Below are 71,106 nucleotides of genomic sequence, written 5' to 3' on the forward strand. Positions count from 1 at the left end.
CAGCTACAGGTATGTTCCTGGGAGGTCTTTGGCTAAAGGGCACTGACAAGCAGCATCCCTGGCTTCACCTCACTGGATATCAGTAGCACCACCCCCACAACAGTTGTGACAACTAAAATGTCCCCAGATATTTCCAAATGTTCCTTGGAGGAGCAAAATCACGTCTGGTTGAGATCCACTGGTCTAGGGTATGAAATATTTGAATAGTTTGGGGTTCTTTGTTTGAGGTTTGTGTTCTCTGAGAGGTGTTTGGGTCTGTCTCAGAGTGTGAGGTCTCTAGTCTGTCTCAGGGTTTCTGTCCCAAGATTTGAAAGCTCTGATCTCTTTGGGGGTTTTTTATCAGGATTGAGTGACCTCATCATGTACGGAAATCCAGACATGAGGTACATGTGCCCTCCCCCCTCCCCCACCCAGGCCATACGCTCAGTAAGGTGGTGAGAAGTGGGAGTCACGTGATTGGTTGTGAACACCTCACATTAGGATTGGGATTCACAGTAATCCTGGCTTCCTTGTCTAGACCATGAAGTATAGGTGACCTGCTTCCTTCAGAACCTCTGTCTCACCCTCTCTTCTGGAAGTCATAGTTTCTCTTGACACCATTTGTGGAAATTGTGTTGTAGGGAGGTGTTTTGTTCTGGGTCTCATGACACCAGCCATGGAGTGGGGGGCCCCTGTCTCTGGGTATGGACATTGCTCAGATAAATTTTGGAGTCCATCTCCCCTCATTCACACGTATAATAACCCAGTTTGCTTTGGATTTTGGAGCCTGGTAGAGCCTGTTTCTAAGCCTGGAACTTCCAAGTCCTGGTTGGATGGTAGGAGAGTCTAGCTTTTTGGATCATCTCTCTAAACCTTAAGTTGACCTGCTGAGGTTTTACAAGACTGATCGGAATCAGTAGAACAGTTACAGTCCACACACCTATGCTCCCCTGATTTCAGCCTGTTCTCCCTAATCACACCCCCCTTCTGAAAACAGAATTCAGGGCTGGGGGAGATAGCAAATGAACCAGGGAAATGCCATCTCTGGCCGGGGGCCAGTACAGGCCCAAGGCTGCGTCAGTTGGAATGTAGGAGCGATGCACGCAGATTGTTAACAGTAATGGGTGTTGTGTTCAAGAAAGAGGAGGTACTCCCCAGAATTGTGTCCTCTTTCTCCAGCAAACCCAAGATTTTGCTTCAGCTTTTCTCTTGAGAACTTACATAGTAGACTGTATACCATGAGGCAATGATGCACAGGGAGAAAAAACATTGTTCCTCTTCTGAAAACTGTAAATCTGATTATAAGAGAGACAAGTTTGTACTTACGTGAGAGACTAGGTATGAGGTCCAGAGAAAGGTTTTGGGGGAGGGTGCAGGGCCTCAGTGACTTGAAGAAGAAGTCTCAAGAGAAATTAAAAAATAGTTTGGAATAAATGAAAATGAAACTTACCAAAGTTGTGGGATACAGCAAAGCAGTGCTTACTTAGAGGGAAATTTAAATGGCATTATGGCTTCTGCCTTGCTCTTTCTTGAATCACTCACTCTAGTGGAAGCCAGCCACCATGTTGTGAGGACACTCAAGCAGCCTCGTGGAGAGAGCCATGCACTGCAGAACTGAGGCATCCCAGCCAGAAGCCAGTACTGCCTTGCCGCCGTGGGAGTGTCCAGCTTGGAAGCAGAGCATCAGGCCTTGTTCAAGCCTTCAGATGAGTGTAGCTGGAGAGACCCAGAGCAAGAACCACCCAGTTAAGCTGCTCCTGAATTTGTGATTCCCAGAAACTCTGTGAGATGATTAATGTTTGCTGTTGTCTTAAGCTGGTACATTTTGGGGTAATTTGTTATGCAGCAATAGATAACTCATAAATAGTGTTTCTGAGCTCTTTGAGCGTCTGTCCAGGGTTTGAGATTTCTGAGCTTTTTAGTGGCCTGTATCCGTACTATGATGTCTAGGTTTTTTTGGGCATTCTGTATTTGACATTTTTAGGTCTTTGATCTCTTTGGGTTCTCTCTGTAGGTTTTTAGATCTCTAAACTATCTGGGGATCTATGTCCTAAAGTGTGGGGATTCTGGGCTGTTTTTCTGTTCATGTCAAGAATGTGATTATAACTGTTTGGGATCCTTAATTCCAGGGTATGATGTCTCTAAGAAATTTTGTACTTGGGTCCAGGATTTGAAGTTTCTGAGCTCTCTGGCAGTCTGTGTTCTGGGTGTGAGGTCATTGACATATTTGAGAGTCTGCATCTCAGGTTTCACATCCACGAACTTTTTGGAGGATTGTTTACTGGTTTTGTTTGTTCTTTGAGGTATGTAGATTTTTAAATCCTAGGAATAGACATCACCAAGGTGACTGGAGTCTGCACCCAGGACACTAGGTGTCAAGAGCAGTTTGGGCCATTGAATTCCCGGATATGAAGTCTCTGATGTGTTTGAGAATCTCTGTCCAGATATTGATATTTCTGATTTTGCAAAGGGCATCTGTGTCCCAAGGTATCAGCTCTCTGAACTGTTAATGAGTGTATGTTCCAGGATGTAAGGTTCCTGAGCTGTTTGTGGGTATCACTGACATGTTTACAGCTATATGTCGTAGGATATGAGGTCTCTGTTCATGGGTGTATAGACCAGGGTGTGAGGTATCTGAGCTCTTCAAGTGTGTGTTTCCAAGGTTGTGAGATCTTTTTGTGTCTCTTTATGGGTTCATGTGAAGGGTGTGAGGTCTCTGATATTTTTGTGGCTATATGTTCCAGGATATGAGGTCTCTGGTCTGTTTGGGGGTGGATTTCAGAGTGAGGTCTCAAGTCTGTTTGTGGCTATATGACCTAGGGTGTAGGTCCCTGATCTCTTTGGGTGTGTATGTTCCATGGTGTCTGAGCTCTTGGTGTATATCCAGAGGTGTGAGGTCTCCGATCCATTTGTTGTTATTTACTATTATGTGAGTCTATTTTCACTGGAGTACGTTAAGGTCAGTCTGTGGCTGTCTTCCAGGATATGAGATCTCTGATCTGTTTCTAGGTGTACATCCCAGAGTAAGAAGTTCCCGATCTATTTGTCCACACATGTCTCTGTATGTATGGACTCTGATCTCTGCATAGATATACCGAGAGTTTGAGGGTTTTTAAAATCTCTTTATGGTTTTATAATCCACAGGTGTGATGACTGTGTTGTGTTTGTGGCTGTATGTATTAGAATTTTAGTTATCTGGGCTGTTTCTGCAAGTGCGTCCCAGGACATTAGATCTCTGATCTGTTTGTGGATGTATTTACCAGAATAGGAGATATTTGACAGGTTTCTGGGTATGTGTCCCAGACTGTGAGGTCACTGATCTGTTTCTGCATGTATGTCACAGGATTTTAGGTCTGTGATGTGCTTGTCACTGTAATTACCAGTATGTGAGGTGTCTTTTATGGGTATATGCCAAGAGTAGAAGTTCTCTGATATGGTTGTGGCTGTATGAACCTGGGTGTGAGGCCTCTTATCTGTTTGTGGGTGTGTGTCTCAGTGTGTGAGGTCTGTGAGGTCTTTTGGGTATGTGTTCAACAGTATAAGGTCCCTGATCTGTTTTGGGGCTTATTTACCAGGATATGAGGTTTATGATCTTTTTTTCTTTGTATGTCCTGGGTTGTGAGGTCTGTGGTTGTCATTGTGTGTCCCAGTATGTGAGGTCTCTTTCATGGGTGCATGTAAAAAATGTAAGGTCTCTGATCTATTTGTGGTATATGTTCCTGGGTGTGAGGTCTTTGATCAGCTTGTGGATTCAATTCCTAGAATATGACATCTGTTTGCTAGTGTATGTTGCATGATGTGATGTCTCTGATATTTTGAGAGTATGTGTTCCCTGATGTGAAGTATCTCATCTATTCCTTGGTGTAGTTCCAAATGTGAGGTCTCTCACCTGTGTGAGGGTGTATGTCCCATGATGTGAGGCCCCTATTTTTTTTGTAGGTATATTCCCAAGGATATGAGTTCTCTTATCTCTTTTGGGTGGTATGTCACAATTTGAGAGGACTCTGCTTCATTTCTGAGTTTATTTCCCTGTGTGTGAGGTTTCTGATCTGTTTGTGGTGTATACTGCAGGATATGAGTTCGCTGATCTATCTATGTGTGTATGTCTCAGGCTGTGAAGTTTCTAATCTCTTTGTGAGTATATATCACAGAATGGGAGTCTCTGATCTGTTTGTGTATTTTCATCAAGGATGTAAGGTCTGATCTGATTGTGCATCTATGTCTCAGGATGTAAGGACCCTACTACTTGTGGGTATTTGTCCTAGGTTGTGTGAGCTGTTTGTGGGTCTGTGTCCCAGTGTGTGAGGTCTCTGATCTGTTTGGGTGTATTAATTCAGGGAGTGAGGTTTCTAATCTGTTTTGGGGGTATGTGTCCCAGGATGTAAGGTCCCTGATCTCCTTGTGCGTCTGATTCCCAGGATTTAAGATCTCTGATCATTTGTGGGTTTATGTCTCAGAATGTGTTTCTCTACGTTTTGTGGGTATATGTCCCAAGTTGTGAGTTCTCTGATCTGCTAGGGGAGTTATTTTTCAAGATTGAGATTTCTAATTTGTTTGTGGGTATATATCATAGAATATGAAGTCTTGGGTCTCTTAGGGTGTGTATATCCAGGGTGTAAGGTTTGTGACCACTTTGTGGTTGTATGTTTCATGGTGTGAGGTCTCTTCTTTGTTCATTGCTGTGTGTTTCAGTATGTGATGTCTCTGCTCATGAATTTTGTCAAGGATGTAAGTTCTCTTGTTTGTTGTATATTGCAGGTCATGAAATCTCTGATCTATTTGGTGGTGAATGTCCCAGTGTGTGAGGTTTCTGAGCTCTTTTTGTGTGTATGTCCCAGGCACTGAGGGTTGTGATGGACTTGTGGGTGTATATCCCAGGTTTTCAGGTCTCTGATCTGTTTGGTGTAAATTCCAGCAAGTGACATATCTGAACTCTTTATGGATATATGTATCAGGCTTTGAGGGCTCTCACATGTTACGTATATGTGCTGGGTATACATGTATGTAATCTAATCTCTTTAGTTACGAATGCCCAGAGTGTGGAGTTTCAAAGAGCTCATTGTGTGTGTATGCCCTTGGTCTGAGTCCTCTGATCTCCTTGTGGGTATGAGCTCTGTGATCTCTTTGTGGGTGTGTGTCACAAGATATTAAGTCTATGATCTATTTCTGGTGCTTTTTCATAGCATGCCTGGTTTCTGACATGCTTTTGGGTGTATGTTGCAGCATTTGAGATTTCTGGTCTATTTGTGGGTGTCTTTGGTTGTATATGGTCTCTGATGTGTTTTGGAGTATATCCCACAATGTGAGCTCCCTGATCTGTTGGTGTATGTCTCAGAGTGTGAGGTTTCTGATCTCTTTATGGGTATATGTTGCAGGGTTTGAAGTCTGTGGTCTCTTTGTGGCTACACGTCCAGGTTATAAGGTCTCTAATCTGTTGAGGTATATCCCAAGATGGGAACTCCTTGATCTTTCTTGTGGGTACGTGACTAGTGATATGAAGATTCTGATCTGTTTTCTGGTAAATGAGCCAGGTTAAGAGGACTCTGGCATGAGGATGTTTTCCCAGGATATAAGTTCTCTGATCTGTTTCCAGATACATGTCTTAGGATGTGAGGTCTCAGAGCTATTTGTGGATATATGTCCCAGGTTGTTAGAACTCTGATGCTTTTAGTGTTATTTGCAAGCATATGAGATTTCTGATTTGTATGCTCACATGAATAACAGGTTGTGAGGGTTATTATTTGTCGAAGTGTATATCCAGGTTAGGAGGTTTCTGAGCTCTTAGTCAGTGTGTATCTCAGGATCAAGGCCTCTGATCTATTTGTGGGTATGTGTCCCAGGATTGGAGTGCTGTCATCTCCTTGTGAGTACATACCCCAAGATGTCAAGTATCTTTAATTATTCTGGGTGTATTTCCTAGGAAATAAGTTCTCTAACATATTTTGAGTTCTCGTTGCAAGATTTGAGGTCTCAGATCCATTTTGGTTGTATTTCTTAGATGAGGTCTCTGATCTGTTTGTGAGTATGTATTACACTACATGAGTTTTCAAAAAATCTCTTTTTCTTGCTTGTCAAGGGTGTGAGGTCTGTTCTGTCTGTCCAAATTTGTGAAATCCCAGATCTGTTTGTGGACGTGTGTCCCAGAAGGTGTGTGTGTCTGCTCTCTTCAGTATGTGTCAAGGTGGGAGGCCTCTGAATCTTTCTAGATGTATAACTCAGGAAGAGGTATGTGAACTGTTTGTGGTGTATGTCCTGGGATTTTAGGTCTCTGAGCTTTCTGGAGGTGTGTGTTTGGAGATGGAGGTCTCTAATCGTTTGTGTGTTTATGTCTCTGCTCTGATGACTTAAGGCCTCCTAAAGATGCCCATGTCCTAATACTTGAAAACTGGGAATATGTGACCTTACATGTTAAAAGGATACTTTGCAGATGGGATTAAATTAAGCATCTTGAGAAGGGGAGATTTTCTTGGATTTTCTGGGTGGATCCAATGTAATCACAAGAGTCCTTAAATGAGGCGGACAGGATGGTTATTGTCACTGAACACAATGGAATGACACAAGCCAAGTCAGAGACAGCGATATGATGACGTAAGAGTTTGTGGGTGTGTGTCCCAGCTTGTGAAGTCCTTGCACTGTTCATGGGAGTATGTCCCAGGATGTGAAATCTCCAATTGCTTGTGCATATATGTCTGTGGTCGGCCGAATAAAGGTCCCCCAAAGTGTGTCCAGCAAAGAGATGTGACCAAGGAGCCCTGAGTAGGGGAAGGAGATGTGATTATGGAAGTAGATTGAGAAAAGGAGGTGTGACGACAGAGGCAGAGACCAGAGAGATTTGAAGATGAAACACTGAAAGTTTTAAGGATGGAGGAAGGGAGAAGGACAAAGGACTGCAGGCAGATCTTGGACCTGGAAAAGGCCAGGAAATGGTCCTTCTTTGGAGTCTCCAGAAGAAATGCAGGTATGCCAGCACCTTAACTGTATCCATAGAAGACCCATTTTTGGGTTTCTATCCTACACAAATGTAATATAATAAATAAATTTGTGTTTTTCACAACACTAACATTGTGGTGATTTGTTACAAGAGTGATAAGAAAGGAATATGATATCTCTATCTGGTTTGTGGGGAACATCCTAGAATGTGAACCCCCAGTCTATTTGTGTATGTCCTATGTGGACGTCTCTGATCTGATTCGGGGTATATGAAAGCAGGGTGAGAGGTCTGTGGCCTGTTTGACAGTGTGTATTCCTGAATTTGTGGTCTCTGAGGTTTTTGTCAATATATGTCTCAGGATATCAGGTCTCTGATCTGCTTGTGGGTGTCTGTCTCAGGTTTCTGATCTGCTTGTTCAGCAGGTGTTGCGGGAATTGCGGTCTTTCATCTGTTTGTGGGTATATTTCTCAGATGAAGTCTCCATTCTGCTTTTGCCTTTATATTACAGTATTTGAGTTTCTGATCTCTTCATGTGTATTTGTCAAGAGTGGGAGGTGTCTTCTGTTTGTGATTATGTGTCCCAGTTTGTGGGGTCCCTGCCCTATTTGTGGGTATATGACACAGAAAGTGTACCTCACTCTTTTTTTGGATGTGTGTCCAAGGGTGGGAGATCTCTGATCTCTTTGTAATTGTATGACTCAAGATGTGGGGTCTTTGAGCTGCTTATGTGAATACCTCAGAATGTGATGTGGTTGGTTTTTTTTTTTTTTTTTTTTTTGTGACCGGTAAGGGATCGGAACCCTTGGCTTGGTGTCGCCCGCACCGTGCTCAGCCAGTGAGTGCACCGGCCATCCCTATATAGGATCCGAACCCGCGGCCTTGCCGCTACCAGCACCGCTGCGCTCCCAGCGCCGCACTCTCCCGAGTGAGCCACGGGGTCGGCCCAGGATGTGATGTTTTTAATTGCTTGTGGATGTATGTTTGGGTTTGGTGGAATGAAAGTCCCCGAAGATGTCCATGTCCTAATCTCTGGAATTTGTGAATATGTGACCTTACATGTTAGAAGGTCCTTTACTGATGTGATTAAGTAATCATCTTGAGATGGGGCAGATGATCCTGGATTTCCCAGGTGAGCCCAGTGTAATCACAAGATCCTTACAGGAGAGAGGCAGGATAGTCAGAGTCAGAGGAGCGGATGTGATGCCAGGAGCAGACATCAGAGAGAGAGAGATTGGAAGATAAAATGCTGCTGCCTTTGAAGATGGAGGAAGAGGCCACAAGCCAAAGAATACACACAGCTCTAGAAACTGGAAGAGGCAAGGGAATGGATTCTTCTCTAGGAACTTCAGGAGCAATGCAGCTCTGCTGACATCTTGATTTTAGCCCTTTGAAACCCATTTTTGACTTCTGACCTGCAGAAAGGTAAGATAACAAGTTTATGTTGTCTTATGACACTAAGATTGTGATTCGTTACAGCAGCAATAGGAAATAAATACATTGTCCCAGGTTGTGATGCCTTTATCTGGTTATTAGTGGACATCCCAGGATGTGAACTTCATGATCTGTTTGTGAGTGTGTGTCTGATGGTGGAAGTCTCTGATCTGTGTGCAGGTATATGAACCACACTGAGAGGTCTTTGAATGTTTGAGTGTGTGTGTTCCAGAATTTGTGGTCTCTGAGCTGTTTATGTGTGTGTGTCTTAGAATGTGACATCTCTGAGCTGATTTTTGGGAGTACATTCCAGTACGTGAGATCTTTGAGAGGTTTGTGGATTATGTTCCAGGCTGTTGGATCTTTCATCTGTTTTGGGGGTATTTCTGATGATATGAGGTTTCTGATTTGTTTGGTTAAATATATACCAGGATGTTAGGTGTCTGATCTGTTTGGGTTTATATGACTAGGGTGGGAGGTTTCTGAGCTCTGTGGGTTTATGTCTCAGGTTTGAGGCCTCTGATCTGTTGTGCTGGTAAATGTCCCAGCACATGAGCTGGTGGGTCTGTGTTACAAGATGTTACGTCTGTGATCTGTTTCTGGTGTTTTCTTCGCCTGTGAGGTCTCTGACTTGATTGTGGTTGTACGTTGCAGGATTTGAGATCTCTGATTTGTTTGTGGGTGTATGTCTCGGGTGCATATAGTCTCTGCATTGTTTCTGGAGTATATCCCAGGATGTGAACTTTTGATCGATTTGTTATGTATGACTCAGGGATTGAGATTACTGATCTGTTCGTGGATATGTGTTGCAGAGTTCAAAGTTTGTGTTCTCTTTGTGGGTTCATGTGTGAGTTGTGAGGCTTCTAATCTGTTTGTGGGTACATATCCCAGGATTTCAGCCCCCTGATCTGTTTGATGCTGTATGTCACAAAGTGTGAGGGCTCTGAACTATTTGTGGTATTTGAGGTCTCTGATCTGTTTGTAGGTACATGTCCAGGTTATGAGGTCTGTAATCTCTTTGTTGGTATATGTATGTCCCAGGATGTGAACTCTCATATATTTGTAGGGGTGTGTCTGATGTTGTGAATTCTTGGATCTATTTTCAGGAATGAACCAGGGTGTGAGTTCTGTAGCCTCTTTGAGGGTGTGTGTCCCAGGATATAAATTCTCTAATCTGTTTCTGAGTCCAAGCCCTAGGATGTGATTGATATATATATATATGTATCAATTGACGTATATATATCAGTATGTATATATATGTACACACACACACACACACACACACCTCTGATCTGTTGAGTGTATATGTGTCCAGGCTGTGAAATTATTGAGTTTTTTGTGGGTTATTTCCCTCTGGCCCATTTGGGTCTGTGTCTCGGAATAAAAGCTCTCTAAGAAATCCTCAGGGCCGTGCACACCAGGTGAGAGCTGCACACCTGGGCCTTGACACACAGCCTGGGCGGCCTCTGGTAGCCACCTTGCAGCCTGGCTTTCCTGCAGAGCTGCTCCTTCAGCAAAGTTTCCATTTCCAACCTTTCTTCCTGTCTCAACCCTTCTGCTGGCTTGAGCCTGGGGAGGCTTGCATAGGTGTCTAGGAGCCCAGGGGTCAGGAGTGAGACTTCTTGCCTGCCTCTCTGGTCCCACCTGTCTTATCTGGGCACCCAAGGCTCAGGAGGTGGCTCTGCCTGTCCCCCTGACCCTGGGTGGTCACATTCTATAAACAAGGCAGGTGCAGGAGCTGCCTGTTAAGTGTGGGTCTCCTGCCAGCATTTGTTGGGCTGGGAAAACCTCTCGTAAGAGGGCTCAAAAGATGTCTTCTTTCTAGAATGGCACACAATGGTGCGCCTGTGTGTGCCATGGGGCAGAGACTCAGTACACTGAGCTCTGCTCAAGGAGAGGCTGTCTTGCCCAGGTGTCCAGCCCTGTGGGTAGCCCCAGCAATGGGTCTCCATGACCCCCGGGGCCTGCAGCAGTGCAGATGGCAGGCAGGTCCTGGGATCTCAGCCCCAGTTCTGCCAGAAGCTTGCGGTCATCTCACCTCTCTGGGCTCAGTTCAGTGTCTATGAGGTGAGGGGGAGACCCCAGGGTTTGTGGCTGCAGTGGACCCTGGCCGAGTGGTGGAAACCCCTTCGGAGGACCCATGTTCTCACAGGTGCATCCCTGCCAGGCCTGCCCTATGCCTGTTGCCTGTGGCCCGTGGGCATTTGAGTTGCCCCTGTGGTTTGTGATAACAGCGAGTGAGGTGGTGGAAGCTGCGGTTCCTTCCTTCGTGTGGGGGCCCCCTGCAACATTCCTGTGCATAGCCCCATAGCAAGGCTCCAGGCAGGTCACTGTTCTTCCTGTTAGTGGCCCCTGCCTCAAGGTCATTGTCAGAACTCCTGGGTTTGGGGGAGGGCTGGGAAAGGGAAAGCATTAAGGACTGAGAGATGGGTGAGTGCAGGATTCTGTTGAAACCCCACCTACCCGAGTGCTTTCAGGAGGATGAAAAGACCTTGTTCCCAGGGATCTGAAGGCTTGGGAAGTGATTGCCTGGATGTCAGCTGGACTGTGGATGAAACATCAGAATGTGATGGGAGAGGAAGAGGAACATCCTCAACCTGGGGGAGTTGGTCCTCCATGGACCCCAGCCCCTTACACTACCTAATTGGGATTGCCCGTGGGGAGCCCAGCTGGAGCTCCTGGCTGAATGTGCCCAAGGATGAGGCTCGACCCCAAGGGCATATCCTCAAGAGAGGACCATGCACTTGTGGGGTTCATGCTTTGTTGAGGGGCTCTTCTTCCTCTAACACCCCAACCTTGCTTGTAGCTAAGTTCACCTGGTCAGATGGGCTCAATGGCAGTTTATATAATAAAGGTTGAACATAACTTCATAAGCAAAAAAAAAAAAAAAAAACAAGCTCTCTGACCTTTTTGGGTGTGTGTTGCAAGATCTCAGGTCTATCATCTATTTCTGGCTCTTTTTTCCTAGCATGCGAGGTCTCCAGCTTGATTGTAGGTATAAGAGGATACTTCAAAAAGTTTGTGGGAAAATAGAATTAAAAGATGAAATGACTCTTCCCATGAACTTTTTTTTTTTTTTTTTTCATAAAAGATGACCGGTAAGGGGATCTTAACCCTTGACTTGGTGTTGTCAGCACCACGCTCACCCAGTGAGCTAACCGGCCATCCCTATATGGGATCTGAACCCATGGCCTTGGTGTTATCAGCCCCACACTCTCCCGAGTGAGCCATGGGCCGGCCCTTCCCATGAACTTTTTGAAGTACCCTTGTATATTGCAGGACTTGAAATATCTGATTTGCTTGTGAGTATCTATTTCAGGTTGTGAGATCTCTGATCTGTTTGTGGGTGTATGTCTCAAGAAGTCAGGTCTGTACATATTCTGGGTATATATCCCACTGTAAGGTCTCTAACCTGCTTGTAGTTTCATGTTGCAGCATTCGAGGTCTCTGATCTCTTTCTGGTTGTATTTTTTGCATGAGGCCTGTGATCAATTTGCAAGTGTATATCACACTATGTGAGTGTGTGTGTGTGTGTGTGTGTGTGTGTGTGTGTCAAGGGTATGAGTGAGGTCTATTCAGTTTGTTGTTACATGTCCCAGTTTGTGATGTACCTAACCTCTTTGTGGGTTTATGTCTAAGAATGTTCTTCTCTCTCTTTAATTTGTGTGTGAACGTCCCAGGTTTGGAGGATTGATCTGTTTGGGGGCATATTTCTCAGGATGTGGGGTCCCTGATGTCTTTGTGGGTGTATATCCTATCATGTCATGTCCCTGTTCTCTTTGAGTGTGTATGTCCCAGATGCTGAGTTCTCTTGTGTTTGTAAATTTAATTCTAAATGGTTGAGGACTCTGAATACCTTTTGGTATATGTCCCAGAATGTGTGTCTCTGCTCTTTTTGGATGGCTATTAGCCAGGGGGTAGGGGGGGAGTCAGGATATGTGATCTATTGGAAGTATATAACTCAGGATGTGAGGTCTGTGAGCTGTTTGTGTGTGTGTGTGTCTCTGATGGCCAGATAACGGCACCCTGAAGATGTCCACTTCCTAATCTCTGGAACCCATGATTGTGCTAATTTACATGGAAAAGGGTACTTCGCATGTATTATTAAGCTAAGCATCCTGACACTTCCTGACACTTCTGGTCAAGATGGTGGAATAGACGGTCCCCAGCATCACCCTTTCCTACAGTCAACCAATTTACAACTATTAAAAGGCAACGACTTCCAAGCTGGGGCCGCTAGAGCCCAGGGGAAAAGGAGGAGAGACGTACGGAGTGCATGAAGGTGGCAGAAGCTACAATGAGAGAAAGGACCACTCCAACCATTTCAAGCCCTGGCCACTTCAAGACTGGCCCTGGTGAGCACATGGAGCAGGAGCTGGCCAAAGCTGCAGCTGTGCCCTTTGTATGAAGTTGCTTGGAGGCTGCAGAGGAGAGGAGGGCTTTGACGGCCCCCAGGCCAGCAAGACCACTAACAGAGTTCCCATGGACACACATAGGAGCGAGGAGCCACAACAGCTGAAAAAAGGAGCTGCTCAGAGGCCAGTGAGTCATAACAAGGGACTAGAGCACGGCCCGTCCATGGGAAGTGTTTGGAATGCGGTTGGTGGGTGAGATGGGACACCAGGGGAACACTGGGGCACAGCATGGACAGCTGATCTGCCCTCCAATCAGCACAGGCCCACTCAGTGGAGACTGGCCAGGAATATAGAACTGCAGGGGGTGCAGTTTTCTGGGAAAACTCAGGCCCAGACTGCAGTTTCCACACAATCCAGGTATAGCAGACCTCACAAGACCCAGAAGTGCTTACAAGGTCAACAGTTAAAACCTGAGCTGCACAAAAAGCCTTCCCCAGATAATCAGCAGCAAAGCAGCAATTTAGCTCAACCACAGGGCTCAAGTAAAGGTTCCCATAGGAACTTCCCCCATTTTAAAAGTAACCAAAGGATAACAAATTAGTTCCAATGCAGAGTTTAAGTGGTGGGGATAGGGAATAATCCAACACAGAACCGAAAGAAAAACCAAAAAACCCACAGATCAGAGACAAAATTCTGATACCCCAACATCCACATCCAGCCCAGCGACGACCACTGAGCCGCCACCAGAAGTGCCCACGGCTCCCAAGCTGGGGTGGTGGGGGGCCAAGGGCCTCAGCCACACCCCCCGACATCGGCATCCAGCACAGCCACAACCAAGCTGCTGCAGGAAGCCACCTGGGCTCCTCTGCCAGGATGAGGGGGCTTCCATGGGCCTTGACATGCCCCCCTACTCTATTCCTCATCCTTCCACCCTATCCCCCTTCCCCTCTCTCCTTCTACCCCAACTGCTCTACAACAACATCTTAGAATGTAAAAAAAATAATAAATACATAAATAAAAGTTAAGCATCCTGAGATGGGGCAATTATCCTAGATTATCTGGGTGGGCCCAATGTAATCACAAGTGTTTTGATATGAAGGAGGCATGAGGCAGGAGTCAGAGAAGGCAATGTAGTGATGGAAGCAGAGTGAGAAAAGATGTGGCAACTAAGCAGAGATCAAAGAGAGACAGAGATAGGTGTCTAGAAGAGAGAAACAGATGGGGGAAGGGAGAGAGGGAGAGAGATCTGGAGGTGAAACGCTGCTGGCTTTGAAGATGGAGGCAGGGCTTGTGAACTTGGGATGCAGGCACCCCACAGGAACGGAATTCTCCCAGGTGCTCCAGAAGTAAGTCAGCTCCGCCAGCACCGTGACTGTTCTCCTGGAAGACTCCTTGTTAGTCTTCTGATCTGTGGAAATGTAAGATGATAAATTTGTGTGGTAGTACGGCAAACAGATTATAGTGGTTTGTTTCAATAGCAATAGAAAACTAATACACAGTCTGGGGTTGTGGTGTCTCTTATCTCGTTATTGGTGGACATCCCAGGATGTGAACTCTGTGATGTTTGTTGAGTGTGCGTCTGAGGGGGGAGGTCTCTGATATCTGTGCAGGTGTATGGACCAGGGAATTATATCTCTGATCAGTTGATCTGTTTGGTAGTGTGTGTCCCAGAATTTGTGCTCTCAGCTTTTTGGGGGTGTAGGTCCTAGGACAGGAGGTCTCCAATCTGATTTTGTGTACATGTCTCAGCATGTGAGTTCTCTGATCTGTTATGTAAGTCCAAGGTGTTAAGGATTCTGAGCTCTTTGTGGGTGTATTTCATCTTGTTTGAAATCCCTGATTTGTTTCTGGGTGTATGTCTCAGGATGTGAGACTCCGTGATCTGTTTGTTTCTGTCTCATGGCATGAAGCCTCTATGTTTGCTTGTGAATGAAGAGGAGAGTGAGGTCTCTCACCTCTTTGAGAGGGTTCTCTCAGGAAGTGAGTTCTCTGATCTGATTCTGAATGCATGTCCTAGGATGCGAGGTCTCTGATATGTTTGAGGATGTATATCTCAGGCGGGAGTTCTCTGAGCTGTTTGTGGGTATAAGTTCCAGGTTATCAGATCTCTGATATTTTGAGGGCACTTACAAGCTTATGAGATTTCTGATTTGTGTGCTGTTATATGTAGCAGATGTCAGGTTTCTTATCTCGTGGTATATGTACCAACAATGTGAGGTTTCTGAGCACTTTGTGGGTTTCTGTCTCATGGAGTGAGACCTCTGATGTCTTTGTTGGTGTATGCCCAAAGATAGCAGGTCTCCATACTTCAGGGAGTGTTTTTTGCGTGTGAGGGCTGTGACCTGTTTGCTGGTTCATGTTGTGGGATTGGAGGTCTCTGGTGTGGTTTTGGTTGTGTCTGTCAGATCAGGTCTCTGATCTGTTTGTGCGTGTGTGTCACAGTATGTGTGTGTTATTTCCTTAGGGTGTTTGTAAAGGATGTGAGGCCCATTCGCTTTGTGGTTATATGTCCAGTTTGTGAGGTCCCTGACCTGTTTGTGGGTGTATGTCAGTGAATGTGGGGTTTTTTTGCTATTTGTGTGTGTGTGTCCCAGAGCCAGAGGTCTGGTCTGTTTGGGGGTGTTTGTCCCAGAATGTGGGGTTCCTTATCTCTTTGTGGGTATGTATCCCAGCATGTCAAATAGCGGATCCCCAAATATGCCTTTATGCCATTTCTGGAACTTGGTAATATGTTGTCTTATCTGGAAAAGGGACTTTGCTGTTACGTATTAGGTAAGCATCCCAAGATCAAGGCGGTTATCCTGGACAATCCAGGTGGACCCACTCTAATCACAAGAGTCTTTATATGAGGAAGGCAGGATCTTCAGAGTCAGAGAAGACTAAATGACTATGTATGACAAGTCAAAAAGGGTCATGTGATGATGGAAGTATAGTTGCAAAAGGCGATATGATGACAGAAGCAGAGGTCAGAAAGGTAGAGATCTGAAGCTAAAATGCTTGAATCATCTGATCTCTTTCCAGGTTATGCTGCAAGATGTCATGTCTACCATCTGTTTCTGGGTGTATTTTTCTTCACATGAAATGTCTGACTTGATCACCATTGTATATTGCAGGATTTGACGTCTCTGATCTGTTCATTTGTTTGTGTGTTTGCTTATTCTGCATGCTCTGGATGTGAGGTCTCTGAGCTGGTTGCCCATGTGTGTTGCTGGACTAGAGGTCTCTGATCTGTGTGTGGGACATGTCCAAGTGGTGAGGTCCCTAATCTTTTGGTCAGTGTATATCCCAGAATGTGAGCTCTCTGATCTGTTTGCAGCTGTATTTCCAGGATTTCAGGTCGCTAATATGTTTCTGGGAGTGTGTCTCAGGATCTGTTATCTGTATTCTCTTTGTGGGTGTCGTCCCTGATGTGAAATCTCTGATTTGTTTGTCATTGTGTTCCAGGATGCAAGGTTTGTGAATGGTTTGTGTGTGTGTTTTGCAGGGTTTTATGTCTGTGATCTCTTTGAGTGTGTCGTGTGTCCTTGGATGTGAGGTTTCTGATCTGTTTTTGGGCATATTTCCCAGCATGTGAAGTCTGTGAACATTTTGTCACAGTATGTCCCAGGCTATGATATTGCTGATCTCTTCATGTGTGTTGTCAAGCATTTGAGGTCTTTGATCTGTTTCTTGCCATTTGTTCCAGGATGTGAAATCCCAAACTGTGGATATATGCTCCATGGTGTGATTTTTGATCTGTTTGTGGGTTTATATATCCCAATGTTTGATTGTCCTTACTCTCTTTGTGGATTTATTTCTCAGGATTTTTTAGTGTATTTCCTAGACTGTGCATTTCCCTGGTCTTTTCCCGTGTATGTCCCAGGGTGGGCAATATCTGATTCCTTTGTGGGTGTACATCCCTTGGTGTATGAACTCTGATCCTTTGCAGGTGTATGTCTTAGGATGTGAGGTCTCCATTGTGATTGTTGGCGTATGTCCTAAGACATGAGTTCTCTAACATCTTTTTGGGTTTATGTCCCAGGATGAAAGATCTTTCATCTAGTTCTGTATATATTTCCGGCTTGCAAAGTCTGCTACCTATTTGTGGGTGTGTGTCCAAGTGTGTGAAGTCCGTGATCTCTTTGAGGGTCTGTGTCCCAGGATGTCAGGTCACTAGTTTGGTTGTGGGTATTCATTGAGATGTGAGATCTCTGATCTCTTTGTGGTTGTATGTCTCAGGATGTGAGGGCTCTGATATGTTCTTGTATGTTTGTCAACAGTGTGTGGTCTCTGACCTGTTTGTGGCTCTCTGTCCCAGGTTGTGAGGTTTTGACCTGTCTTTATTTGTTTGTCCCAGCATCTGAGGTATTTTGGGTTTAGGTCCCAGGATTTGAGTCTGTTCTTTTTGTGGGTGTGTGTCCCAATATGTGAGGTTCCTGATTTATTCTTTGTTTTATTTCCCAGGGTGTGAGTACTCTGATCTGTTCGTGGGTGAAGTGTCTGATTTTTTGTGTGCATATGTCCTGAGGATTGAGATCTATGATCTGTTTGTGAGTATGTGGCCTTGGATCTTATTTCTCAGAAATATATCTCGGTTTGTGTGGTTTTTGATCTTTCTATGAGTATGTCACAGGATGTGAGGTCTTTCTTTTTGGGCATGTGTTTCCTAGAATTTGAATTATTTGAGCTGTTTTGTGTGAGTAACACAGGGTGTGAGGTCCCTGGTCTGATTGTTTGTGTTGTGTCCAGGATGTGAGGTCTCTGATCTGTTTGGGTGTGTATGTCACATGATTTGAGATCTCTGAATTATTTGATGTTCTGCATCAAGCATATTCTCTGCATTATATTTTGGGGTCTGTACCCTAAGTCTGAAATCTGAATTCAAGGGTTTTGAGCTTTTTCTGGTCTGCATTCCAGAGGGTGAGTTACTGAGCTGTTACAGTGACTGTTTATACATTGTGAGGTCTCTGAGCTGTTTGGCCTCCTGTGTCCTAGGATACGTGGTCCTGAGTTCTTTTGGTTTCAGAGTTCCTTGACCTGTTTGGGATATATTTTCAGGTGTGAAGTCTCTGTTCCTTTTGAGAGGTCCTAGGGTATGATATATCTGACTCATGAGTGGTTTGTTCCAGTGTCAAGGGCTCTGAGCTTTTAATGGGTATATGTGCACCACTGAATGAATTTTCTGAGCTTTTCAGAGGTCTGTATTCAGTGTGTGAAATCGCTTAACTCTGTGGTGGTCTCTGTGCAGGGTACGGTATCTTTGTGAACTACTGCTCAGTCTCTTCTTATAGGTTTGAGGTGTCTGTGACTCTTGTATGGGCACTCTGATGTGTTTGGGCATCTGTGCCATCATCCCTCTAAAGTGTTTTAGCCAATGTCCCAACGAATGAGTTCTCTGTGATGTTGTGGGTTTTGTCCTAGAGTTGATTTTTCTGAGCAGTTTCAGGATCTGTTTCCAGGGTCTAATGTCTTTCTACTGATGTCTTTTTACTGTTTCAAGCCTCTGAGGGGCTTCTCCCTCTGTGTCCCAAAGTGTCAGATCTCTATTCTATATCCCTTGGTGTTGAGGTCCCTCAACTGTTGGGTTATGTTTCCAAGGGTGAGGTAGTTCCTGTTGGGGGAGTCTCAGTCCCAGGATATGAGGTCTCTGACTTACCAGGGTCTGTTTCCAGAGACTTAGGACTCTGAGCAGTTTGGGGTTCTGTTAATCAGTTTCTGATGTGTCTCAGGTGTTTAGGAATCTATGCCCAGGTTGTTATATCACTGAGGTGTGTGGGGAGTCTGTGTCCTAGGGGGTAAAATTTGTTAGTTCTGAGCATTTTGGCATTGTATGTCTGCTGTGTGAGGTCTCTGGCCTGTTTGTGGATCTACTTTTCAGATGGTGAGGTTAACTCTTTGGTGGTTTGTGTCCCATAATGTGACGTGTTTGAGCCGTGTGGGCATATGTAGCCAGGATGTGACATCTCTGAACTGCTTTTGCATCTGTCTCCCAGGTTAGAAGTTGTTAGAGCCATTTGGGAGCCTCTGTCAACAATGTGAAGTCCCTCAGCTGTTTTGGATCTGTGTCACAGTTATGAGGTCTCTCTGCTGTTTTGGGCCAACTTTGCAAAGAATGTGAGGTTTCAAAGCTGTTTGGTGATCTGAGTCCATGACTGTCAGGTATCTGAAATCTTTCTGGATATGAGTACAAAGTGTGAGTTCCGTGAATGGTTTTGAGGTCTGAGGCCAGGGTGTGATATTTCCGAATCATTTGGAGGTCTGTGTTTAGAGTGAAGATTCTGAACTGTTTGGGGATCTGACCCTAGGATATGAGGTTTCTAAGCTGTTTGAGGTCTATGTCCAGGAAGTGTGATCTCAGTTACTTAGGGTCTATATCATAGGGTGTGCAGTCTCTAAGCTATGAAGAGCGTGTGTGCCCAGGTTTTCAGGTCTCTGATCTCTTCTGTGAACCAGAGTGTGGGACCTCTGAGCTCTTTAGGGATCTCAGTGTATAAAGGCTGTGAGTTATATTGGGGAAGCCTGTGTCCACTGTATGACATCTATGAACAGGAATCTGTGTCCAGGGTATGAGGTATGAGTGGGGCCTGTGCTCCAGCATGTGTGATTTTGGGGCCTGTGCTCCATCCAGCATGTGTGATTTTGGAGCTCTCTAGTGTGTTCAGGGTGTGAGGTCTCTGAGTTGTCTGGTGGTCTGAGAAGAGGGTATGAGGTGTCTGAACTGTTTGTCCATCTTTGTCCCAGTTTGTGAATTCTCTGAGAAATTGGTGGGCTTTATCCCTGATTGTGAAGTTTCTGAGCTTTGTGGGTCTGTAATCAGATTTTCAGGTCTCTGAGCTCTTTGGGTATATGGGTTACAGGTCTGTGAAATGTTTGGTAGCCTATTCCTAGGATCCTGACTCTGAACTGTCTAGGGGTCTGTGTCAGAAGGCATGAGGTCTCTGAGCTGTATATAGATTTGTTTCTCAGGGTATGAATTCTCTGAGCAGGGTCTGTTTCCAGGCTATGAGATCTCTAAGCTCTTGGGGTCTGTATCCAAGACTTGAGTCTGAGTTGTTTGTGGCACTATGTTCTAGGGAGTGATGTTTAATGATGTGGCTTTTAGGGTGTCTATGAGCAACTTGGAGTTCTGCGTCCAAGGAATGATTTAAGGATCTGTGTTCAGTGTGAGGTTTCTTAGGTGTTTGGGCAGTCTGTGTCCATCATGTGACAGCTCAGCTATTTGGAGGTCTGTCCCAGGATGTGAAGTCTCTGAGCAGTTTGGAAGTCAATGATCAGGGTGTGCAGGCTCCAAATAGTTTGGGTAGTGCTGTTGCAGGTTGTGAGGCTTTTGAGATGTTTGTGCATCTGTCACAGAAGGAAAGTTCTCTGACACATGTAGGGTCTGAATCCCAGTATATGAGGCAGCATGTGAGGTCGCAGAGCTGTTTGGGAGTCTGTGGCCCAGTTTCAGTGAAACCTGTTATTTGGTGTGTCTAGCTCTGAGCAACATGTGTGTGTGCATCCCAGGGTGTGACACCTCTGAGAGACTTGGGGTCAATATGCAAGGTATAAGGTCTATGAGCTGTTGGAAGGCCTGTGTCCTAGGTGCCCCGTGTGTGAGGTCTCTGGGTTTGGGGATCTTTGTCACAGGATATGAGGTCTCTGGGCTGTTTGGGGTTTTGTCACCTCTGTGTGAGGTCTTTGAAATATTGGGGTTATCTGTGTCACATTCAGGCTGACAGATGATAAAAACAAGTAAGTCTTTGAAACATCGTCCTTGTTCTCTGCTTTACATCCTGGAACATATAGGTGCTCAATAAATACTTGCAGAAAAAGCTTCCCCAGCACACACAAACTTTTCTTTTTGAATGCAGCAGGCAGGCTTTGGGTTTAAAGCCCCTAAAAGCAGGGAGGTTCCAGCTAGAATTTGAACACATTTCTATATTTCCCCTGAATTTGTTTCTTTAGTTACTTCTGTTTGCTAATGGCAAGTGATAATGGTTTGTCCATTTAGACAGCAATGGATTTAGTTGCTTTTCAAATGCATTCTAAAATTAAAGTATAAAGCAAGCTTATTTTAGGTCAAGATGTTACGTAGATGATGGTACAAGTGGTATGCTGTGGGGGCCAGAATTGGGAAGATTAGATCAAATGGCTGAGGTTTAAGGAACATGTTCCTGGGCAACTCCCACCCACACAAAGTCCTCAGTCCCCTACACCTTGGTTTGTTCAGCCAAAAATTCATTTTATTGATGCCCACTCCAGGCTGGGTAGGGCTGAGGGGTATACAAGAGGAGAACCAGATTCAGTCCATGCCTGAAGGTCTGGGGGGTGGGGGGGGAGGCCGGGACGGACACACAAACGGACAAATAGATCTGGCATCTGGTAGCAGGGCATGTAGTCTCACATAGGGGCACTCTGGGCACAGGTAGTCAGGAAAGGCTTCCTAGAGACCTCACAGGGGTGAGGGAGCAAAGGGCGAGGCAGCCATCAGAACCTTTGCCTTTTGTACATTTGTAGGCAGGTAACTCTTGAGACCAGTGGACCTGGGATGAGTGCAAAGGGCTGGGGTCTGGGGCTGGCAGGCAGCAGGAGCTCACCTCTCACTTCACCATCCCCTAGTGGGTAAGCGCGCGCCCCCCCCCCCCATTCTTGGCATATACTTCACCTTTTGCCCTTTCCTGGCATCCACCTCTGTGGTTTTCAAGGCTTCCCTGAGACAATCCACGTGGACCAGGTGCTCTACCCAGTGCCTGGTGCCTCATCAGCATCCCGTCAATGTGCATTATTTTATTGTCCTAAGTGCTATCTACGGACTATCTAGGTCTTGATTCCAGCTCTGAGTAGTCCCAGCAGTCCTCACACCTAGGTCAGGGCTCCCAGCCCTGTCAGAGCCCCTGAGAGCCCCGGGTCCCTTCCCTGCACTTCCTGAAGGCAGGGCTCCATCCCAGCCCAATGCAGGACTGGCAAAGTCTGGACTGCCTTCCTCTCACTAGTCAGTGGGCCACAGGCATCCACCCCCTTCTGGTGGCAGGTGGGCATCCACTTCTCAGATGTGCAGCCCTGAGCTCTCAGGGCCAACATTTGCCAGCACTGTAAGCACAAGCAGAGACCCACCCTTCTTTCACTAGTACAGCACTGCTGTGGTCGGGCTGGGACCTCTGGCTCGGATGTCTGCCTGCCCTGGGGTTGCTTCCCTGTACCCTTGGGGCAGCAGGGAGGAGGCCTGCAACAGACCCCTCAAGCTCCAGGCAGAAGCAGGTGCAAAAACAAACAACTTTCTATTCTGGGGTGGGGCTTACCCCTTGGACCTCCTTGACTGGCCATGAACCCCAACTGCAGAAAGCTCTGATGTCTAAAGATTGCTTCTGAAGGTGGGCAGGGATTTGTAAGTGCAACCCACGGATGGGGCTGGGACAGGGAAAAGGGGCCTCCTGGAGGTCGGTCCTCCCCGCAGCTGCAGCTCTGAACGCGGAGCAGGTGGGAGCAGGTGGGGCAGGCGGAGGCCCTGGCAGTCATTCCTCAACAGGAGGGCAGCAGTGGGGGAGGGCAGGCGGCTTCAGGCCTCCTTAGTCAGTCTGGCCTCAGACTTCTAAGGGCTAGAAGAGGTATTTGCGGCAGGATTCAGTCCCACACTTGCATTCAATACGGACCCGCTTCTTGGGGGAGCCAGGGAGCCCAGCCAGGCCAAAGTTGGAGTCCATGCGGGTGCTCTCCATGTCCACGGGGTCCACTGTGGAGTCATAGCCAGGGAGGAAGGGACTTGTTAGAAGGCCTGGATAAAGCCTACCGCTGCCTACCTTTTTTACCATAAGAACCAGGGATCTTGGGTACTGGGAGCAGGTCTGGGATCTGAGGTAGGAGGGGGTCTGAGGGCTGGTGGTTTGGGCCTAGGGCCATGGCTCAGCAGTGGAGGGGCGTTCAGGCCAGGGGTTGAAAGTGGCTGGGGGAGACAGGGCTGTCAGAGAACCAAGAGGGTCATGTCAGGGGGGCATCAGGAATGGAGGGCCACCTGGGCATCCAGAGGGGCATGTGAACTCTCCTGCCAAAGATCCACCCTTGATTGTCTCAGAGGTAGCTAGTTTATCAAGAAGAGGACTTGTCCAGAGGCTTGGAATGAGGAAGGGCAAAGGGGGGTTAGGAGTGGGGAGGAGCTGGGGTATGTGGCAAGTACAGATTAGAGTCAGGAGGAGTGTCTTAACTCTCCAGCCAAACGTCCTCCCCCAGGAATCTTGGCAGAAGTTTGTATGGGTGTCTCAGGGTTGGGGTTCGGGGGCTAGGACTGAGGGGACCCCTAAGGGGTGGGCAGGGGTCTAAGAATCCAGAACGGAGACAGGGAATCAGGAAGAGCATCTTAAAGCTCCAGCTAAAGAATTTCCCTTGGTTCTTCTGAGTGACTGGTATGCTTTGGGGAGGGGTGCCCTGTCCCCGGTCTCTTGCCACCCCCACCTTGCATGTTGTAATCAAAGGTGAGTTCCTCGCCTGCCCGGATGGTTCTTGTGGCAAAGAAAGCGATGCGGGGCAGCCGCTCATCAAGGTTGTCTATGAAGACGTTGTACACCTGCAGGTTGGGGTCACACTGCAAGAAAGAACAGTGGGAGAGTGAAGAGGGGGCCCCAGCCTGCCCCTCCTGACCCCCTACCCATTTGTTGGGGTACCCACACTGTGGTTGACAAAGTGGGAGATGTTGCCATAGTAGGCGGCATCCACGGTGTACACATCCTCCACGTAGTCCAGGTCGAAGAGGTAGGTGGCACCCTGGCGGTCGTAGATCTGGCCCCTCCGCTCCGCCTCCTCTGAGGTAATGATCTGGGGAAAAGGGCCATGGGAGTGGGGAGATTGGCCACAGAGGTTCAGGAGAGCCAGCAGGGCCCCCGGGAAGAGAAGAACAAGAATGAATGGTGAGCAGTAGGCACCCCACCCCATGACCACATGGAGGGCGGCAATGCAGGGTCTGTCAGCACTTCTCAAGGGCCTGGGCCTCAGCTGCCACCGCCTACCCCTTCTCAGCCTCTGGATGGAATGAGGCATCTCTCAACATAGTTAAAGGAAAGAAAGCAAGCTCTTCCTCCTGCTGCCCATCAAGAACTGCCTGAGGATTCCCAGAGCCTCTCATACTCTTGGGACCAAGCAAGAAGCAGGGAGAAAGAGAGAGAGAGAGACTGACCCAGAGAGAGAGAGACCGACCGACCCAGAGAGAGAGAGAGAGAGAGAGAGAGGGAGAGAGAGAGACTGAGACCCAGAGAGAGAGGGAGGGAGGAAGGGAGGGAGGGGGAGAGAGACCGAGACCCAGAGCAGGGCAAGGGCAAGAAAGAAAGAGATCCAGGGTACAACAGACAGAAAAAGTGAGAAGGACCGACTGATTCAGGGCAAACAAGCGTAGGCCAGGGTGAGAGCCACAGAGAATGAAGGGGAGAGTCCTAGGACAGTGGGGAAAGAGACTGAACGAACAGGAAAGAGACTCAATAGAGACAGTGCTGGAAACAGAATCTTAGCATGAGAGACCCAGATCCAGAGAGAAGACCAAGACCCCCTGAGAGTCAGAGATGGCAAGAAAAAGGCTGAAGCCAAAAATTTAAGCAACAGAATGAGAGAGAGAGGGAGAGGAAGGGAAGATGAAAGAAAGGAGACAAGAGTCTGGGTGAGAAGCCCTCCCTCAGCCACACACAGTGCCAACACCTGGTGTTGAAGATGCAGTAGGCCTAGCCCCAACCTGGCCCTGCCTCCCAAATACTGTCAGTGGATTCTCCATCCCACCCTGGCTCCAACGAAGCTCCCTCTTTCCCCTGGGGCCAGCGAGTACAGCCTTCTGGCAGCCACAAGTGTAGCTGCCCATGCCTCTCTTGGGGTGAGAGGCCCACTGTACCCAAGACTGCCCCTTCCTCAGCTGAGGGTGCCCCTAGACCAGGGCAGGTCTCATTTCCCATTCCTTGGTTTCCTACCACCTCTCTGCCCAGCCTTAGAGATAAGTGCCAAAACAGTGCAGAGCACACAGGAGACATGCAATGACTGCTATTTATTAACCCAGTGGACTGTCTTCTGGCCAGGTGGTGCTCCTACAGGCAGCTCAGTCTCTGTCCCCACACTGCTTCTTCCTTTCCTCTCCCTTCCTCAGAGACCCACTACCCACCCCCCACTGACACCGGGCATGAACCCGGGACTCCTTTCCTGCTCATCCTCATGCAGGCAGGTGACCATGCTCTTCTGACTCCTCCACCAGGACAGCCACACTGGTGTCCTCACTGTCTCCTTCCTGCCTCTTACGCTGTCACCTCCAGCCCATGCTTCAGCTCCACTCCTTGAGGAACCTGGGCTCCTCCACACCCAATTTTTCTATTTACTCATTCATTCAGGGGGGGTTTATTGACACCCACCCTGTGTCTACTCCTAGCTATCAGGGATCATAGTCTGGTGACAGAGGACTCAGATACCCACAGTGCAACATGTTGATCAGGAAACACAGGACTTAGGGCTCAAGGGGGAATGAAAAGAAATAACATCCCCTAAAGCAAGCTGTAGATCATAAAAGGGCTTTGACACCAGGCTGAAGAGTGGGGACTCTCTCCTGAGGGACACAACAGGAGCCACTGAGGCATTTTGAGGTGACAGGTCAAGGTCAGCCACCCTGTACCTCCTGAAGAACACGTACTCTTCCTTGTGGCCTCAGCTCAAACAGATGTCACTTCTCCGAGCAGCGTTCCTCAGCTTCTGGGTTCCCACTCCTCCCCAGAAGCTGGCTGCCCTGGATTAATTAAGCCCTGGGGTCAAAGGGCAGCCTCTCCCAGGCCCCTGAGCATGCTGGGTGGTGGCTGAGCCATCTTTTCAGTTGTAGCCCTCCGCAAGCCAGAGGGAATGACCACATCTCTCCATCTTCCTGCCTGTTCTTGTTCTGCCCCTACCTGCTTACCCAGTCGCAGCAGGAGTGAGTCACACCGCAAGCCCTCCAGGGCACAAACAGTTCCTTCTCTCTCGGCTTCTTTTCAGTCCCACTCTGTAATGGTTGTTCCGCCCTGAAAACTCGGAACAAATCAGTCCACGTCCCTGTTCCCTAGCAGCTCTCCAGAATGAGTGGGGAAGACAGGCTGTAAGTTGGCAGCTTGGAAAAGGTGCTGATGTGAACAGGAATGAGAAGGCCTGGAGACAGCTGCTGCTCTGCCCCCTCCTGGATATGGGATCCTGAATGTTCTCTCTGTGCCTGTTTCCTCAGTCAAGAGAAAAATAAAAAGGGCCACCAGGCCTGGCACGGCAACAGTTTTAGACACTTGGGCCTTTATGTTTTTACACACTCTACTAGCTTTGTGACTCTGAGCAAGTTTCTACACCTCTCTGGGCCCCAGTTTTCTCATCTGTAGAATGGGAATGACAGTGACAAAATCCCAACCTGACAGGGGCTGCTATAAAGATCCAATGAGATCATGGATGTGAAAGGTATTTTTGGTTTTTTTTAGGACACTGAGAAATGTAAGTAGTTATGTATTACCGTATCTTGTTGAAATCTGAGGTACACTCTTAGGAAACACTGATAATTAAATGATACACCATCATTTGATTAACTAATTAAGGCCCACCTTCATTTCAGAGATGTTAAAACATGAAAGTGATGCATGTTTTAGAATGAGTAAAATATGCTTGCTCTCTCTGCTGGGCACGGGTGGGAATATTCTGCAAGAATGGGGAAGGGTGGAAAGGAGGGAAGAGCAGCTCCTGGGGAGGGAACTGTGGTGCAGGTTGCCCGCATCCTGATTGTAGAAGGGTGGTACGGCCTACGGATGGGGGGATGTGCCCTCGGTTACATTACACTTTGGCAGGGCTTGAGACAGCACCACACAATCAGGTAAATTAATATTTCTGCAACAAAATCTATGAATATTCACCCCAAGTGGGATAAAGGCTACAAACAGGCCTCCGTCGGGTCAGGCTGGGCTTTGTGGCCAAAGGGGTTACAAAAAATCTTTGGTTTTCAGTGAATTTTGGATTTTCTGAATTTAGCTTATGGCTAACATTTATATAAGACTTACTGTATACTGAACACTGTTCAAGTGCTTCTTCTAAGTGCATCACACATAACAACTCAGTTCATTCTTATAACAAGCAAATGAGGTGGGTACTATCATCGTTCCCATTTTACAGATCAGGAAATTGAGGCACAAAGTGGTTAAGTGACTGCTGATGAGTGGTGGAGCTGGGATTCAACCTCAGGTGCCCAGGCTCCAGGGTCTACCCTCCTAACCGCTTTACTATACTGCCTCTTTGGGGGGGAGGGGGTGTGTGGGAAGATGACTTCAGCTCTGGCAGCGGTTGGGGGTCTGTGGCACCACCAGGAGGACCTATAGGTATGAGGGCGCCAGAGGGGGGCCTGAAAGTCACCAAACATGGCAAGAGGGAGGCCAAGAAATAGTGCGGAGAATATATGGAGAGTGGGAAGGGTGAGGATGGGTGAGAGGGTCCTTGGAAACCCTGATGTTTCTGGCGTAGAGGAGTAAAGACACTAAGAGAGCAGTCAGAAGAGTATCAGGCTCAGGAGACTGAGGCTGCCTGGAAGCGTAGACTCTTCCTCCTCGACTTGTCAAGATCACTGTGGTAGACAGCTTTTCCTCCAGCCGTCAGCACAGTGAGGTTCAGATGCTTCCTGCTCTGGACAGCCTCTAGGACTGTAGGGTCCTGTGGGGTCTGGACACTTCCTCCTCTAGACCTCTGGGCCTCTGGGGTAAGGACACACCCTCCTGCAGATGGTGAGGGTCCCTTTGAGGGTAGGACACCTCCATAGTGTCAGGACACTGAAGGTGTGGACACTTCCTCCAGACTGTCAGGCTGCTCTTGGGTGTAGACCTGATCGTCTCCAGACTGTCCAGATTCCTCTGGGGTGAGGACACTTCTTTTTCATGACTGTCAGGACAGCATGGGTGTGGACATTTCCTAAGTCAGACTGCCAGGTTCCTCTAGAATGTGGAGAGCTCAAGCTCTTCCTCAAGGTCATCAGGGCCACTCAGACGTGGACACCTCTTTTGCAGATTGTCAGGGTCCCTCTGGATGTGGACACCTCCTCCTTCCTCCAGAATGTCAGGTCCTTTGGCATATGGACATTTCCTCCAGCAGACCATCAGGGTTTCTGGGGTGTTGCCGTCTCATCCAGACTGTCTGGGTAATCCATGGTGTAGATTACTCTGCCTCAAGACTCTCTCTGTCCCTCTGAGATCTGACCCTCTCTACCTTACAGTTCCTCAGGGCAGGAGCCTCTCCTCACCATCAGTGTCATTACTACAGTGTGAACACCCTTAAGTGTGTGTCCCTCAGACCAGCTTCTGTGATTTCCCAACCATATCACACCCATAAGGGACCTATGGAAATATATGGAGGTATTTGGTGTTGTCACCATGACAGGACACACTCATGGATTTAAATGGTCAAGGTCCAGGGATGCTAAATGTCCCCCAATACATGAGACCATTCTACATAACAAAGAATCACCCCCACTCCAAATACCCATCACGTCTCACCTTAGAATGCGACACTTTCTGTTGCAGACACTTGCTAGTTATTTGCCCAGACTCCTTTTGTTTTCTACCTGGGCACGAGGCTAAAGCACACTCCCCCACCTCCTTTGTACTGAGGCAAGGCCTGGCCCATTAGAAACCTTCCCTTCTATTCTCCACTTGGCCCACCTGCCAGGCAATGCTGAGGATGTAGTGGCCACTCGAAGGCTCTAAGGCATGGCCAAGGCACAAAAGGAAAAGAGGCTACGGAAAGAGCCAAGTGGCTGTGTGAAAGTATATCTACCTAAACACCCGCACTAGACTGTTCCATGAGCAAACAAATTTCGAATGTGAGAAGCCACTAAGATTTGGGGGTTTATTACAGTGGATAACCTGCCTGATATAACCAGCTTTTCCCCAGTGTCCTGAAAGTCTAGAAGAAGAGGTAGCCAACCTCTGTCCAAGGCATGTCTACACCCTACTCCAGACTGTTGGTGTTCCTTTTGTGCAGACTAGGAAAAGGCGCTCCTTCCAGGCAGACATTGCTTGGTGATAAGATAGACCCTTGTGAAATGAAGAAGTGCCTCTTCAGGTAATGCAACCCTGTGGCAGACCACATGGCCTGTTAAAAGGAATGCTGCCTGATCTCAGTTCCCACTTTTCTTCTTTGCTAGGTACCTTTAAGAAGTCAACCCAGTCAGGAAGTATTTCAATGTTCTTTTAGCTACCGCCATGGCTGTGCTGGTGTGTACCAGCTTGGAATGATAGTCCCTGCCAGGATGTCCCTATGACACTCAGATCAAATCCGCAGGAATCATAAATGTCCCCCAAGGGGAAAGCAGGGAGTTTCAGGCACACAGTGAGGAGAGCTGGGCACACACACTGCCAACACATGGTGGGAAGAGCCGCACACACACACCCGGTCCTGTCTCCCTACCTCTCCCACGTACTCCATGACGAAGCTGTTCTTGCGGATCTTCTCCAGCGTACGGACGCCCCAGCCACGCCCATCATCTGTGCGGAAGATGCAGAGGTCATAGCGGATGCCCTTCTGTACCACACGGTTGGGGCACTCATAGCCGCAGCGGCAGCGGGAGTTGCACTCATAGATGGGCAGCCCAGCTCGCAGCCGCACCTGGCCCTGGTCATTGTAGGCGAACTTGTGCAGTGATGCCCCAGGGCAGCAGCCTCCAGCGGGTGCCCACAGACAGTCCTGGCACTCACAGCCCACAGCCACCTGGTTGAGGGTGATGCCCTCGCCAACACGGTACTCATTGATGTACACGAAGGCCCGCGGGGGGCCGTCCAGGTCCACCTCATTTTCCACAGTGATGCGTCCCAGATGGCTGCGCTTGGCATTGAGCTCCTGCTCCCAGCGTCGCAGCGCCCGCCTCTGCTTGGCCTTCTGTACCAGGTAGTTGGCCAAGCTTGGGTCCAGGTGCCGGGGTGGCTTTGACCGGTGGTGCCTCCGGAGCAGCTCTCTTTCTAAGTCCTTGTGGAACTGCTTGAGAATGCGCACACACTTGAGATTCTGCCGTGGCTCCCAAGTGCTCTCTGAGTCTGGATATCCACGCCACTTTACCAGGTAATATTCCTGTTCCTGTTGGGAGGCAGGGGGGTGGGGGCACCATAAGTGGTGAGACCTTTGGGCCAGCCCTTGTGGGGCTTCCATACCAAAGCCAATGGATAACATCTGCCACACTCCATTTCTGAAATGACTCCATGTGGTGGTTAAAAAGTATGGGCTCTGGGGGCTGGCTGGTTAGATCACTTGGTTAGAGCACGGTGTTATAACACCAAGGTCAAGGGTTCAGATCCCCATACCGAGCAGCCGCCAAACAAAGGTGGGGGGGCTCTGGAGCGAGGATTACTAAATTCATGAAGTTCAAATCCTGCTCTCCCCATTACTGCTCTGTCCAAATTCCAACTGTTATTTTAATCTCCCAAAGCCACGCCCTCCCGTCTTCCTGTCACCAGCTCCCTTCTTCTAGATGGTCAGTACCAAACTCCTGGAGCCATCCTTGACTTCTCTTTTGCTCACACTCCCCATATCCACCCTCAGCACATCTTGTCAGCCCCACTTTCAAAATACATCCAGAATCTGACCCCTGCAAACCACCCTCACTGCCACCACTGTCATGGCTCGTCTGGCCCCTGGCAGTAGCTGGTCCTCCCACTTCCACCCTCACCCCCTACAGGCTGTTCTCCACAGAGCAGCCAGAAGGAGCTTTTATTGCTGAGAGGCAGCCCTAGGATAGACTTGAGCAGCACAGGTTCTCCACTTAGACACCCTGGGTACAAATCCTGAGTCTGCTGTTCCCTAGCTGTAATAGCCTTGGGTAAGTTATTTAGCTTTGCTGGGGTTCAGTTCCTTCATGAATATAAGAAAACAGCTAACATTTTTCTGTAGCAGGTACTGTTATAAGCAACTTACATGTATTATTAACTTATTTATCACAATGCTATATGAGGTAGATACTACTAGTCGTCCCCATTTTACAGATGAGGAAAATTAAGTACTGAGAGTTTGGGTACGTAGGCTGGGGTTACAGAGTCCGAATCTGAACCCAAGCCTCCTGCCTCCAGTTTGTTCTCTTAACTCTCCTGCCATTACCTCCTTTGGCAACAATAACAGTTCCTACTTCGCATGTGGTTAGGGGGATTAAATGAGTTTCTGAGAGGAAGTGCCTGGCATGCTGAAAGTGCTCAATAACCATTAGCTATCATCATCTGCACGCCTGGGCTCAGCCTCCTCTCAATCTCTGCAATAGGTTTGTATTCCTAGGGAGGCGGGAAGAGAGATTTACTTGGGAATTCATTTTGGTTCCTGCCCCCCTCAGAAAGCCACTTATAAAAGCCTACCTATAAAATGGGGATAAAAGGGTCTATTCATTTTATTTTTTCAGGATCAGAGAAGATTCTCTTTGGAGACAGATGCAAGCACTGGGGGGGGCAAGACAGCAGGGAGCTAAACTTGAGACCAGCCCCCTCCCAGGGCACGGCCACCGCAGACTCACGCGGATCTTCTTGTAATCGCACAGGTATTCAACTTCAAAGTCATACAGATTCCTCTTAGAGATGCCGAGGGCAGGGCAGGAGAGCTTGGCCAGGCGACACAGGTCCTGCAGCTGATTCCAAGAAGACTTGCAACACACAGTGCAGCCTGGAACAAGGGGGCCAGAAAGAACCATTACAGGGCAGCCTGACCAGGCCAGGGGTCAAAAGGGACCCCAGCTCCTCCCTGGGACACCCCAAGAACTGCCTAAGAGCCAGGAAAATTTAATCCACAGGCCTTCCTGTTGAGACTCTTCTGCAACAGAAATATGTCCTTGAACTCCAATGCTTACTGCCCAAGGCTACTCCTGGAGCAGTGGGCCTCAAAGTGGAGTTTGTAGCATGGATTGTTCTAAAGGAATCTATTCCCAGAGCTTCACACTTCCCTTCACTGTTCCTAAAACTGTCTGCAAACCTGCACTGGGTTCAGGACCTGATCACCCTCTCTCCACTTTGCAAAAGAAAAAGAACAACCCACCATCTCAGTAGGGTGTATTGCTTCAAGGGGGGTGGGAGGGGGGGATTGGATAAAAACCCTCCTGGTTACCAAAGGCCTAACTGGAAAGACTGGTCCTCAATCTCTTATCTGAAACTCTGGGGTCAGATGTGTTTTGGAATTCAAAATTTTCGGATTTCACAAGTGTAGTTCTAGGTATATCACATACATTATCTAACACCCCCAGCGTGGTCAGGGGCATCATGTCATAGTCAAAACACATTAATAGTTCTGCAGCAAAAATATGAATTTTCCACATTAATCAGGAGAAATAAGGATGTAAAGAGAGCCTCACTGAATAGTTCCACCTTATAATCTACTTTGCCATGAACGGTGCCAAATTTAAGGAAAAGATTTCAGTTTTCAGGACTTTTTAGATTTTGGAATCATGAATAAGAGATTGTGGAACGATATTACATTACAGGAAGCTTCCCTGAATGATTAGTCTGGGTGCCTTAAACCCACAAGGTATATTTTTTCACTCTATATTTTGACTTTCTGTCTCATCCACATTTCCATGAAGGGTAAAGCTCATCCACAGGGGCATGCTCTGAATTCAGGAACAGGCAAAGCAGTATAGATTAGTGACATCGATTCTTTTAAATATACCTGGAATGTTTCTGGGGTTACCAAACTTTTTCAAGACACACAGATTTTAAAAATATGTATTTCTTTCTGATTCAAGGCACATTCTTAATGTTGCTTTAGAAGCCATTTTACCAAATCATGTCATAAAACACTCCAAGTGTAGTCAGTCTTCATCCTATTTCATCCTTTTAAAATGTTTAATATTTTCGACCTCCCATTACAGATATCAAACTTATTGAAACCCATGGTGAGATACTTTGGTTGTTATCCTAAAAATGTACAAGAGCTTTTCAAAATTAGGTCTTGTGCACTCCCGGCTCCAGTGAGGCGAGGCCTAGCCGGGACCCTGAGCCTGTGCCCACGTTTTCCTCGCCCTGCGCTGTCTCTCCCTTCTGAAGCCCTTAACTGGCATTTGAAACCCCATGGAAGAGGTCCCGGCTCACGTCTCCAGCTGCTGGCTCCGCACTGACCACAGCGGGACTCTCCTAGCCCTCAGAGGTCCCCTTGACACCTGTGGAACCCATGCTCCGTGCAGCTTTCCTCGCACAGAGGAGCCCCCAACACAGTCACTCCTGTCTCTGCAAATGGGGAGTCCAGCTCTATTAGGTAGGCTGCATTCCCCTCTTCTGTGGGGAATCCTCCACTCCAAACCCTTTCCCTATCAGGATGAGAGGAGCTACTCTCCCCGCGAAGAGTCCCCTGTCCCCCATTCTAAGGGGGGATCCATCCCCCTTCTCTTCCCTCCCCTTCCGGCATCTCGCGTGGACACCGAGCTGGTAACGGTCACCGGGGGCTGATTTTCCCGCGCGCGGGCGCGGCCTCCCCGACTAGCCCTCGCGCGTGCGCGCGCTGCTCCAGTCGCGACCTGTAGCGCGCGGCCCCCTCCCGCGTCCCCACTTAGTCCTGCGCCCGCCGCCTTCGGAGGCGCGCGCCCCCTCCCCTCAGCCCCGCCCAGCCCCGCGCGCCAGGCCCGCGCTCCCCAAGCCCCGTCCTTTCCGCGCGGGGCTTCCGGCTCCCGGCTCCGTGGCCTCGGACGCCGGCGCCGCGAGCTCGTGACGCCACCCCTTCAGCCCACTCCACTCGGCCGCCGGCCCGCGCCTCTGCCGCCACTGCTTCACCTTTTAAATTTTCCGCCATCTTTCCCCACGGCTAACGACATTCGGGCCTAGCCGGCCTCGCGAGAAGAGAGCTCGCGCGGGCGTGGCCGGGAATACGCAGCCTATTGGCCGCGCCTCGCCGCGAGCAGCGCCCGCGCGGACCAACCGGCGAGCCGTGACCGGACCCCTCCCCGCCGCCCGGCTCGGTCCCGGAGGATGGTGCTCGCCGCGTTTTCCCAGAGTGCGTCTGGGCGGCGGTGGCGGCGGTGGCGGTACCCGGGGGTGCCCGAGTCCCTGCCCGTCCGCCGGTCTGTCTGTCACGCCGGGAGCCAATCACGTCGTCAGCCGGTCATGCGGGGGATTCTCCGTCCTGTCAGACCCCTAATTACCACCGTCAGTCAGTCCGTCATCACATTTTAACCCCAAGCAGGCCGTGACTGTCAGGGTGGACTAGCGCCGCATGCATCTGCTCAGCCGGTCACCCGATTCCAATCAGACAGTAGGTCAATCCTCCCAGGCAGGGGTCTAGTCAGACCCCCGCTCCCCATTCCCACTACCCGTCAGTGAAGAGCAGCATCCATTTGTGTTCTCGGGCCAGCTGCGGTTTCCTGGAGGCAGGCACTCAGCGCTGTCAGTCAGCGGCCTGTCATCCCCGCAGACCGTCCTGTCTACACACTCAACCAGTCCAGCAGCCCCCGTCTCCCTCTACTCTGGCCCTGGGACCAGCGGCCACTCTCTCTGGGGAAATTCTCTCATGAGTTGTTCCTCATTCACACTACGATCCTGTCACAACACCCAGCTAGGCCCTCAGAGCAAATGGTCAAAACAACTAGAGGTATGATTACGCCTCCACGCCATGTCAGTGGGTCAGCCCGTCTGTCACTTCTCAGGCCACTCATCCCCACCATCGGTCAGTCCGTCAACAGCCTCTGATGCAGTAGGCCCCTCAGGGAGGCTGGGAGTCTATCAGGGCAAACAGTCCATAACCACACACACAGCCATGGAGTCAGGCAGCCACACTGATCCTGCCCTTGGTCAGTTGGCCCGTGACTCCAATCTGCCCCTCATCTGTCATCAATTAGCCAGGTGACAGCATTCTCAGTATCCGAATGACCATACTGTCTATGCTGGTGATCAGTCAGTCAGAGCACCCAGCCAAGCCCTCAAACATGCTGTGATTCAGGTAGGGTGGATGGTTGTTCAACAGCAATTCCTCCTCAGGGTGTCCCTCCTTTATACAGCACCAGGTGTGATTCCTAGCAATAGTCAGCTATTCACAGAGTACGGCCTCCCAAACCTCCCAGGCTGGCAGCGGCACCACAGGTCATCAGCCAGACGGCCTGTAAGGCCCTCAGGAAGCTGCCTGTCTTTTCCACTGTCAGGCCACCAGCCCCAGCTAGTCCTAGGCGGGCTGTCATTCAGTTAGATGTTCAGTACCTTCCAGCATCAGGAAACCGCACTGGCAGTTCCTCAAATTGCCCCTCTCCCTGTTGCTCCGTGAGTTATAGAGTCAACCAAATGGTTATTTCTGTCTGCCTGCCAGTCCAGCTGTGAGCTGGTTGGAGAAATGGCTCCTAGGTCTGAAATGGCATGGTAGCCCCTTCTTGCCATGAGTGGAACAGTCAACAACCTAAGTCCCATCGTGCACCCCCTTCCCTCCCTTATTCCTTCTAGGACAGTCAGGTGCTGCTTCTCACATGCCTCCAGTCTCCTTGGGGAGGCAGGGCCCTCACACTCCCAGGGGTCTGGGAGACCCATCCAAGCCACAAGTGTAGTTTAAGACATGACCTCTGCCTGTCTGGATTTGGGGGTAGATAAAGGGGTCTGTGAGCATCCCTTGGCCCTCCCCAAACAGTATAACGTAGTGGGTAAAAGCCTGGATTCTGGAGCCTGGCTACCTGGATTCATACCCCAGCTCCACCACTTACTGAATTGTGTGACCTTAGGCAGTTTCTTCATCTGTAAAACCCCAGATGAGTGACGGTGGGGTGGGTGTCTCTTGTTCATCTGCAAAATGAATCTTTCTGGATTAACACCTTTTCAGGAGACCTCAAAAGTAAAAGGTCCTATTATCTTATTATTACTGTGTCTCACTCCCAGCCCATTTGTTCATTCAGCATTAATTTAGTGCCCACTGTATATATGAGGGGTCTTCAAAAAGTTCATGGAAAGATTCGTATTATCTTTTAATTCTATTTTTCCATGAGCTTTTTGAAGTGCCCTCATACTGCCTTGCCCAATGCTGGGGCCAGTACAAGATTTTATCCATTGCAAGCTGCACAGGTTTGACCTGTTTTAATGTAAACCTCATATTGGAGTGTAACACACATTCAGAAGAATACACAGACCATGGATGAACAGTGTAATGAGTTTCCACAAGTGAATATGCAGAATGCAGGTTAAGAAACATCATCTCCAGCCAGGGCTCCAGAAGCATTTGATTTTTTAACATTTCTGAAATCAGCCTGCGTATTACAAGTACTGGTGAGTCATGATTTAAATGGCAGCACTTTTTTGTCTTTCTTAATGATCCATAAAATAATTGTGCGTTTTATAATCAATGGTGACTCATGTTCAGTGAAATCCAGTAACAACAACAAACAACAACAATAATAGCAAGTAACATTTATAGATGCCTACAAGGAGCCAGGCACCTTGCAGACATAATCTACTTCAGTTCTTGCTACAGCCCCGTGAGGTAAGCATTTTTATCCTCATTTTAAAGATTATGGAAACTGAGGCCCAGAAAGGTCGAGCAACTTGCTCACAGTCAATTCTTTTACCCCAAGTCTGTGCCTGCTCTATCAGTGCTCATGGGGTTCAGAGGTCGTGTGATGGAAGGTCTTTGCCAGGACAGTCTGCCAAAGGGGTCCCAGAACACTGGATGTGTAGGGTTTCTGTGGGGGAGTGGGAAGTGATACTGGCAGGCCCTTCCTGGACTCAGTGCCTGCCTGCCTGCCACCTGCCCAGGGACCTGGCTGGGTGGGGTGGGGAGTGGAGTAGGGGCAGGTGAAGAATAATGAAAAAATTAAAGGAAATCTGAGACTCCCTCCTTTTCTAGCTCCAGGGGAATTCCCCCTTCCACAGCAAGCCAGCTCCCACTCCCCCGACCCCCCCACTTCCTCCCTCACCACTCCCACCGCCTCACTCATTTCTTCCATCCCTCAACACCCCACCCCTACTGGCACCTCGATGGTTTAGAAATTCTTCCACTGATCTTGTGGAAGAAGCCTGCCCTCTCTGGATTACCCCTCACCTTTATCTTCCTCCCCTCTCCCTTCCTCTTCCTCCTCTACAGGTAGGATATCTGAGGTCTCAAATCCATCAGATTTCAGAAATGGGAAGGGGTAGGAACCTCAGTTCTTAGCTTTGATGTACAAGAGTTTCTAATTACTCCTCTGGAAATAGCTTTAAACACCAGGGACAGTTTTTTCTGGGGGAGCAAGTCCTGGGAGTGGGGGGGGGAGGGTGGTGACCCAGTGGGATCCCAGTTGGAAATCAGTTACATATTGTTACCCCCGTTGTACAGATGAAGAAACTGAGGCTCAGAGGTGAGGCATCTTGCCTGGGTTCCTGAGCAGATCTGTCTGATTATTAAGTCTTTTCCTCTTCTGTTGTAATTGGCCAGTGTTTGGTTTGCACTAGGAAATAGGCAGAGCCAAATCTTAAGACTGAGAGGGAGATCTGACCCATCAGGATCCTGGTGTGTGAGTTGTGTGTACATGGAGAGTGGGGAGGTCTGTAACTGATTGTGCTCTTAATCTAGCATCGTATCTATTGAATGATTTTTAAAACAATAATGAAATGCATCAATGAGTAAATGACTCTCTCACTTATTTGCCACATCCTGCCTCACACCAAGCTTTTTCTCACCTCAGGGCCTTTGCACTGTCTGTTCCCTCTGCCTGGTGTGCTTTTCCCCCAAATATTCTCCTGGCTGACCCTTCTCTCTCTAGGTTTAGCACAACTGTCAACTCCTCCAAGTGGCCTTCCCTGACCACTCCATATGAATATTGTTTCCCCTTTATCTCTGCCTTAGCACTCCATTGCACTTATCACAATCTGTAACTATCTTTTATTTTTATTTGATTTTTTGTTTCTTGTCTGTCTCCTCCCCTAGAATATCAGTTCCACCCCATGAGAGCAGTAATTTTTGTCTGTTTTTTTTTCCCCCCACTGCTGTATCCCCAGCCCCTAAAATGGTGCCAGGCAATAAACGTTTGTGGAAAGACAAGGGCAGAAGGAAACAAAGAAATGTGGGCTAAATGACTGAGAGAATGAAAGAATGAATGTATAGTACACATAAGTCCAAATAAATAAAATGGGATAAATAAATAAAAGAGACTTCTAAAAGAACCCCAAATTCCCACATTTGGAATGTAAGCAAACTGAAATTTAGAGAGACAAAAAGACAATTCTTTTATTTTTGTTTAAAAATCCTTGTGTGAAGAGAACTGAGAAATTTCGTATAAAAGGGGCCCTGGGTATTGCTGGGATGAGTGTGGGGGCCAGGCAGGGATAACAGCATTGGAGGGGTTGGTGGGGAAGAAACAGGGCTTGGGGGCCTGGAAGTAGGGACTGGAGGGCTGGGATGGCAGGGTGGGCACAGAGCAGGTGGAGAGGGAGCCGTTGGCCTGCGGGGAGGAGCGCAGGGGTCTGTGGCTGACTCAGTCATCCCATTCATCATCCTCATCCTCATCACCGGCCTTGTCCTCTCCTTCGTCTAGAAGGAGAGAAAAAGATGCAGAGTGGGACTCAGGATGGGTGAGAGAGTTCAAAGGCCCTGGGTGTTGGGGGAATCCTAGGGCCTGGGAGGTGAGGACTTGGCCTTGGGGGTGCTGAGGTCTCCTGCTAGAGGAGGGAGAGTTGGAGTTTTTGCTTGGGACAAGATAGGGATTATAGTCAGGATCTAGGTTCTAGTTGGAGTTGAAGTTAATATTGTCAAAAATGTGATTAGTTGGGATATTGTCACAGAAAGCATTAATGTTAACCCTTTCAGTTTAATGCTTGTCACTTAATAGGAAGAATTTAAGTATTATTAGCAAAGGTGGGGTAATTTATTATTGTTTCATGTAGGTTAATGTTAATATTGTTGACACATAATGGGGTTAATGATCTATCACTGTCAAAAGATGAGGTTAGTTATAGTGTCATATAATGGACTCGTTAATCTTGTGGACACACTCTGGGGTTAGTGTTTTTTTTAAAAGATGACCGGTAAGGGGGTCTTAACCCTTGACTTGGTGTTGTCAGCACCACGCTCACCCAGTGAGCTAACTGGCCATCCCTATATGGGATCCGAACCCGTGGCCTTGGTGTTATCAGCACCACACTCTCCCGAGTGAGCCACGGGCTGGTCACATGGGGTTAGTGTTAATATTATTGTCAGAGCTGGAGTTAATTATATTGTCACATAATAGGTTTAGATTAATATTATCCTCATATAATGGGTTAATGACAATATTGTTGACACATTAGGAGATTAATGTTAACATTATGGTAAAAAGATTGGGTTAATTATAATATTAATGTAAATCTGTTGATGCATGGAGTTAAAGTTTATATTATTGTCAAAGATGGGGTTCTTTATAATACTATCATCACATAGTGGGCTGATGTTAATAGTATTGAACATATGGGATTAATGTTCATATTGTGAACATACCCTAGCATTAATGTTAATATTACTGTCAAAGATAGAGTTAATTATATTATTGTCACATAATGACTTAAGATTTTCAAAAAGGATTGATCCAAGATTCATGTTAATGCTGTCATCAACAGATGGGGCTAAAGTTGGCCGGTTAGCTCAGTCAGTTAGAGTGCAGCCTTATAACACCAAGGTCAAGGGTTCAAATTCCTGTACCAGCCAGCCACCAAAAACAAAACAAAAGAAAAAAACACAAAAAGCAAACAAACAAAAACAACAGATGGGGCTAATGTCACTTTCAGTGGTGACTGCTTGGGGTAGTTTTCAAGCCAGTGCTAGCCCTAGGAACCAGGTTCACGGTCTTGGCAGGATAGGCTCACCGGAGGAGTGGATGGCTCTGCTTCTCTTCTGCATCACGTGCATCAGGGCCCCCACCAGCCCCTCTGAACTCTGAGGTGGTGGCTGCAGTGCTGAGCTCTCTGGGACCCCAGGGGTCTGCAGCAAGCAGGGTTTAGCACAGACAGCTCAGAGCCTGTGAGAGGGGTATTTCTCCCCACCCCTTCTTCTTTATTTCTCCTTCCACACACTCCAGGTCCCCTTCAAGGCTCCCCACCAACCAACCTCCCAACCCTATACCAAACACAAAGAGCCTAGCACCCCCATTAGTCTTGGCCTCAGCCCCCCAATATCCTGACTTGCACAGGACATCCCAGAGTCCCAGACCCCAATCCTCTGTCCTGCCCATCCTCACCTTGTTCAGCTGAATTCCCTGCCGGATTTGATCCAAAAGTGCCCCCCGACCCCCACCAGGGGCCAGGCCCCCCCCAGGTGCTGAAATAGGAGTGGGAAGGGGTGGGACTGGCCCATCCCTGGAGCTGGGTGGTGGCGGTGGTGGTGGCGGTGGTGGTGGTATGGGCGGCCCCCCAGCTCCAGGGGGTGGAGGGGGAGGTGGTCCAGAACGTCCAGTGGCTGGAGGAGGTGGTGGTGGAGGGCCCCCTCGGCCTGGGGGTGGGGGTCCCCGGGGCATTGGTGGTGGTGGGGCACCCCCCAAAGGCACAGGGGGCAGTGGACCAGAACGACCCTTGTTACCCCCCACATTAGGGGGCCGGGGGCGCTGGTTTCCTCCTCGGGATGGCGGTGGGGGCGGTGGAAGTGGCTCTGTGGGGGGAAATAACACATAGCTGCGATTATTATCATTTCCTTCTGAGCTTCGGTTTTGCTCATTTGTAAAATGGGTACCTCAACTGACCAACTTCCTATTACAGCAGTATAGGGGTTTCCATGAAGACTGAGTGACTTCAGCGTATCTGTTAGATGTCAGCTGCCAGGGCTGGAGAAGAAGGGGGTGTATAGAAGGGCGGGGGGCTCACCCTGGCGCCTCATCTCCTGCCGCACAGCTTCCAGCCCACCCTGGTCCTCAATGAAGTCATAGATGAGTTTGGAGGTCTCAGCATCTGTGAGCTGGGCCTCACTGATTCCCGCCCTGGAGAATAGGCTCCGCAGATCCGGGTCTAGGTTGTTCACCTGCCCAGGTAGAAAATGGCCGGGGCAGGAGTGAAGGAATATGGTGAAGAGGGAAGGGACACCTTATCATTGGGTCCATACCAGCAAGAGATCTGAAAAGGGTGTGAGAAGGGTAGGGTCTGGGGTGGGGTCTGAGCAGTGTTCTACGGAAGGGTGGGTGGAAGTTGTGTGGGGTCCAGGGGACTTTGGAGTTACTCACGTCAAATCCATTCTGGGGGTCCCACCCCACGTGGCTGACATGTCTGGGGGAGGTGAGGAGACTCCAGTGAAGCTCCACTGCCCTTCCTTCCCTCCCTTCCTAGTGAAGCCCTCTTGCCCTCTCCTGCCCAGAGGGACTCTGAAGGACCAGAATTAATGAATGAGTCTGAATGAGTGAATTAGTGTGAGCAGGAGTTATGGAATTAGAAAGGGTCCATAGTTTGTGGTGCTGATCTGTCCACCCATCCCTCTTTCCACCATCCATCCACCCATTCGTTTGTCTACCTATCCACTCACATTTACCTGTTGGGACACTGATCTATCTCTCTACCCATCTGCCCGCACATGTCTGTTTACCCCTTTGTCCACCCATCTGTCCTCACACACACCTGTCCATCTACCTATCCATCTACCCATGTACCCACCTTTCTATCCACTCATTTTTCTACCCATTCAACCACACACTTCTGTTCACTTACCCACTGAACTGGCCATTCATCCATATATCTGTCCATCTATCTATGCCCATCCACCTTGTCTGTGAACCAATCAGCCTGCATATCAGTCTGTCCACACACTCATCCAACTCACCCATCCAGCTACCTGCCCACTTCCCATCCACCCATCCACCTATCCATCCAACCACATATCCATTCATTCTTCAACTCATTCATTAATTCATGCACTCATCTGTTTATCCACCTATCCATCCATTCACCAACTTACCTACCAGCCCACCTCATCCACCCATACATTCATCCACTCCCCCACACATCCACTTCCCCACCAGCCCAGGGATCTGTGGGCCCACTGGGGAGAGGTTCTCACTTGAATCCACTGGGTGCACCAATATCAGCCTTGCTGATCTTCTTTCTTCCTGAGCGCTTCTTATCAGCTGGGCCAGGTCCAGGTGCTGGGAGCCCACGGTATCGTGAACTTGTGATATCAGGGTTCTGGATGTCCACTGTCACCAGCCCCAGAGACAGAGGGCCAGCTGATGGGCCTGTGAGGAAAACAGACTGGACCATTGACCCATTTACCTACCAACCAAAACATAGGGGCAGAAAACAGGGAGAATGTTGGGATAGTTTGTGTGTGTGTGATGGTCATGGAGAGAGTGGGGGAGGGGATCCAAGTAGGGTCTATGGAGAAGTGCGTGGATTCTGCAAACCATTCATACATTCACTGATTCACTCATTTATTCATTCACTCATGCTTATCACTAAGTATTGACTCATTCATTCATTGACTCATTGCCTAATTTGTTAAGTTATTCATTCACTTACTCAGTCATTCATTCAATCATTGCTTTCTTCGCTGACCAAAATTTTGTCATTTATTCACTTATTAACTGTTCATTTACTCTTTCATTAATTCACTCAATCATCCATCCATTCATCCATTTGTTCCCCTACCCATTCACCTATACATCTATACATCAGCCTTACATCTACATATCTATTTATATTTTCATCCTCTCATCAACTCCCCCACTCAGTTGTCTATTTACCACCAATCCACCCACCCACCCATCCATCCACACATCCATGCACCTGTTCATCCATCCACATACTCATCCACTCACCCACTTATCCATTCATAAATTCATCCATCTACCCATCTGTCTACCTACTCACTCATCCACCCATTCACCTGGCCATTCACCCATTTATGCACCCATGTAACTACTCACTCACTCATCCACTCACTCCCCCACCCACCACCCATCCAGAAAACATGGAAGAATCAGCACTCACCCCCTTGGTCTCCACCTGGGTGTGGGGGCAGGGGTGGGAGGCCCCCTCTTCTCTCTGGGAAGGTGGAATGGGTAGAGAACTATGACCACCTGCCACAGGTTCCTGAGCTAGCCCCTTATTACCCCTACTTGCACTAGAGGACTCACCTTCATTGGCGGGTGCTGGTGGTGGGGGTAGCTGGTGTCTGTCTGTGGATAAACAAGTGGATTGCAAGCCAGAACCACCACGAGGGTGGGGCTTTTCTAGCTCCACACGCTTGCACTCACTTCTGCCCAACCTCCTTTCCTCCCCTAAGGCCTCCTCACCTCCACTTTGCCTCTGATTCCTTTTTTGTATCTTCTCTTGTACCAGGGCCTGGAAGGCCTGGGCCTCACCCTCGTCTGCAAAGTTGAGCCCCGCTTGGCAGTCCTGCACATGCCTTGGGGTCAGCAGCCTTCCAGCCCCCCCCCAACTTTCCCATCTCCTCCCCACACCCCAACTGAGGTGCAAGGGTTGGTTGGTCACTTACATCTCCAGTGAAGGTGTGGAAGAAGGGGGTAGGAGTGGAATAGACCAGCTGTGAGTATAGCTCCTGTTCCCAGAGCAGCCGGCCAGCCTGGAGAGATGCAGGGTGGGGGACATGCTGGCAGTGAGGCGCGCCCTGGGTGGCAGGCCTTTGTTATCTGGGTGGGGAGCATGGTATCCAGATTTGGGTCTCCAGGGTCTGATTTGGAGATTTTCAGCTCAGCATCAGAGTTGGGGGTCTAGGTGTCAGATGTGGAAGGTTGGGGTACAGTCTAGAAGTTAGACACTGCTGTGAGAGGTTTGGATTTGGGATTCAGGTCCCTAGATGTGGGAATTAGGGGCTTGCATTTGAGAATTTGGGACTCCAGTCCTAGGAGATTGAGGCTCATTCAGACTCAATTCCACTCTTGACTCCCTTCATGGCAGGTAAGGTTTTAGTATTTGGGAGTCGGGGTTGCGATTTGAGGTTCAGACATATAGACCTGAGAGTTTGGGGTGAGTCCAGCCAAGGTATGTGCAATTTGGAGTTTGTGGAGCAGAGTTATGGCTTAGGAGTTTGGTCAGTATTTGACACCCCTGAGATCTTAAAGTTATGCTCAGTTCATCTTCATGGGTTTAGAAGAATGAATTTGGGGTTTATGCCTGGAAAGCTCAGGTTGGGGGTTTGTGGAACAGATTTTTTTTGCTTAAGAAATACCTTAGTATTTGAGTTTTAATATGGGAATTCTGGGGTCCATGCTGTGGGTTTAAAAGGACAGATTTGGAGTTCAAGACTCAATGGAATATTCAGGTTTGGGGTCTGTGGAGCAGATTTATGATTTAGGAACTAGGTGAACATTAAGGGTTCAGGAGTTTTGATGGGGGATTTTTGGGGTGCAAAATGTTGAGTTCAGAACAGATTTAAGGTTCAGGTATAAATACAGTGCTCAATTTTTGGAGTTTGTGGAACAGATTAGCCTTAGGAGGTATACTAATATTAGGGGCTTTACAGATCTTGATATGGAGATGCTGGAGTCAGTCATTGCAGACAGGCAAACCAGAGTTTGGGATCTGGGTGTCTTTGGTTCTGGGGCTCAGGGGTTCACTGATCTGGTCCAAGGGCTCGGGGCTATGGATACAGATCTGGGTTTGTGGGTTAGAACTGGTTTGCATGTTGTGGGGGGGTCACCTGAAGGCTGTAAAGGCGGATGAAGTAGGACTTCTGGGGATTGTCCTTCACGAAGCACACAGCCCCACAGTGCTCCTTGGTCCAGTGCTCAGCTCCAGGGGGCAGCGCCAGGTACAGCTGAACAACTGCAGTGGCCAGCGTCTGGGAGGGGAGAGTAAGGGTTAGTGGAGTCTGGGAGGGGGTAGCCAGAGGGTCTTGGAGCCATATCTGGTCCTTCCTTGCCTGTGGCTGTCATGGGCCTAAAGGAAGAACTGCAGCCAGAGAGAAGATGAGTAGACATCACGATCTTCCTGGGTTGGGTGAATGATGGTGAGTGGATTCTAGCGGAGGAGATGATGGAGAGAGAAAGGAGGAGGGGGAAGAAGGGGAGAAAGAGGAGGAGAGGGGAAGGATGGGGAAGATGAGGAGGGAGGAGGAGAAAAAGGAGGAGGAGAGGAGGAAGAAAGGGAGGGAGACAGGGAGGGCAAGGAGACCCCCAGCTCACCAAGCATTTTCGTCCGAGCATCTCAAAGAGTCTTTGGTTCTCGTGGTCCTGGAGGAGGGTGGAGGGTATGTTCTGTTGAACTGCTGATCCTCCTCGGCCCCCGGGCCTGCCTCCCATAGGGCCCCCACTCATGGTGGCTTCTGCCCTTGTCCTCTCCGGCTAGGCTCTGGGTACTGGGTAAGAAGAGGAACTTCCGCAGTGAGCAAGGGAACGGGAAGTGCAAAAAACCACCACAAATGAAACAAGTCCTGCAGGGGCCTCTCAGTGGCCCTGTGTTCCTCCTCCCTGACAAGATTGGGCCCTCCTCCCCCAGATAGGGGCTCTCCTCCATTTGACTGGTTAGACCATCCTTTTGACCAGCTCAGGTTCTTCTTTCTCTCTGGGAGCCCATCTCCCCCTGACTGGCTCAGACCTTCCTCCCTCTGGCTGGCAGCGAGAGCTGAGCCATCCGCAATACCTCTGCAGGGCTCGATGTGGCGGAAAATAGTCATGGGGCTGGGTGGCCTCCTTCCTCCTCAAAGCACCCAGTTAGCCTGGGCCTACGTCCAAGGCCCCTGGTCCTAAAGGGTTACTGCATTAAAATTTCCCATTTAATTATATAGTGAGCCCCTGTGATCCCACCCTATCCTAAACCCCAGACACTGCCAACCTGTTGATTAGAGCAAGCCCCTACCTAGTCTTAAAAGGCCACTGCATTCGTTCATCTGTGATTTTTGTTTTGTTTGTGGCTGGCCAGTGTGGGGATCCGAACCCTTGACCTTGGCGTTATCAACACTGAACTCTAACCAGCTTAGATAACCAGCCAGCCCTGCATTCGTTCATTTGAACGCTGCTCGTTGAGTGCTGTGTGACCAGCACATCTTCAGTACGTGGCACAAACTAGACACTCAATAAATGTGTATTGAAGGGACGAATGAGGGACTAATAATAATGTCTAATTTGATTTAGTGACTTCTGAGAATTTTCTAAGTGCTTCACATTTATTAACTCATTTAACGTTCACAGATGACCCCATGAGGTAAACAGTACTGTTATCCCCATTTTACTGATGGGGAAGCTGAGGCCCTGAGAAGCTTAGGTAACTTGCCCAAGGTCACACAGCTTGTGAGTGGAGGAGCTGAGGCCAATTATGTGAGAAATGGTTCCTAAATTGTTAGGTGCCGCATGAGGGCCAAGATGAAATTCTTCTCTTCCTTCTCTATGTCTTCTGTTCTTCTGCTCCTTCTTTCTCTGCCCTCAGCTCTGTCCCCTTTAACTCTACATGAGGGGACGCTAAACCTCTGCTACATTTGCTGGTTGTTTCTTAAAAACATTTAAAAGTAGTATATTTCCTGTTCTTCTAAGTAGCAGACCGGCTTAAAACTTATGTTTTTCTTAAATAAAAAACCTAAAGCAGATTTTTGTTATTTAAGTCCATAATAAAATGAGTTTTCCCACTCTGTAATATAGTGATTTATTCATAATTTTTAATATCACTTTTCATATTATTCATATTATCATTCTGACATGACATTCCTGTATGTTACAAGTCTTGGTGGTGCAGGGCTTTCTCCCAGCATCAGTCTCCTACCCATTTAATGCCAAAGCACCCCCATCGTGACAACCAAAATCTGCCTGCCAGGAATTCCCAAACGCGCCCCCAGAGCAGGAAGGAAAAGGACCCTTGTCTGTTTTGATCACTGTGGTGTCCCCACCACCTAGCACAAGACCTGCATGCAATAAGCCAATAATTGTACCGTCTAGACATCCATGCTGTAACTTACTGCCCTCTTCCTACGAGGATTCCCTGTCCTCTCTTCACGCCCCCTGCCTGGGGAAAGGGGGAAGAAAAACAACTCAGGGCGCATAGAGCCCCCCCTTCCACAGTGGTGTCTACACTGTTCACAGAAGCTATGGGAAAATGGGTGCTTTAGGGCCCCTCAGTCCTGGTGGAGAGAGGTGAGGACAGGGTGAGCAGAGACGTGTAGAGACGAGAACGGTTCAGTGGGTGAACCACACAGTCTGGAGCCCAGCAGCCTGGCTCTGGCACTTCTATGTTGTCTGTGACCCCAGGGCTGACCGCTCCCCCCGTCTGTGGGACGCCAGGACTGACCGCTCCCCCAGACTGTGGGACCCCGGGAGTGATAACCTGCAGCCTGGAGTGGACCACAGCGGCCGTGGGGAGGAGCACAGAAACGGAACAGTCCACCCAGGAGCATACCCCTGGGGAGGGCGGCCATCTGGCAATGCACTATTTTGCTTGTGGGGGAAGAATACCGACGGAGCCTCATCTCCGCACGGGGACCGGCCTGCGCGACCCAAAGTCTCCCTCCCATCCTCCCGATTCCCACCTGCCTCGGGCAGCCACTCTCTGACCCGCCCTCGGCCTTCGTCACATCCGCCAGGTAAACGCCTCTCACCCGCCTCGATCCTTTATTTGAATCAGCTTTCGCGCACCCGAGCAGGCAATTGGCTCAGGGGCGGGCCCTCGTGGGCTCTGATTGGTCGATGACCGAATTCCGGTCCCTGCTGTTGTCCGGATCTGCCGGGGCCTCGCGAACAACATAGTCCCACCTCCGCTCCTGCGCGCCGGGTTCCCATTGGTCACAGCGTGGGGGCATGCGCAGTGGCTGCCGGGCACGAGCAGTGGAAGCCATCGCTGTGCTCCCGCTCCGGAAGCCGATTTTGCGGTTTGGGGGTGTTGGGTCCGGATTGTTCACCTGTAAAGGGTTGGAAGAGGGTGCTTACTGTTGGGGGCTGGTGAGCCCACACGCCACGGCGTGGCGCCTGGTGCGCGGAGCGCTTCCACCGTAACCTCCGACAAACCCAGTAGGGTTTTCTGCTTGAGCCCAGTCGTTCTTAAATTCATTTATTTCCTAGTTTCTCAAAACAAAGTGTTGTCCTGACAATAGAAATGGAAAACTTAGTGTAACTAAAATAGTGAAACATTTTGGCCTTAGTTTTGAATTGCCCACGCTCCAGGTAATTGGGAGCCATTGGCAGACGACATGAGCTCAGTCCTCAGCTTCCTCGGCATCGGCGGCAACTTACAGCAGATCAGGCAACGGCTTCCCGATGGCAACCCCGGGGGTGGGAGGGTCTGTGGATCAGAGCCATTGTCCTTTATACTTAAGCTCATAACCCAGGACACCTGGGCGCACATGTGCAATTACATTAGACAATAGCCAAGGAACACCTGGGCACACAGAGCATATTTACATCAAATGCTTGGCAAGATTCCCAACCCCCGAGGGACCTTGACCATTTATCTTCACTTTCTCTACAGTTCATTCAACAAATAATTTTGAGAGCCAACAATATTACAGGCACAGTGTTCGGCCCCACGGTAAAGAACATGGGCAGAACTGCTGCCCTCACAGAGCCTCCATCTGGAGGGAAGATGGACGGGTCACCTGGCAATTACTGATTATTTGGCTCAAAAATGATGAATTTAGGATCAAGTAAGTTAATAACCCATCTCATTCTAAGGACATTACTACGGCATTGTGTCTTTAAAATACAGTTAACTTTGTTTCCCAAACTCAGCTAACTCAGCAAAAATGTGGGATTTCTCTGTCTCAGGAACCTGATTGTTTTAGGCAGAGTTGAGCACTTCCCTGCTTGAGTAAATCTGATCTGCTCACTCCCATACAGGGAAATTTAGGATCCTAACATTAAATCTGCTCTCTTATTAGAACATGAAGCTGCTGCTGGTTACAGGAGCTGATAATTAAACTGAGCACCATCAGCCTCCTCTTACCCAGGCCTCAGGTAGATTTCTTTAGTGGGTTCCTGCATCCACAAATTGAAACTTTCAGGATCAATTTCCCTTTTGGTCCACCACATAATTTGAAAAACAAAATTTCTTGGCATCTGATGGCCTGGCATCTGCAGTAACTACCTACTAGTTTGATCAGCCATCACCAATAGCTGAATGCTCAGGCCTTCTTAGTCCACTCTAGTCCATTCAGCTTGCAGAGTCAAAGTGAATTGGATCTCCAACTGGATCTTTGCCAAAAAAAAAAAAAAAGAGAGAGAGATCTGTCTGGCTTTGATACAGGGGGATTGCCCTGCTGAATCACTGAGGCATCACTACTCCCTGAGACGTCTATGGAACATTTACTACACGCCAGGCGCATTATGCACATTATGTCATTTAACCCTCACAACAAATCCGTGAGGTAGCTACTTTTATCCCTATTTTACTAATGAGCAAGCTGAGATTCAGAGAAGTTAGGTGACTTGTTTGCTCAAGGCCACATGGCCAGCCCAAGTGAAGCCGAGCTGTATCCTCAGAAATCTGGCCCCAGCTGCCCCAGCCCCTTACTGCATTCACCTATCAAACTCTTGTTCATCCTTCAGAGCTTAGCTGAGACTTTGCTTTCCGCAGGTCTCCTTCCCTGACACTCTGAGTTCAGTTTCTGTGTCTCCTGTGTGCTCCTGCAGCCCCCCGCCACTTAGCCCATCACATTCACCTCAAGCCCATATGTCCCTTCTCTGTAATCACTAAGTGGGCAAGGGACGTCCCCGCCTTTTTTCAGTTTCCAGTGTGTAGTAGATGTTCAAGAAATAGCTCTTGGATGAATGAATATGTGAACGTGTGAATGATGCACTCCAGGGGTCTCCACAAACCCACATAGTCTCCCTTAACACACATTTGCCTCCTGACATAGGTCCAGCCTTGTGCTGAGCTCCCTGGGGAGGAGGCCATAATGCAGAAGTGAGTGAGCCCAGCCCTTATGGGGTCAGTGCTAAAGAGCCAATCCAGAAAACAGCTGATGGTCACGTCATGTCCTGGGGCTTGAGGAAAGTGGGCAATGTTCTAGGAATTGGGAGAGGGCAGTGCGATGGTCAGGATGTTTGTGTCCCCCCAAAAGTCACATGTAACCATAGTAGGAGGTGGGGCCTTTGAGAGGTGATTAGGTCTGGGGGCTGAGCCCTCATGAATGGGATTAGTGTCCTTCTAAAAGAGGCCCCAGAGAGTTCTCTTGCTTTTCCACCATGTGAGGACACAGTGAGGAGGCCCCATCTATGAACCAGGACACTGAATCTACCAGCACCTTGATTTTGGATTTCCCAGCCTTCAGAACCATGAGAAGGAAATCTGTTGTTTACAAGGCACTCCATCTATGGTTTTCTGTTGTAGCAGCCCAGAGTAAAACAGGAGGGAGGGAAGGCAGCTGAGGGAAGGAAAATCAACTGATGTCTTTGGAGAAGAGGCAAATAAAGTTTGGTTAGTCCAAATTAGTTTCTCAGTTCAAATATGAGAATGATCACATTAATATAAGTTATGAATTGCAGAATCTAGCCTGACACCTTTATTGTCAGATGCTAAGTAGGCTAAATACAAACACGTTCACCTGTGAAGGGATTAATAATTTACAAGTGGTTATTTACAAGTTATTTCTTACTTGCCACTTGGGCTCTGCTAGTCCCCGCTTTGGACACCACAGGACTGAGCTCTCCAAGAAGGCGGGAAGCAGTTGGAGGATAGTAAAGGTGACTCAGAGTTCTATGCTCCCTGCACCGTGCCTGGGTCAGATGAGACCGGAAGATGGAGAAGGTATATAGTACGTGTGTGGTCACGTGTTGCGTCCTCCTAAGTGTGTTCGGCACTCCGTCTGTCTTGCACATCCTTAGTTCAGAGTTTTCTGGTCTACTTGTTTAGGATTTCACTCCTGTAGGCCCCAGGGCTTTGCCTGAGGCCTGCCTGAGGTACATGTTACCTTCAGCCCGAGTGGAAATAGCTCTGCTCTCAGGCAACCGATGGGCAGCTGGGCGGGCCGGGAGGATGGACGGACATTTAGAGGGATAGAATTAGAACCATGATGGAAGGTTCTGCTTCAGGATTTCGGAAAAGTATGGCGCTTAATTCTTTATGTTCTTTTTGTAATCCTGAAAGGAGAAGGACCTTCCGTTTTTTTCTTTTTTTTTTTTTTATTTTACATTTCCTTCTGTAAAGTATCTTTTTTCCCCCTTTGCTAATGAGAATAGATAATACCATGCCTTTTAATTAGGGAAAATAAAAGCAGTTTTGGCTCATTGCTTCAACAATGCAACTTGAGATCCAAATTATAAGGGAAAGGGAGAAAAGTCCCCTTTTCACCAGTTGTTATAAAATTCTTAGAAGTATAGATATGGGTATAGATTGATATATATTTACTGTCTGTAATTGTTCTAAAATGCCCGGGTTAGTATATCAAGAGTGGTGACAGTTTTTACCATGTGAGGATACAAGAAGTCAGCAGTCTGCAGCCTGGAACAGGGCGCTCACCAGAACCAGCCGTGCTGGCACCCTGATCTTGTACTTCCAGCCTCTAGAACTATGAGAAATAAATTTCTGTTGTTTATAAACCACCCAGTCTGTAGTACTTTGTTATAGCAGCCCAAACTGACTACGACAGGGTAGCAGGCACCTAGGAGAGAGCAGGGATAGTTGAGGAGGCAGAGGCAAGGGACGTGAGATCCCAGAGGAGGGGTTGGGTGGAAGAGCAGAAGCCATTTCTACCCTCTGATTTGAGGCAAAAAGGTGAGACTGCAGCAGTTGCAGCCGAGCTTGGAACATAGTATGGGATGGTAAAAACTGGAAGTTAAAGGAGTTCGAATCTGTTGGCCTCATTTTCTCTGAGAAGCAGGAGCTGAAGTTACTTGATGGGAATGAGGAGTTAAATATGGAGTAATAAGGCTTCAAAAGAGAGGAAAAGGTTTGGGATCGTCCTCTTGGTGCATACGAAGGGAGGCTACAGAGATCCCTAAAGCCTTTGGGGGCTGCTTCTAAGGTCCAGGGGAGGACAGGTGTGATATTTCCCAGTTGTCCCTCTATCTTGGTGTCTAGCAGAGGGTCAGCCACAGAAGAAGCTCCACCGAAAACTGAAACTTGAGTATCTTGAAATCATGTCCGGCTATAAAACTATGATGGAATTTCTACTAGAAAAAGTGACTGGTTTAAAGTACTTTCTAAAATGCTTAAATCTTAGAGCTGGAAGGACCGTTAGAGATCATCCAATGTCAGGGAGGGCAGACCTTTCACTTATGTCTCTGTTCCCTACTCCCATGCTCAGGCAGACGTTGATACTTGGACTCAACCTCAGGATCTTTCTCATCCCTGCATTCCGGCCAGCTATTAGCAGGTCATCAGAGTTGGCACCTGAGATTAGATTATTTTAAAATGTACCCAGGATTGTATTTTTACTCAGATATGTAAGGCCAGCAGATTGGGAGGTGGTTGCCATTGAAAAGATTGTGGGGCTGGCCGGTTAGCTCAGTTGGTTAGGGCATAGCCTTATAACACCAAGGTCACAGGTTTGGAGATAACCATACCAGCCAGCTGCAAAAAAACAAAACAAAACAAAAAAGCAAAAGAAAAGATAATTTTTTACTCAGTTGCCAAGAGGAGGGTCTTGCCAAGTCATGGCTGTGCAGACCACACAGGGAAGCACCAGGGAGGGAAAGCATGGGCCAGAACCTTTACTGTGGGTTTTGTGGGAAGGAATGGGCAAGACAGGGTAGGCAAGTTTAGGATTGGATAGTTTGAATGATTTTGGTGGGCTATGTGGTGGTCCCTAGTTGTCTGGTACCTAGCCCTGGGATGATTTAGGGCAGGAGGAATATTTGCTTGGTGTTTACGTGTTAGATAAGGGAGGTGGTGGAGTATGGGCAGTGGATTGGTCGCATTACTTACGAGAGGCACACAGGCAGCAGGCAAGTTGTTTGCTGTCTCTAGGAATTAGCTGTCCATGGGAGGGGCAGTCTCTCCAGGATTAGCAAGGCCTCAAGATGTCAAAGCATCATAAAATACAGAAAAAAAAATTTTAAATGATGAATGCATAAATCCATCCCCAGCCCTGATAACTGTAACCCTTTCATAACAGATGTGGAAACCTGGGGCACGGTAAAGTGATTTGTACAGAGTGAAGCAGCCAGTTAGCAGAGACCTCTAGGTGTCTCAAATCAGTTCACCTCTTTGTCACTTTTCCCATAGCAAATTAGCATATTGCTCTATCTTACTAGTTGCTGATTGATCCAATTCTCTTTGAGTGTTATGGAAAGAAATTGCTTTGCAAAAGCCAAAGTAGCTTTGATGTGACTTCCAAAAGAGAACTGATGCTGCTCAGTGGAGAATGATTTTATTTTGTTTTATTTTATTGTTATTATTTCTTGGTGGCTGGCCAGTACAAGGATCTGAACCCTTGACCTTGGTGTTACAGCGCTGTTACAACCAATTGAGCTAACCAGCCAGCCTAGAGAGTAATTTTAAATGGCCACCAAGGCATGTCCCTCATGTCAGAAATTTCCACCATTGCTTTTCTTTTATGTCTCTGCAACTGTACAAACTATATCTTTTGCTCTAGTCAAATAATTTAATATTAAACAATGTTGCAGGACCTGCTTTAAATCTCTTACATTTATATATTAATTGATTTAATCTTCACAGCAACCCTATAAGGAAAACACTGTTATTATCTCCATTTATTTATTTAATTAATTTTTTAAAAGATGACCGGTAAGGGGATCTCAACCCTTGGCTTGGTGTTGTCAGCACCACGCTCAGCCAGTGAGCCAACCGGCCATCCCTATATAGGATCCGAACCTGTGGCCTTGGTGTTATCAGCACTGCACTCTCCCGAGTGAGCCACGGGCCGGCCCTATTATCTCCATCTAAAGATGAGGAAAGTGTGGCCCAGAGACATTAGGGTAGTAAGTGGCAGAACCAGAATTCAAATCCAAGCTGACTGAGTCTGGAGCCCCCCTCTTCACCACCACACACTGCCTGTGTAGAAATTTTGTTCTGACTGCAAAGAAAGTTTTAGAAGTTGCTAATTTTCTTTTTTTTTAAAAAAAGATGATCAAGAGGCTGAGAACACAAGCCACGGACTTAGAGAAAATATTTGCAAAAGACATATCTGACAAAGTACTGTTATTCAAAATTGCAAAGAACTCTTAAACTCAACAATAAGAAAATGAACAACTGAATTAAAAAATATGCAGAAGATGCGAACAGATACTTCAAAAGAAAATGTAGGGATGGCAAATAAGCGTGTGAAAAGATGATCCACATCATATGTCATTAGAGAATTTCAAATTAAAAGAACAATGAAATGCCACTACATACTTATTAGAGTGGTGAAAATCCAACAATCTGACCATATCAGATGTTAGTGGGGATGTGGAGCACTCACTCGCTGCTGGCGGGAGTGCAAAATGGTACAGCCACTTTGGAAGGCAGTTTGGTGGTTTCTCACAAAACTAAATACACTCCTACCATATCATCCAACAATTATGCTGCTTGGTATTTACCCAAATGACTTGTAAACTTATGTCCACATAAAAACCTGTACACAGATGTTTACACCACCTTTGCTACAACCAAGATGTCCTTCAGCAGGTGACTGGATAAATAAACTGGTGTGTCCAGACAATGAAATGTTATTCAGTGATAAAAAGAAATGAGCTATCAAGCCATGAAAAGACATGGAGGAAGCTTAAATGCATATTACTAAGTGAAAGAAGCCAATATGAAAAGGCTACCTACTGTATGATTCCAACTATATGACATTCTGGAAAAGGCAAAATTATGGAGACAGTAAAAAGATCAGTGGTTGCCAGGGGTTGAGGGGGAAGGAGGGATGTCTAGGGCAGTGAAACTACTCTGTATGATACTATAATGGTGGATACATGTTATTCTACATTTGTCCAAACCCACAGAATGTACAACACCAAGTGTGAACCGTAATGTAAACTTTGTACTGATAACCAAAAATCTGCTCAGACCATTAAATTGTAGTGCCTTTGGAGATCTGGGATAAGTCAGTAGTCACATCCACCTGACCTAAAAAATGTTATCGTAAGGCCATTTTTGCTTAGAAGTAGACTTAATGGCTCCAGAAAGCCATAAAATAACCTGGAATGCTTCTTATTACCCTTATGTAACCTAGTAACAATCCCAAAGCTATACGTCATGTACAACCAGTAGAAAGCCTGGTAAAGTAATCAGGCGGGGCTGTTCTCTCTCTCTCTACTTTGATCCTCCCCCATTCTTGTGATTATAAAATGTTATGCTCTGCTGGCCCTCGTTGGAATGCATTTCTCAGGGTGACCCGTGTGTCTCCCAATTGCAATCGTCCTGTTGACTCAGTAAATCCTTGTTATATGTATTTGGCCTCAGTTTCTCTTTTTAGGTCAACAGCACTTTGGGTTGATAATGATATGTCAATGTAGGTTCATCAACAGTAGGTTCATCAAATGTAGGTTGTTGATTATAACAAATGCACAAACTTCTAAACATTTTTTTCAGTCACAACAAAAGTTTCTGGGAGATGGCGATAGTGGGGGACGACGTGCGTGTGTGGGGGCAGGGGATCTATGGGAAATCTCTGCACTTTCTGCTCAGTTTGGCTGTGAACCTAAAACTGCTCTAAAAAAGACTATTTAAAAAAAAATTTCAAAAGAATGATTCCATAGTCATGTTAGGTATATTGGCATTCTGAGATTCTAAACAAGGTTTTGATCATAAACAACCTTATGGTAATGATCAGCGGAAGCTGCAAACTGTTTCCTCAGAAAGTCTCTGAGCTGTGAATTTGTGAGCATTAACCAAACTGAATGACTATACGGTGAAAAACACCATCCGCCTGTTCTTTTCCAAATGTAGGGTAGTTAATGGGTAAAAAGGAAGCCACTGTTCTTTTGTCTTCATTCATTTCCAGCAGAGAAGAGCAGTTCTTAAAATGTTTTTGATGGTATTTGTTTGACACCACTAGTTCTTGTCATGCGATGTTTTTCTCTTTCAGTTCCCAGCATGGGAGAAGAGGTGGAACAAAGAGAACCCCAGGCCTGGCTCCGGCATTCTTCTTGGCCTTCTGTTAAATGCTGGCTTTCTAATTTGCTGACAGCTGGGGAGGATCCCCGCTGCTCCCGGAGCTCCCTGGGGCTTGCTAAGACCCCACACAGCCTTTCTCCCCCAGCCCCCCAAGGGAGAGGAAGTGGGAGGCTAAGCACTCTCCAACCAGAAACTGCATCTGTTAGCTCCTTTCAGAGAGACCTCCTCCAAGTCCTTCCTTGACAATGCCTGGGCAATAGAAGAGACTACTACTGCCACCCTCTGGAAAAATGGATAACCAAAGTCGGTGTTGAAATCAGAGGGGAAACCATATTGGGGTCTTGCTGAAAACTCATCCTTACTATCAATTCCTTTACCGACCAACTGACGTATGTTTGGAATCTTCATGACAGAAATAGCATACTTTGTAGGCCGTAAATTAGCTGCCGAATTCTGCCGCCTTTGCTTGGTTGCTGTTCTCCAATGATTCCAAAGCAAATAGAAATTGTTTTTCAAAAAATATGTATTAAATTCCTTGTTGCACATGGCAGTTTGCTAGGCAATGTGCAAGGATATTGAAACAGGCCTGGCGTCTCCTCTCCAGAATGTATCATTTCAGAAGAGCACAGGGTACAGGAAAAAAGAGCAGAGTCCAAATGAACCGATATTAGGGTGGAAAGCGAGTTCCCTTTGACATGTTCTGACCAGAGACACGTGCATTTTGGAAACAGGGTTAAGAAAGGCTAGAAAGCAAAGAATGGGGCCGCCAGAAAACAAAATTTTGACAAACCTAGCTGAGATGAAGTCCCGTGTGGTTAATGAAACAAAACCCTATTAGCTAAGAGTTCAAATTTTCCTCCATTGCTTTCTGTCTTCATTGTTCTTCTCCTACTACTACTCATTTGTTTTTAACTGTTACCTTAAATATTATTTACCTCTTGGCAACTACCATCTAGATAATATGTCCTTGTGGTCATCTCTGGTTCTAATTACACTGTCCCCAGAATTACGGTTCTTTACTCTGTTTCTTTTTAATTTTTTTAAAATTTATTTTATTTATTGAATCAAAATCGATTATACATATTTTTTGGGTTGAACATTGAGATATGTTGATTAAATCAATATTACTAGCATATATATTGTTACAAATTGTACTTATTCTTTATGCCCCTTGTCCAATCTCTCCCCTTCCCCCATTCCCTCCTCCTCTCCCCACCCCCCCATAACCCTAGATTTCTTCTCTCCTTCTGAAAGAATAATGGTTACTCTGTTAATTTGTTGCCCAAAGGATCTGTCTAATGCTGAGAGGTGTGATCAGGTCCCCCAGTATTATCGTAGAGAAGATGCTTCTTCTGTCACTCTGAAATGGGTTTTGTGTAAAGAGACATCCTCTTCTTTTCTTTGTCTCTGCTGGTGATTCTTGTGTGAATGCACTCCAGTGGCAGGCAGACCATCTGCATGGTGGTTGTGGCGTCTAGCTGCTTTTGTGGCAGCCATGGTTATTGTGGTGGCTGTGGTGGGCCACCCACGTGGAGGTGCTGTTTTTGGTATGCTCCTTTGTACTGGCAGTATGCCTGATTGTGGGGTGTGTTTGGTCCCCTTCTCCATGCCTCTGGTCCCTGGGCAGGCCCCAAGGCGCTGGTGCCATGTACCTGGTTGTTGGAGAGGGGTCCGGTCCCCTTCTCCATGCCCTGGGTCCCCAGGTGGGCCCCGAGGCACTGGCACAGTGTGCCTGGTTGTGGGAGAGAGGTCCGGTCCCCTTCTCCTTGCCTCGGGTCCCCGGGTAGGCCCCAATGTGCTGGCATGGTGTGCCTTGTTGTGGGAGGAGGGTACGGTTCCTGGCTCCATGCCTTGGGTCCCTGGGCCATGTGCCTGGTTGTAGGAGAGGGGTCTGGTCCCCTTTTTCTTGCCTTGGGTCCCCAGGCAGGCCCTGAGGCACTGGCGCAGTTTGCCTGGAAGTGGGAGTGGGGTCTGGCCCCCAGATCCAAGCCCCCAGTTCCCAGGCAGGCCCCAAGGTGCTGGTGGTGTGCCTGGGCAGGAACTAATTTTTTGTCCTTTGCTTCTAAAACGGGGGAACTTCCTGTGGGAACCAGTACTTGAGCTGTGTGGTTGAGCTAAATTGCTGCTTTGCTGCTGTTTCCCTAGGGAAGGCTTTTTGTGCAGCTCAGGGTTTAATGGTTGACCTTATAGGTACTTCTGGCTCTTCAGAGACTTGGTGGATCTGTGTTCTGTAGAATCTCTGATCTGGGCCTGAGTTTATTCATCAAACTGCACCACATGCAATTCTGCATTCCCGACCAGTTTCCTCTGAGTGGTCCTGTGCTGATTGGGGAGCAGATCGGCTGTCCTTGCTGTGTCCCAGTGTTCCCCTGATAGGCACATCTCCTCCACCGCTCATGCTCCAAACACTTCCCATGGGACGGGCCCTGCGCTGGTCCCTTGTGATGACTCACCGGCCTCTGAATGGCTCCCTTTTTAAAGCTGTTCTGGCTCCTCGCTCCTGTGTGGGACCATGGGAACCCTATTACTGGTCTTGCTGTCCCGTGGGCCGCCAAGGCCCTCTTCTCCCCTGCTGCCTCCAAGTGACTCCATCTGAAGTTCGCAGCTGCAGCTTCTGCCGGCTCCTGCTCCATGCGCTCAGCAGCTCGAGCCTTAAAGCAGCCCCGGCCTGAAATGCTCAGAGCAGCTTTTTCTTTCTCTCATCATAGTTTTTCCCTCCTTCATGAACTCCATAGGTCTCTCCTCCTCTTCCCCTGAGCTCCAGCGGCCCCAACTTGGCTGATGTTACATTTTTATAGTTGTAAATTTGGTTGATTTGTGGTAGAGAGTGACGTTGGGGACGATCTATTCTGCCATCTTGATCGGATCCCTCTTTTCTCTGTTTCTATGTTTTTGTGGGGCCAAGGGAGAAAGATGACAAGTCCAGGTCACGCAGCAGGAAATCTAAAATCAAACACAGGACATCCAATTTCTTGGACTTCCTCTTAGCTCCTAGTGGCTGGAGATTCTGCCACCTCAGAACACCCTGGGCCCCCAGCTCCCTGTCTCTTCCTCACCTCATCCCTCAGAGATTGCTTTTTTCAGGCAGTGCGTGGCACAGGACCCAACCTTGAGCTATAATTCTCTTTTTTCATATTGTTGTTTTTGAGGATCCACCCTTTTGCCAAAGTTGCCATTTTTAGATACAATATGGAGAACATTGGTGACTTTATTACAAATTATTAATACACAATATTACATAAATATTGGAATTGTAAGAAATTTTATTTTATTTTATTTTATTTTGAGGGTGCCAGTAAGATGTAGGGAATTGTAAGAAAATTTAAATACATAATATGGACAGTAGTCCCACCCCTATCCCCCACAAACAACAATCATGTGTGGCAGGTTTGCCAACTTTAATCTTGCCAAGATAGGACATAAGCAAACTAACAAAGCCTCAACTATTCTTGCCATCATTTTATAAAAGAAAGAACATTGTTTTCACATTGCAAAAGAAAGCAGGAAGAACACAGTCTCAGAATTAAGCTGCACCATCCTCTGGAGCTTCAGAGAAGGAAGCAAGAATGGGTGTGAAGATGTCAAAGACCAAGCAGCAGGGAGAGAAGAAGGTAGGGAGACTTCCAGCTTTCCAGATGCTAGAAGATGAGACATTTGCTGAAGGGATGTAAGACACAGGTATTGGTCAAACTTTGGAAGACCTTTTGAGGGAGATGGGAATTTCTTTACAGGAGCAAAGAAAAGGTATTTGTTGTGGCATCAAGGCCCAGCAGCACTTGCCATCGATCCCTTCTTGGTTTAAGAAATCCACGCAGCTGCACCTCACTAGTTATGGTGATGATTCGGGGAATAACAGGGAGATAGCGGAGGAACCACGACCCCTAGTGGACGCCCGGGAAAGTCCGATTGCAAGCCAAGAAAATGAGACATTTCCCTGTGAAGACTCCTAGAAAAGTTTCTTAGAAGTCTAATAGCAGGTCCTTGAGGAAGTCAACCTTTGGTTGGGAAAAAGGAGGTGGCAGCAGAATGCCCTACCCAGTTTCTCATCTGTGGCCTAAGGACGAAGCGCTGGGCTTTTCTTCCAGGCACAACTGTGGTTGGCGCTGGTGTGGCTGCTGGTGCAAGATAAAGCCTGTCCATCTCTCCTGCTTCTGGGCATGGTTTCTTTCTTTCCTTTCTTCCTTCCCTACTTTCTCCCCACCCCTCCCACCTTCTTTCTTTTTCATTGTGGTGAGAACACTTAACATGAGATCTACCCTGTTACCAAAATTTTAAGTGCACAATATCATATTGTTAGCTACAGGAACAAAGTTGTACAGCAGATCTAGAACTTACATAAGTGTAACTTTACACCCGTTGAACAACAATTCATTTCCCTCTCTTTTCAGGCAACCGCCATTCTTCTTTCTGTTTCTATGAGTTTGACTGCTGTAGATACCTTGTAAGTGGAATCATGCAGTGTTGGTCTTTCTGTGCCTGGATTACTTCAATTAACATAATGTCCTCCAGATTCATTCATGTTGCTGCATATGGCAGGATTTCCTTCTTTTTTAAGGCTGCAATATAATACGTTCCATTGTATGTACATACAACATTTTCTTACCCATTCATCCATCGACAGACATTTCGGTTGTTTCCCTTTCTTGGCTATTGTGAACACTGTTGCAGTGAATACAGGAGAGCAGACATCTCTCCAAGATCCTGATTTCATTTCCTTTGGGTATATACCCAGAAGTGGGATTGCTGGACCATATGTAATTCTATTTTTAATGTTTTGAGAAACTTCCATATGGTTTTCCGTATCAGCTGCACCATTTTATATGCCCATCAGCAATGTACAAGGGTTTCAGTTTCTCCACATCCTCTCCAATATCTGTTAGATTAAAAAAAGAAAAGTAGCCACCCCAAAGGTATGAGATGATATTGTGATTTTGATTTGCATTTTTTAAATTGTTAGTGATGTCGAGCACCTTTTAAATAATTGGCATTTGTATGTCTTCTTTGGAGAAATGTCTATTCAAGTCCTTCACCTGTTTAAAAAAATCTGGTTGTTTGGGCTTTTTTGCTATTGAGTTGTAGAAATTCCTTATATATTTTGGATATTAACCCCTTATCAGATATATGGTTTGCGAATATTTTCTTCTATTCTGGAGGTTGCCTTTTCACTCTGTTAATTATTTCTTTTGCTGGTACAGAAACTTTTTAGTTTGATGTAGTCCCACTTGTCTCACAGGCTTTTGTTGCCTGTGCTTTTGGTGTCATATTCAAGAATTCATTGCCTAAACCAATATCATGAAGCTTTCCATTACATTTTCTTCTAGGAGTTTTACAGTTTTAGGTCTTACATTTAAATTTTTCACCCATTTTGAATATATTTTTGTGTATGATGTACAATAAGGGTCCAATTTTATTCCTTTGCATGTGGATATATAGTTTTCCCAACACCATTTGTTGAAAGACTGTCTTTTCCCCATTGTGTGTTCTTGGCATCTTTGTTGAAGATCAGTTGACCATATATGTGTGGATTTATTTCTGGGCTCTTTATTCTGTTCCACTGGTTTATACGTCTGTCTGTTTTTATGCCAGTACCATACTGTTTTAATTAGTGTAGCTTTGTAATGTATTTTGAAATCAGAAAGTTTGATGCCTCTAGCTTCGTTCTTCTTTCTCAAGATTTCTCTTTGGTTAAATTTATTTTTAAGTGTTTTATTCTTTTTGATGTTATTGCAAATAGAATTGTTTTCTTGATTTCCTTTCCAGATAGTTCATTGTCAGTGTATAGAAATGGAACTGATTTTTGTATGTTGATTTTGTATCCTACAATTTTACTGAATTTGTTTATTAGTTCTAACATTTATTTTGTGAAGTGTTTAGAGTTTTCTAGATATTAAGATTGTATCTTCTGAAAACAGAGATAATTGTATTTCTTCCTTTCCAATTTGGATGCTTTTTATTTCTTTTTCTTGCCTAATTGTTCTGGCTAGGACTTCTGGTACTATGTTGAATAGAAGTGGTGAGAGTGGGCATTCTTACCTTGTTCCTGATCTTAGAGGAAAAGCTTTCAGTTTTCACCATTGAGTATGATATTATCTGTGGGCTTGTCATATGTGGCCTTTATTATGTTGAGGCACATTTCTTCTATACCTAGCTTGTTTAGAGTTTTTATCATGAAAGGATGTTGAATTTTGTCAAACACTTTATCTGCGTCTTTTGAGATGATTTTTATCCTTCAATCTGTTAATGTGGTGCATCACACTTATTGATTCGCATATGTTAAGCCATCCTTGCATCCCAGGGATTAATCCTATTTGGTCATGGTGTATGATCCTTTTAATGTACTGTTGAATTCAGTTTGCTAGTATTTTGTTTAGAATTTTTGCATCTATGTTCATCAGGGATATTGGCTATAGTTTTCTTTTCTAGTAGTTTCTCTATCTGACTTTGGTTTCAGGGTAATGCTGTCCTAGTAAAATGAGTTTGGAAGTGTTCCCTCTTCATTTTTAAAAAGGAATTTAAGAAGGGTCGATGTTAATTATTCTTTAATGTTCGGTGGAATTCACCAGTGAAGCCATCTGATCATGAAGAAATAGAAAATTTGAACAGACCAATAATGAATAAGGAGATTGAATCAGTATTGAAAAACCCCTGGGCACATTTTTAATAGCTTTTTTCAAGGTATAATTTGCATAACATAAAATTCACCCATTGTAATTCACCCATTGTCAATTCAATGATTTTTAGTAAACTTATAGAGTTGTACAACCATCATCACAATCCAGTTTTAGAACATTTCCATCACCTTCAGAATTTCCCTCAAGCCCACTTGTAGTCACTCCCCACTCCCTACCCTATCGACCCAGGTAACCACTGACTTTTCTGTTCCTATAGTTTTGCCTTTTCTATACATTTCATATAAGTGGAACCATACAATATGTGGTCTTTTGTATCTGACTTCTTCCACTTAGCATAATGTTTTTGAGGTTCATCAATGTGGTACCATGTATCAGTATTTTGTTCTTTTTTTTGCTGATAGTACTCTACTGTATAGCTATATCACATTTTGTTTATCCATTCACCAGTAATGGACATTTGCATAATTTCTAAATTTTGGTTGTTATGAATAATGCTGCATTCAATATATATGGATAATGAATATTTACATGCAGGTTTTTTGTGGACATGTTTTTATTCGCTTGTGTAGATACCTAGGAGTAAAATTACCAGGTCATATTGGTAGCTGTTTTAGTCCGTTTTGTGTTGCTATAACAGAACTATCTGAGACTGGGTAATTTATAAAGAAGAGAGGTTTATTTGGCTTACGATTCTGGGACAGCTGCGTCTGGCATGGGCCTCAGGCTGCTTCTACTCATGGTGGAAAGTGGCAGGTAGCCGGTGGGTACAAGCAGATCACATGGCGAGAAGAAGCAAGAGAGAGAAGGTGTCAGGGTCCTATCAACAACAAGCTCTTGGGGGAACTAATAGAGCAAGAACTCATTCATTAATTCCCCCCACAGGGAGAGCATTAATCCATTCATGAGGGATCCGCCCCCATGACTCAATCAGTTTCCAGCACTGCCACATTGAAGATCAAATTTCCACATGAGTTTTGGAGGGGACAACACATCCAAACTCCATCAGTAGTTTATGAATAAGTTTTCAAGAAACCTGACAAACTCCTTTTCAAAATGGCTGTACCATTTTAAATTCCCACCAGCAATGTATGAAGATTCCAATTTCTCCACATCCTTGCCAGCACTTGATATCATCTGTCTTTTTGGTTATAGTCATTCTTAATGGTGTGTAGTGGCATCTTATTGTGCTTTTTTTTTTTTTTTTTTTAATTTTATTTTGTCGATATACATTGTGGCTGATTATTGCTCCCCATCACCAAAACCTCCCTCCCTTCTCCCTCCCCCCTCCCCCCCAACAAAGTCCTTTCTGTTTGCTTGTCCTATCAACTTCAAGTAATTGTGGTTGTTATATCTTCTCCCCCCCCCGGTTTTGTGTGTGTGTGTGTGTGTGTGTGTGTGTGTGTGTGTGTGTGTGTGAATTTATATATTAATTTTTAGCTCCCACCAATAAGTGAGAACATGTGGTATTTCTCTTTCTGTGCCTGACTTGTTTCACTTAATATAATTCTCTCAAGGTCCATCCATGTTGTTGCAAATGGCAGTATTTAATTCGTTTTTATAGCTGAGTAGTATTCCATTGTGTAGATGTACCACATTTTCCGTATCCACTCATCTGATGATGGACATTTGGGCTGGTTCCAACTCTTGGCTATTGTAAAGAGTGCTGCGATGAACATTGGGAAACAGGTATACCTTCGACTTGATGATTTCCATTCCTCTGGGTATATTCTCAGCAGTGGGATAGCTGGGTCACATGGTAGATCTATCTGCAATTGTTTGAGGAACCTCCATACCATTTTCCATAGAGGCTGCACCATTTTGCAGTCCCACCAACAATGTATGAGAGTTCCTTTTTCTCTGCAACCTCGCCAGCATTTATCGTTCAGAGTCTTTTGGATTTTAGCCATCCTAACTGGGGTTAGATGGTATCTCAGTGTGGTTTTGATTTGCATTTCCCGGATGCTGAGTGATGTTGAGCATTTTTTCATATGTCTGTTGGCCATTTGTATATCTTCCTTAGAGAAATGCCTATTTAGCTCTTTTGCCCATTTTTTAATTGGGTTACTTGTTTTTTTCTTGTAAATTGTTTGAGTTCCTTGTATATTCTGGATATTAATCCTTTGTCAGATGTATATTTTGCAATTACTTTCTCCCACTCTGTTGGTTGTCTTTTAACTCTGTTAATTGTTTCTTTTGCTGTGCAGAAGCTTTTTAATTTGCTATAATCCCATTTGTTTATTTTTCCTTTGGTTGCCTGTGCTTTTAGAGTCATATTCATGAAGTCTGAGCATAATCCTACTTCCTGGAGTGTTTCCCTATGTTTTCTTTAAGGAGTTTTATTGCTTCAGGATGTGTATTTAATTCTTTAATCCATTTTGAGTTGATTTTGGTATATGGTGAAAGGTATGGGTCTAGTTTTATTCTCCTGCATTTGGATATCCAGTTTTCCCAGCACCATTTGATGAAGAGGCAGTCTCTTTCCCAGTGTGTAGACTTAGAGCCTTTGTTGAAGATCAGATGGCGGTAGGTGTATGGGTTGATTTCTGGATTCTCTATTCTATTCCATTGATCATTGTGTCTGTTTTTATGCCAGCACCATGCTGTTTTGGTTATTATAGCTTTGTAGTATAGTTTAAAGTCAGGTAGTGTTATGCCTCCAGCTTTATTTATTTATTTATTTTTTGCTCAGAATTGCTTTGGCTATGAGTGGTCTTTTATTATTCCATATAAATGTCTGGATAGTTTTTTCCATTTCTGAGAAAAATGTCATTGGAAGTTTGATGTTGATTGCATTGAATTTGTATATCATTTTGGGTTGAATGGACATTTTCACTATGTTGATTCTTCCAATCCAGGAGCAGGGGATATCTTTCCATCTTCTTTTATCCTCTCTAATTTCTCTCAGTAGTGGTTTGTAGTTCTCATTATAGAGATTTTTCACATCCTTGGTTAACTCTGTTCCTAAGTATTTTATTTTTTGGTGGCTATTGTAAATGGGCAAGCTTTCTTGATTCCTCTTTATGCATGTTCACTATTGGAGAATAAAAATGCTACTGATTTTTGTGTGTTGATATTGTATCTTGCTACTTTGCTGAAAGCCTTTATCAACTCCAAGAGTTTTTTTGTACAGGCTTTAGGCTGTCTATATATAGGATCAGGTCATCTGCAAACAGGGACATTTTGACTTCATCTTTTCCAATCTGGATGCCCTTTATTTCCTTCTCTTCTCTGATTGCTCTGGCTAGTACTTCCAACACTATGTTGAATAGGAGTGGTGAGAGTGGGCATCCTTGTCTAGTTCCTGTTCTTAAAGGAATAGCTTTCAGCTTTTCCCCATTCAGGATGATATTGGCAGTGGGTTTATCATATATAGCTTTAATTATGTTGAGATAATTTCCCTCTATACCTAACTTATAGAGGGTCTTTGTCATGAATGAGTGTTGAATTTTATCAAATGCTTTTTCAGCATCTATAGAGATGACCATATGGTCCTTGTGTTTGATTTCATTAATATGGTGTATCACATTTATTGATTTGAGTATGTTGAACCACCCTTGAGTCCCTAAATGTTTTTAATTTTAATGAAGTCCAATTTATTAACTTGTTTCTTTTATCGGTTCTTTGGTGTCTTTTCAAAGACCTCTGTGTAACCCAAGATTACAAAGATTTTTGCCTATGCTTTCTTTCAAATGTTTTATAGTTTTTGTTTTGTTTTGTTTTGTTTTTTAAAGAGGACCAGTAAGGGGATCTTAACCCTTGGCTTGGTGTTGTCAGCACCACACTCAGCCAGTGAGTGAACTGGCCATCCCTATATAGGATCTGAACCAATGGCCTTGGTGTTATCAGCAACGCACTCTCCTGAGTGAGCCACAGGCCTGCCCTCAAATATTTTATAGTTTTATGTACAGATCTATGATCCATTTTGAGTTAGATTTTGTGTATGGTGTGAGATAAGTCTAAGTTTCTTTTTTGTATATGGATGTATTAGTCTGTTTCTGTTGCTTATAATAGAATACCTGGAACAGGGTAATTTTTAAAGAAATGAAATTTATGTCTTACAGTTCTGGAGACTGGAAGTACACAGTGCAGGGGGTACATCTGGTGAGAGCCTTCTTCTGCGTGGTGACTCTCTACAGCAAATCAGGGTATCGCATCATGAGAGAAAATGGCATGAACAAGAGTGAGCTAACCTTCTCACTTACCCTCCTTATAAAGCCATCAGAACCACATCTGTTACTCCATGAATGGGTCAATCCATTCACGAGGGCACAGTCCTCACAATCTAATCACCTCTTAAAAGCCCCACCTTTCAAATACCATAATTGGATTTCTCAACCTCTTAACACTGTTACAACGGGGGTTAAGTTTCAATGAATTTTAGGGCACATTCAATTCATAGCAATGGATATCTAATTGTCCCAGCACCATTTGTTGAAAATACTGAGATTTACACATTAAATTATCTTAGTATGTTTGCCAAAATCAATTTACCATAAATGTAGGGTTTATTTCTAAACTCTCAATTCGATTTCACTGATCTATATGCCTATCTTTATGCCCATACCATGCTGTCTTGATTACTGTAGTTTATAGTAAAATTTGAAATTGGGTAGTATGAATCTTCTACCTTTGTTCTTTTTCAAAATTGTTTTGGCTATTCTAGGTCCTTTGCATTTCCATGTAAATTTTAGGTTCAGCTTGTCAATTTCTACAGGAAAGCCTACTGGCATTTTCTTAGGGATTGCTTTGGATTTGAAGATCAATTCTGAGAGAATTGCCATTATAACAATATTGAGTCTTTTCCATGAACATGAATAATTTCTAATAATATTTAGATCTTCTTTAATTTCTCTCAGCAATGTTTTAAGTTTTTAATGCAGGCAGGAATCTTGCACTTCTTTTGTTAAATTTATTCCTAAGTATTTTATTCCTCTGAATATAACTGTGAATGGAATTGTTCTCTTTTTTAAAAATTTATTTTATAATTGAAACATTATTGATTATATACATTTATGGGGTGCAGATTTGACCATTAGCACCTGTGTGCAATATGTGATGATTGCAATTGTTCTCTTAATTTTACTTTGGGATTCTGTGTTGCTAATACAGTCATATACCACAGAACAATGTGTTTTTTTTTTTAAAGATGATCGGAAAGGGGATGTTAACCCTTGATTTGGTGTTGTCAGCCCCACGCTCTCCCAAGTGAGCCACGGGCCAGCCCCAGAACAATGTTTTGGTCCATGACAGGACCGCGTATACCACAGTGGTCCCACAAGATTATAATGGAGCCAAAAAATTCCTATTGCCTAGTGACATTGTAGCCATGGTAACATCATAGGGAAATGCATTACTCATGTAGGAGCCACAGGCTATACCATATAGCCTAGGTGTATAGTAGGCTCTACCATGTAGGTTGTGTAAATGTACTTTATGATGTTCACACAACAAAATCCCATAATGACATTTCTCAGAATGTGTCACCATTGTTAAGCAGTACATGGCTGTCTATAGAAATACAATTGAATTTTTTTTTTTTTTTTGTGGCTGGACAGAGCGGGTCTTGGAACCCTTCACTTTGGTGTTATGACACCATGCTCTAACCAACTGTGCTAATCGGCCAGTCCCAGAAATACAATTGATTTTTGTATGTTGATCTTATATCCTGAAATGTTGTTAAACTCACTTATTAGTTCTAGTATTTATTTTTGTGGATTCTTTAGGATAAGATTTTTTCACATATACGATCATGTTGTCTATGATGAAAGATAATTTTACTTCTTCTTTTCCAATGTGCATGCCTTTAATTCCTTTTTTTGTTTTGGCAGGGGCAGGGTTGTGGGCACTGGCTAGACCCTCTAGTACAGTGTTGACTAGAAACAGCAAGGGCAGACATCCTTACCTTGTTCCTGAAACTAATAACAACTTTTCTTCACTTCAAATAAGAAACTCTATGCAAAGCCATTTTTTGATGATGCTTGAACAGTAGCAAGGGGTTACTTAAAAGATCTTTTCTCATTTTTATGTTGGTATTATATAAATCATTTTAAGAATTATATATTAGCTGGCTTTTGCTGCATAAGAAACAGCCAAAACTTAGTGACTTAAGATAATAAACATCAGTTATTTTTCATGACTCTGTGGGTCAGCTGGGTGATTCTTCTAGTGGGAGCCAGCTCTGTTGGGGCTGGAGGGGACAGGATGGCCTGTCTCACCTGTCTGGCAGGTGGCAGGCTGGTGGGTCTAAGAAGGGCCTCCACTGGGCTGGCTCCCCTCCGCTCCAGCAGACTAGCCTAAGCTTATGGTTCCCAAGAGCAGCATATGTATGTACTTTTCAGGTCCTTGCTCCTATCACATGTGCTACTGTCCCATTGGCCGAAGCAAGTCCTAAGGCCAGCTTAGATTCAAGGGGTGGAGAAATGGACTCCAACTCTTGATGGGAGGAGCTGTAAAGTCACATTGCACAGGGGCATGGATACAAGGAGGTCTGGAGATTTAGGGTCATTTCTGCAATCTACCACAAATAGGTTTGATTTCTAGTCATTAAATACTTAGAGGCCTCTGGGTGTTACTTAAGTTGATTATGAATTTCATGTTTGTCAAAAAAATGTGCAGACACAAAGCCTATAATTTAACTCAACTTTCCTTGATTATGCTTTTCCCAAATTTATTTTCCTTCAAATCACCTGAATCTCAGTATAATGCTGACTTGGGGCCTAGAAAAGAAATTACTTCTAAAGTCACCGCCTTCTAAAGTGACATTTAGATCACAGGAAACCATGGGCCATTTTGAATCTTGGGAAAAGAAAGATCTTCGCTTCAGAGGCAATCCTTCAGGCTGATTGGGACATCCAGGTGGGGCTGAAGCTTCCCATAACTTCACCCCAAGGCTCACATGGGTGGTGGTCTGGACTCTTACAGGACACTTGGCATTTAGTTCCATTGTTAACAGGAATGAGTCCTACTTCACAAGGAGCAATGATGTTAAAGAAGTTACCTTTGTGGCTCACCTGGGGGCTGGGAGACACTTGTCAACAGGTTTTTTGGAACATGGTTTGATGTAGGAAAGTTGGGTTGGAAAGATTAAAGAAGAAAACTGTAGCCTGAGCCATCCATCTCATCAGCATCTCTGTCCTGTACCTGGAAACCCTCTTTGCACAAGCAAAATGAGTGAAATGGCTGGGCTTCATCTAGCATGTAACAAAACATAGTAAGGGAATAAAGGATAAGAAAACCACATGATCATCTCAGCAGTCACAGAAGAGACATGTGACAAAATCCAACACCTTTTCATTATTAAAAAAAAATAAAAGCATTCCACAAACGAAGAATAGAAGTGAACTTCCTAGGGCTGGCTGGTTAGCTCACTTTGTTAGAGCATTGTGCTGATAACACCATAGTCAAGAGTTTGGATCCCCATACCAGCCTCCAAAAAAAAAAAAAAAGTGAACTTCCTTAACCCGAGAAAGGGTATTTACAAAAAAAAACTCCAGCTAACATCATAATGGTGAAAGCCTGAATGCTTTCACCCTTGCCCACTCTCACCATTTCTAGTCAACATAATACTGGAAGTCTTAGCCAGTAAAATAAGGCAAAAATAAGATAAAAGGCATACAGATTGGAAGGGAAGAAATAAAACTGTCTCTATTCACAGACAAGATTGTTTACGTAAAAAATCCCAAGGAATGGACAAAAACCCCAAAAGACTCCTAGAACTAATAAGTAAGCTTAGCAAGGTCAACAAACAAAAATCAATTGCATTTCTATATGCTAACAATGTAGAATTGGAAACCAAAAAAAAAAAAAAAAAAAAGTATAATAGTTCTAACACAATGAAATACTTAGTTATAAACTTAACAAAATAAGTATAGATACTGTATGCTGTAAACTATAAGATGTTGATGAAAGAAATCAACAAGACCTTAATAAATGTGACTGGAAGACTCAACATAAGAAAGATGCCAGTTCTCTCCAAATTAATCTAAGTATTTACTGCAATAACAGTCAAAATCTCAGCAGGAGTTTGCATAAATATAGATAAACTGATTCTAAAATTTATATGGAAGGACAGAGAAACTAGAATAGCTAAAACAATTTTGAAAAGGAAGAATAAAGTTGGAGGAATCACACTACTTAAATTTAAGACCTACTGTAGAAGTACAATAATCAAGACAGTGTGGTACTTGATAGACACATAGATTAATGAAACAGAATAGAGAATTCAGAAATAGAAAAATATCGGCATTTTTTTTTTGACAGAGTTGCAAAAGAAATTCAATGGAAGCAGGATAGCCTTTCAACAAATGGTGTTGGAACAACTGGTCATCCATATGCAAAAAAAATGAACCTTCGTGGAAAACTCCCACTTTATACAAAAATTAACTAAAAATGTATTATAGATCTAAATGTAAAACTTAAAGCTATCTAACTTTTGGGGCTGGCTGGTTAGTACAGTTGGTTAGAGTGTGGTGTTATTAACCACCAAGGTCAAGGGTTTGGATCCCCTTACTAGCCAGCCACCAAAAAAACAAAAAACAAAAAGCTATCTAACTTTTAAAAGAAAACATAGGAGAAAATCTTTGTAACCAGGGGTTTGGCAGAGTTCTTAGAAGTGACACCAAATATGTGATCTATAATAGAAAAAAATTGATTAAGTTCAACTTCATCAAAATTAAAAACTTTTGCTGTGAAAAACACTGTCAAAAGACAAGCTACAGATTAGGATAAAATATTTGTAAATTACATATCAGACAAAGGACTTATATCGAGAATATATAAAGAATCCTCAAAACTCAACAGTAAGAAAACAAACAAATTTTTATAATGGGGAAAATATTTGAATAGATACTTCACCAAACAGGATATAAGGATGGCAAATAAGCACAATAAAAAGATGTTCAACATCATAAGCCGTTAGGGAAATTGAGATGAGAATCACAATGAGATAATACACAAATTAGAGTGACTAAAATAAATAATACTGACAATATCAAATGCTGGCAAGGATGTGGACAAATTGGATCAACATA

At 46.0% G+C, this 71,106-nt stretch overlaps 2 protein-coding genes across 2 annotated transcripts; both read right to left on the reverse strand.

Annotated features, from left to right (window-relative positions):
• Positions 1-20,941: 20,941 nt before the first annotated feature.
• SUV39H1 (SUV39H1 histone lysine methyltransferase) lies at positions 20,942-33,436 on the reverse strand. The gene is made up of 6 exons (XM_063083785.1): positions 33,384-33,436; positions 31,145-31,290; positions 29,065-29,727; positions 23,317-23,463; positions 23,104-23,233; positions 20,942-22,387 (listed from the first exon to the last, which is right to left on the reverse strand). Exons 1-6 carry the CDS (start codon positions 33,400-33,402, stop codon positions 22,254-22,256), a joined length of 1,239 nt encoding a protein of 412 aa, XP_062939855.1. The 5' UTR covers positions 33,403-33,436; the 3' UTR covers positions 20,942-22,253.
• Positions 33,437-38,029: 4,593 nt separating this feature from the next.
• WAS (WASP actin nucleation promoting factor) lies at positions 38,030-44,809 on the reverse strand. The gene is made up of 12 exons (XM_063084237.1): positions 44,648-44,809; positions 44,164-44,304; positions 43,000-43,086; positions 42,797-42,899; positions 42,638-42,679; positions 42,492-42,545; positions 41,563-41,737; positions 40,736-40,778; positions 40,383-40,536; positions 39,764-40,170; positions 39,393-39,507; positions 38,030-38,085 (listed from the first exon to the last, which is right to left on the reverse strand). Exons 1-12 carry the CDS (start codon positions 44,777-44,779, stop codon positions 38,030-38,032), a joined length of 1,509 nt encoding a protein of 502 aa, XP_062940307.1. The 5' UTR covers positions 44,780-44,809.
• Between the last annotated feature and the right edge of the window lie 26,297 nt (positions 44,810-71,106).

This window comes from Cynocephalus volans, chromosome X, assembly GCF_027409185.1.
Source record: "Cynocephalus volans isolate mCynVol1 chromosome X, mCynVol1.pri, whole genome shotgun sequence".
Taxonomy (NCBI): domain Eukaryota; kingdom Metazoa; phylum Chordata; class Mammalia; order Dermoptera; family Cynocephalidae; genus Cynocephalus; species Cynocephalus volans.

Coding starts and splice junctions, on each gene's coding strand:
- WAS (XM_063084237.1), bottom strand. CDS start 44,779: ATGAGTGGGGGCCCTATGGGAGGCAGGCCCGGGGGCCGAGGAGGATCA. Junction 44,305..44,647: donor TGCTCGGACGAAAATGCTTG/GTGAGCTGGGGG, acceptor CTCCCCTCCCAG/ACGCTGGCCACTGCAGTTGT. Junction 42,680..42,796: donor GAATCAGAGGCAAAGTGGAG/GTGAGGAGGCCT, acceptor GTTTATCCACAG/ACAGACACCAGCTACCCCCA.
- SUV39H1 (XM_063083785.1), bottom strand. Junction 23,464..29,064: donor TCATGGAGTACGTGGGAGAG/GTAGGGAGACAG, acceptor CCTTTTCCCCAG/ATCATTACCTCAGAGGAGGC. Junction 23,234..23,316: donor CCCACTTTGTCAACCACAGT/GTGGGTACCCCA, acceptor TCTTTCTTGCAG/TGTGACCCCAACCTGCAGGT.